General features: G+C 41.9%; 2 protein-coding genes, 1 long non-coding RNA gene and 1 other non-coding gene across 4 annotated transcripts; 3 read left to right on the top strand and 1 right to left on the bottom strand.

Moving 5' to 3' along the window:
* Nucleotides 1-3677: 3677 nt before the first annotated feature.
* On the bottom strand, nucleotides 3678-3784 carry LOC141638596 (small nucleolar RNA R71). Its single transcript, XR_012542143.1, has one exon. It is a non-coding gene; the product is annotated as a small nucleolar RNA R71 (small nucleolar RNA).
* A 32988-nt stretch (nucleotides 3785-36772) lies between these two features.
* On the top strand, nucleotides 36773-38341 carry LOC141638243 (uncharacterized). Its single transcript, XR_012542057.1, has 2 exons — nucleotides 36773-36931; nucleotides 37110-38341. It is a non-coding gene; the product is annotated as an uncharacterized LOC141638243 (long non-coding RNA).
* Nucleotides 38342-44019: 5678 nt separating this feature from the next.
* On the top strand, nucleotides 44020-46457 carry LOC141638447 (putative phospholipid hydroperoxide glutathione peroxidase). The gene is made up of 6 exons (XM_074447862.1): nucleotides 44020-44454; nucleotides 45122-45198; nucleotides 45485-45546; nucleotides 45642-45760; nucleotides 45912-46079; nucleotides 46190-46457. Exons 1-6 carry the CDS (start codon nucleotides 44194-44196, stop codon nucleotides 46220-46222), a joined length of 720 nt encoding a protein of 239 aa, XP_074303963.1. The 5' UTR covers nucleotides 44020-44193; the 3' UTR covers nucleotides 46223-46457.
* An 18428-nt stretch (nucleotides 46458-64885) lies between these two features.
* Nucleotides 64886-69155, top strand: LOC141638256 (cyanidin 3-O-galactoside 2''-O-xylosyltransferase FGGT1-like). The gene is made up of 3 exons (XM_074447663.1): nucleotides 64886-65362; nucleotides 66307-67396; nucleotides 68637-69155. Exons 2-3 carry the CDS (start codon nucleotides 66505-66507, stop codon nucleotides 69125-69127), a joined length of 1383 nt encoding a protein of 460 aa, XP_074303764.1. The 5' UTR covers nucleotides 64886-65362; nucleotides 66307-66504; the 3' UTR covers nucleotides 69128-69155.
* The last annotated feature ends 2934 nt before the right edge of the window (nucleotides 69156-72089 follow it).

The raw sequence follows: 72089 nt of genomic DNA, 5'->3' as shown, positions 1-72089 counted from the left end.
TTGCCTCATAATCTGGGTCATGATTCTGAATTGTAGGAAACGAGTAACGATGGTGCTGATGTATTATATAATCTACAGTTTTATGTACTTTCGAATATTATTGAATGTTCGTAATGGTGTATAGCTGAAGTTGCTGAGAATATATTTCTTACATCTTTTATTTTCGCTTTTCCAATATAGGTTTAGTCAATTCATATAAAAAAAAAGTACTTATTTGTCCGGGCTCACTTCTTATCCAAAGAGCCAAGTTTTCATGTCGACATAGACATCCAGACTCCCACTGCCTTTGGTAAGTTCATCTGCTGATAATCTTGTCCTCACATTTCCATTGTCAATGAAGACAGAGAATCACTATTGTGTGACTTTGTAGTTTACGTAGCAATTGGTCGGCACAAATTTATGACGTGTCAACTGTCAACCAACAACATCCCGGTGTTTTGAACATTTGGGAAAAGTTGCTCATGTAGTCGTGTGTATCCCCTTTACCTTGTCATATGTGTGTTCTTTTAAGCATCGGAGTTGACGTTGCATAATCGAATAGATCCCTAATGTTTTTTTTGTTACTGATGGTCCGATACTACTTAAGATAGGAAGACTTGCTATTAAACTATATTGACCTTCTTTAGTCAAACTATATTGACCTTCTTTAATGTTCTAATATATTTCTTGACAAGGTATGATGTGAATAGGTTTACGACTTGTTGTTAATGTGTGTGTGTGTCCCCAGCGTTTTGATCTCCGATCTTCTAGCATGTCATGTCACCGTGGCGTGACTATACTCAACAAACATGACATGTCAACGTGTCATTTCTGACTCATGCGAAAGAGTTTATCTCTGCAGAAAAAAAGTCAGATAGAATGGGTTTTGTTTGTTTGCTTAGTGTGGTATTAAGCTGCTTGTTGATATAGGACAATTTTGCACTCTTTTTCCCTCTATTTTCATGCATATCCGACCCCATTTAAGGCGGTTTTGTACCCCCTTTACTCTCGTTTCTAGTCCCGATTCCCTTTACTATGACACTTTGGCCCCCTTGCAGAAATTGAGGCGGGAACGGGCGAAACGAAGCTAGAAAGACGGGATTTCTAAGCTTTGCATGAAAGATGAAGGGGATTATCTTTGAGGAGTACCCTCACCGTAGGTGGCCAGGCCAGGCTAGCTACCGGGAGAGTACATCTACAAGGAAATGAAGGAAGAATTGTGAAGAAGCATCCCAAGCCGGTGGCCCGGCGGCCGGCTGACCGGCTGGGAGGACATTTGAGCTTAGGAAATGCAAAGAAGTGAAGAAGGTTACAGAATCTCCCAGGGTCAAATGACCGTGGCCGGCTAGCCGGGCCGGGAGTTCCTCCAAATGCCAAAAGTCAAGATTGAAGTCAAGGTGCCTCACCTGGTCAAGTGACCGGCCGGGCGGATGACCGGCCGTGCACACCTGATGACTTCAAAACTTCAACCAAAAATCCAGAAAACTCCCAGCCGGTCAAATGACCGTGGCCGGTTGACCGACCGGGAGTGCATATACGTGTTTCAAAGCCCATTTCCAATTTCGGTCCTAATCCTTGTATAACCTATATATACCCCTCTCCTTAAACCCTTTTGCACACAACCCTAGATCCAGAATATTTACCCTTTCAAGCTTTAAACTTTCTTAATCTCTTTGTTAATCTTTCTTTAATTAGAGAAGTTCTTCAATCAATTAGTGATTGAATTTGGGGTTTGTAAGAAGATTGAAGGATTTCCTTCTTTATTATTTCTATCCAAATTCCTCTTTCACTATTTTGTTGGTATTAATTCTCTCCTTATTTTCATTTGTTTACATTATTGTTCTTCTTTTATGTTTGTTTGATTGTTTATGTTGAAATTATTGTTGTTGTTTGTTTGTTGTTGTTAATTCCATCATTGTCTCTCTTTTCATTGTTCATCTTTCCTTTGTTCCTCTTTCTTTTGTTCATCCTTGGGTAGTTGTCCTCAAAGACTTAATCTTTGAGTTGATTTGATTAAAGATTGTGTCTTTAGGTTTAATCACTCTCATTATTAGATTAAATCATCTTTCCTTACACCCATTGTTAGATTGTTGCATGTTTAGTAGTGAATTTCATCTTCTCACCATGTTTGTGACCAAAGTTTCCATCTTTATTGTTAATTTTGCAATTAGGACCATGATTAGTGAGTAGTCTTCCACTAGGGCTCGGCTTGACCCGACATGAGTAATTTCATTAATTAAATTTCATAAAGGCTAATTATTTGGGGAAATTGGTGAGGGTAGTTTAGAGGAATGACTTGGGTTATGGGTTGACTCTTGGGTAGTGTTGACTTACGACCCTTGACCACCAACGAGAGTTGGTTAGGTTGTGATTTGGGTACCCGAGACTTGACCCTATTGTTGACCTCGGTTGAGACCGAAAGGGAGAACCGGGGTAGGACACCTCTAAATTAGTGTTTGAAATCGACCCTCGAGAGAGGGAGTGGGATGACCCGGGAATTGATGGGGCTTAATGACCTTAGCGAATATCGGACTACCTCGGGAGAATGCATGTTTTTGGGGTAGTGGGGTATTGAGTTAGGGATTCCGACCTTCGAACCCGAGAGGGGGGTTGGTGGGTAGTGCTAGTGTCCTATTTCGAACCCGAGAGGGGGGGTCTTAGGCGAATTAGAGCCGTCACCTCCTCACCTAACTACCTTTGTGATTAGCCTAGGGATTTAATTATGTGGAATTGCGAATTGTTTGGGAAGAACCGAGTCCTAGACCTTTTAACCATTTGAATTACAACCTATCCTTCGTTCTTGCTTATTTTCCTTGTTTTTTTTTGTTAAGTTTGCATTTCATTTTGTTTTAGGTAGCATTAGTATAACAACCATCCTCTCTTATTTTCGACTTAGCTAAACGATCGGATTAGAACAATTAGTAATCTTTTCAACTCCTTGTGGGATCGACCCTTAATAGTGTACAACGATAGAATCGTGCACTTGCGAGGTATAGCTTGATACCATCAAGTTTTTGGCGCCGTTCTTGGGAGTTCGGCTAGATATTAATTGTTTTCATTCTTGTTTAGACTAAGTCTTTTGTTACTAATCCCTCTCTTAAGTGTGTAGGACTTTTTGCATGAGAAGGAGAACTCGGAGAGGTCATCCAATACGTCCGATTGACCACGAGATCGAAGCAACCGCAAGAAGACTAAATTCACTTCGTAGAAGAGGGCTTATAGAAACACCGATTCCTCAAGAAAATCCCGTAATTGAGGACCTTCAAGAAGAACCACGGGTCTTTGAAGCTTTCGAAAATCCTTTTGCAACACCGGAAACGGAAGTAACAATGGCCGCGGTTCCTATGAGAGATAACTTGGCTCCGAAAAAGGTGGTGAATCCGAGTATTGTCAAGCCACCTATTCAAGCTAACAATTTTGATGTGAAAGCCACCTTGCTACAACTAGTCCAAGGGAATCAATTCGGAGGGGGAGCCACCGAAAACCCCAACGAGCATCTCAACGAGTTCTTGGATAGTTGTGACATGTTCAAGGCCAATGGAGTGACGGAAGATGCCGTACGCCTTAGGCTTTTCCCTTACTCTTTGAGGGGAAGTGCCAAGGAGTGGCTTAAAAGTTGTGAACCCGACTCTCTTCGGACTTGGGATGATGTCTCTAAGGCTTTTCTCAACAAGTATTTCCCACCCCAACGAACCGCAAGAATCAAGAGTGAGCTCCAAGGGTTCACCCAACAAGAAGATGAGACCCTTTATGAAGCATGGGAGAGGTACAAGGGCCTCCAAAGGCTATGTACTCACCACGGTATTGGGGATGATGAGCTCATCAACAATTTCTATGAAGGGTTAAACAATGATATGAAGATGAACCTTGATTCCGGCCCGGGGAAGGGAGCTTTGGATAAGATAGACCACAAGACGGCGAAAGAGCTTATTGAAGAAATGGCTTCTCGTACCTTTCATTGGAACAATGATAGGCACAAGAGGAAAGGGAAGTCAACGGTCGAATCGGCCAACAATGTGGAAGTGAAAGAGATGATAGAAGAGCTTAAGCAACAAGTTGCCTTGATGAGCTCAAGCAAAACATCTAGCAATTCTTCTATGAGGAACCAAGTCTATAGTTGTGAGCTTTGTGGAGACCAAGGACATCCACCCAATGAGTGTCCTTTGGTGGTTGGAGATGGAAGTGGTATGGAGCAAGTGAACGGGATATGGGAGTCTAGTCCGGCCAAGCAAGCATTTAACAACAACCAATATCACCCCGGATTGAGAGCCCACCCAAACTTCTCTTATGGCTCTCAAAATGTCCAAAACCCAACCTTCCAACAAAAGTCACAACAACCAAACTTCCAAACTTAAAAACAAAACACGACATTCAATCAAGGTCCACCGGGTTTCCAAGGAAGAACCTTCCAACCAAGACAACAACAATTTCAACCACTCAACCCACCAACCAACCCGCCTTTCCAACAAACCACCCAACCTTTCCAACAAAATTTCCAACCATTCCAACAACCCACCCAACCAAAGTCAAACATGGAACTCATGATGGAACAAATGATGAGTCATCAAACACAATTCATCAACCATACCACCCAAAAACAAGAAGAGACAACCTCATCCATCAACCAACTTAGGACCCAAATGCAAGCTTCTCAACGGATGACGGACAACCAAATCTCCCAATTGGCTACCCAAATGAGCCAACTACAAGCCTCCCAAGGTAAGTTCCCGGGTAAAACCGAGGAAAATCCGAAAACCATGAATGCTATTCACTTGAGGAGTGGTAGAGATTTGGAAGACCGGGAATTTGTCAAGAAAAGGAAGAGTAGTAGACCGGGCAATGTCATTGAACCTCAAATGATGGTTGAACCTCCTAAGGTAATTGAAGAAAATGAGGGAAAAGATGAGCTTGTGGAAATTGTTGTGGAAACTCCAAAAGTGATTGATGAACCAACAAGGGTGGTTGAAGAGCCTCAACAACAAGTGGTAAGAACTTATGTACCACCGGTTCCCTTTCCACAAAGGTTGGCAAGAGCCAAACTTGAACAAAAGTATGGGAAGTTCATGGACATGATGAAGGGTATCAACATTACCATGCCTTTCATTGATGCCGTAAAGGAGATTCCAAGCTATGGCAAGTTCTTGAAGGAGCTTATCTCAAACAAAAACTCTTTGAGCCCAACAACTACGGTGAGCTTATCCAAAGAGTGTAGTGCAATTCTCATGAATGAAGCTCCTCAAAAGCTTGAAGACCCGGGGAGTTTTTCCATACCTTGTAAGATTGGGACCGTGCACATTGAGAGAGCTTTGTGTGATTTAGGGGCAAGCATTAGTCTTATGCCCCTCAAAATTTTCAAGAAGTTGAAGGGTTATGAGCTTTCACCAACAAGGGTTTCTCTCCAACTTGCAGATAGGTCGGTAAGATACCCTATTGGCCTTGTGGAGGATGTCCCACTCAAGGTGGGGAAGCTTGCATTTCCATGTGATTTCTATGTAATGGACATCCCCGAAGACTCAAATATTCCCATCATATTGGGGCGCCCTTGCCTTGCTACGGGGGGTGCCATGATTGATGTGAAGATTGGGAAGCTTTCTTTGCAAGTGGGTGAAGATAAGGTTGAATTCTCCTTGAACAAGGCTATGAAAGAGCCTTCGGAAGAAAAGTCTTGTTATATGATTGATGTGGTAGAAGAATGGGTTGATATGAATAAATTTGATGAAGACAAGGGTTTGCAAGGGTTCCTTGAGGGCAAGGTAAAGGATTGCAAGGAGCACCGGGAGTATGCTTTAGCTATGGAAGCAACAATTGAAGAAGACCCGGACAAAGAATTTGAAAGCTTGAGAAGAGATGATAAGAAAGAGGAGAGATCCACGCCTCCTCAAGTGGAGTTGAAACCTCTTCCTTCTACTCTTAAACATGCTTTCCTTGGCCCTAATGATACTTACCCTATTATTGTCAATAGTGCACTCAATGACACCGAACTTCAAAAATTACTTGATGTTGTGAAAAAATACAAGGATGTCATTGGGTACTCAATTGATGATATCAAGGGGATTAGCCCTTCTTTTTGCACCCATCGCATTCATTTGGAGGATGAGAGTGCATCTTCCATTGAGCCTCAACGCCGCCTTAACCCCGCTATGAAAGAAGTGGTTAGGAAGGAGGTGTTGAAGCTCTATGATGCAAGCATAATATACCCTATCTCCGATAGTGCGTGGGTGAGCCCGGTGCATGTTGTGCCGAAGAAGGGCGGGGTCACGGTAGTCACCAATGATAAGAATGAACTAATTCCAACAAGAGTCACAACCGGGTGGAGAATGTGCATAGACTATAGGCGCCTAAACAAGGCAACTAGGAAAGACCATTTCCCCCTCCCTTTCCTTGACCAAATGTTGGAAAGACTTGCCCAACATTCTCATTTTTGCTACCTTGATGGGTTTTCGGGGTTTTTCCAAATCCCGATTCACCCTAATGACCAAGAAAAGACCACATTCACGTGCCCATTCGGCACCTTTGCTTATAGGCGCATGCCCTTTGGGCTTTGCAATGCGCCGGCCACATTTCAAAGATGCATGTTAGCTATATTTTCCGAGTATGTTGAGAATATCATGGAGGTGTTTATGGACGACTTTTCGGTCGTAGGCACCTCATTTGATGGATGTCTAGCTAATCTGGGTAAGGTCTTGAAAAGATGTCAAGAGAGTGGTCTAGTCTTGAATTGGGAGAAATGTCACTTCATGGTGACATCCGGGGTTGTTTTGGGTCATGTAGTGTCAAGTAAGGGCTTGGAAGTTGATCAAGCCAAGATTGAAGTGATTAAAACACTACCCCCTCCCACTAATGTAAAAGGAATTAGGAGCTTTCTTGGGCATGCCTTTTTTTACGGAGATTCATTAAGGATTTTTCTTTGATTGCCCGACCTTTAACTTTGTTGCTTGGAAAAGATGTGCCGTTTGAATTTACTAATGAGTGTTTGGATGCATTCAATAGGTTGAAGGAAGCTCTCATCACCGCTCCAATCATGCAACCTCCCACTTGGGGAGAACCTTTCGAATTGATGTGCGATGCTAGTGATGTGGCGGTGGGAGCGGTGCTAGGACAAAAGAAGAATGGTAAACTCCATGCCATATATTATGCAAGCAAGACTTTGGATGATGCTCAATCACATTACACTACCACCGAAAAGGAGCTTTTGGCGGTCATATATGCCATGAACAAGTTTCGTTCTTATTTGGTGGGCTCTAAGGTAATTGTGCACACCGATCACACGGCGTTGAGACACTTGCTAATCAAGAAGGAGTCAAAACCCCGCTTGATTCGGTGGATACTATTGTTGCAAGAGTTCGATATCGAGATTAGAGACAAGAAAGGTGTAGAAAATGTGGTAGCCGATCATCTTTCTCGGCTACTACATGTCAAGGATAAGGATGGATTGCCAATTGATGACACATTACCGGATGATCAACTATTCGCACTAGCTTTGATGGATACCCCGTGGTACGCGGACTATGTAAATTATTTGGTATCCGGGGTCATCCCACACGGTTATGATTCCCATAAGAGAAAGAAATTCTTCCATGACCTTAAGCAATATTTTTGGGAAGAACCGTGTCTCTACAAAGCTTGTGCCGACGGGATAATTAGAAGATGCATCCCCAATGAAGAAGTTCAACCCATAATCTCTCATTGCCACGACATGCCAAGTGGAGGGCATGGTAGTTCACGAAAAACCGCCGCGAGGGTGCTCCAATGTGGATTCTTTTGGCCTTCCCTATTTCACGATGTGGCCACCTACGTCAAGAAGTGTGACAAGTGTCAAAGAAGTGGTAACATTTCAAAGAGGCATGAAATGCCAATGAACTACATACTTGAAGTGGAGGTATTCGACGTATGGGGCATTGACTATCAAGGCCCTTTTCCCTCATCAAATGGGAATGAGTATATCCTTGTTGCGGTGGACTACGTGAGCAAATGGGTTGAAGCAATTCCAACAAAGACTTGTGACGCAAAATCCGTGACCAAGCTCATGGAGACAATCATATTCCCCCGGTTTGGAGTCCCACGGATTGTGATTAGTGACCGTGGAACTCATTTCCGGGAGAGGACTCTTGATGCTTTACTCAAGAAGCATGGAGTGCAACATAGGCGGAGCCTTGCCTATCACCCACAAGCTAACGGCCAAGCCGAAATCTCTAATCGTGAAATCAAGATGATCCTCGAAAAGACCGTGAGCCGGTCAAGGAAAGATTGGTCTACCAAGCTCAACGATGCATTGTGGGCTTACCGGACCGCCTTTAAAACACCAATAGGAACTTCACCGTTCCGGTTGGTGTACGGTAAGCCTTGTCATTTACCGGTTGAGTTGGAGCACAAGGCACATTGGGCCATCCGTCTACTTAACTTTGACTTAAAGAGCGCCGGGGAGAAGCGGCTACTTGACCTCAATGAGCTTGAAGAATTCCGACTAGAGGCTTATGAGAGCTCTAGGTTGTACAAGGAAAAGACCAAGCGGTTCCATGACAAAGCTATTATAAGGAGGGAATTCAAGGAGGGGGACTTGGTTCTCCTCTTTAACTCAAGGTACAAGCTCTTTTCGGGAAAATTAAAGTCAAAATGGTCGGGGCCTTTCACCGTGGTCCGAGCTTTTCCCTATGGGTCAGTTGAAGTTTCCGATGGAGACCAAACATTCAAGGTAAATGGACAACGGCTAAAGCACTACATTGCCGGAACCCCTATTATCAAGAATGTGAGCTCAATTGCCACTTTTATTCCAAGTTATTGATTGTCATTCATAACTCCGTCGAGCCTACGACATAAAACAAGGGCGCTTCATGGGAGGCAACCCATGCATCTTTGTATATATCATGCATTTAGGTAGAATTCGAGGAATTTTGGATGGATACTACTTGTCAATTTGATTGTTGTCGGCCATGAGTGTTGAAGATTTGGGGTTTTTGTTTGATGAACAAGCGTTTGACCATTTATTGGCCTTTATCCGACATCCCGAGTCGGGTTTGAAAGTCGAAAACACGGAAAACGAGGCCAATAAATGATGGGAACTGGAATAAGGGGTTTATTGGAGAAAACATGCTGAAAGGGAGTCCCAGCCGGGTGACCGGCAGCCGGTCATCTGACCGGCTGGGAAGTCCCTGTAAATCTTAAGGAATTTTGGCGAAAACACAAGGAAAGTAGTCCCAGCCGGCAGGCCGGCAGCCGGTCCACCGGCTGGGAGTACGTATACAATTGAAAATGTATCAAAATGAATTGAAGGGGAGTCCCAGCCGGCAGGCCGGCAGCCGGTCCACCGGCTGGGGGTACGCTTAGGAGGGATTTTCAACAAAGTTGTCTTAAGAAGGAAGTCCCAGCCGGCAGGCCGGCAGCCGGCTCACCGGCTGGGAATGCATTTATGAAGAAAATGGAGATTGGGTGAACTCCCAGCCGGGTGACCGGCGGCCGGTCTTCTGACCGGCTGGGAGTCTTCTGATACTTTTTGAAAAATCTGAAAATTACACGAACTCCCAGCCGGGTGACCGGCGGCCGGTCTCCTGACCGGCTGGGAGTACTCTGATCGTGTTTTAACACCAATTTCGCCCAATTTCCCTCATTATTTTCGACACCTTCTTCTCTCCTCTCTCACTCCAACCCTAACTCCCCCTCCCTCATTCCCTCCAACAACCTTTCCCACCACCACCTACCACCACCTCAACCACCAACAACCACCCCAACCTCCTTCCCAACCTTTCACCCACCATCAAAATCACAAACATGGCCCCAAAAAAGAGAGTGAAGAGAGGAGACTTGGCCCTTCAACAAGCGGAGGCGGTAGCGGCGGCGGCGACCGACATGAGCTCCGATCCCGACTTCCCGGATATCCAATTCACCTCAATCACAATGAAAGGTAAGTTTGTCTTGTTCAAGAAACGCCCTATTGTCCCTACCCGATTTATTGATCGACAATCCATGCGGGAACTAGGATTAGATCAAGTTACTCTTGACTTATTTGATGGGGTGGGAATGAAAATGATGTATGGAATTCATGAGCGGACCTATGTCCGTCTTACTTGGGAGTTTTTGAGCTCCCTCCGTCTTGACAAGCATCGCCAAACCCAAAAGGTAGCCTTTTTGCACTTTAGATTGATGAACAAGGACTACTCCTTGACCCTTCCGACCTTCGCATCCCATTTTGGGCTTGACACTAGCCCTCCTCACAAGGCACCCGAGACATTTGACCATGGGGCCTTATGGAAGGCTATTACGGGTTTAGATGATGTTAAGGGGGTCAAGAGAGCCGCTAACACTGTCCACAATGCGGCTATCCGGGTTTGGCATCGGTACATGGGTTGGACCATCTTTGGCCGAGAGGAAAATCATAATTTCAGAACGGAGGAATTGGAAATTCTCGGCTCTTACCTTCGTTCCAACCCAACTACTTTCAAAATTGACATTGCCCACCATTTGGCCCTTATTTTACAACGGCTTAGCAATTCTCCGGCCTCTAATACGGCCGTTGTCGTGGGTGGACTCATCACCCATTTGTTGAAGAGGCTCAATCGGAGGGTCAACTTGGGTGGCTTGCGTTCTATGATTGGTGATACAATGTTGTTCAAAAATTATATCCACCACAACCTCGGTTGGTTGAAGACCAACCCGAATGATGGCCTAGACTATTGGCAAATTCGGGTTGATGGAGTTGATCGAAATTCTATCCCTCTTCCCAACCCCGACAAAATGAAAGTAGTGCCCAACCAAGAATATTACTTGCTTGAGATTGAAGATCTTGAAGATCCCTCCGTCCCCCAACAAATTAACCCTAATCTTCGCTATGCTCGTGGCCGACCCATCATTCCCGCAAGGTCTACCTTGCAGTATGCCACACCGACTTCTCCTTTTGTCCCCGGCCCCTTGCAACAAGGAGAGGGGTCCTCCAGTCAATACCAACAACAATCGCCTCCTCTCCATGCCGACCTCGTCTCCTTCATGGCGGAGATGAAGATTAATATGACAAACGCCGCAAACGAGCGGCATGGCCTTCAACAAAGACTTGACCGGATTTACTATGACCACTCTCTTGGTCAATTCCCGGTCTATGATGATTGTATGAGGAACCATTACAAGCACCCCTCCGGCCTTCACCCCTCCTACTATTTATTCCCGGATGGCGGACATCCGGAAGACGGGACCTTCCGCTACGGAGATATTAACTTGCGGCCCGACTACTTTAGCGCTCCGGTTTTTCCCACCCCGCCTACCACCCAAGGGGAGGGACATGACGCGAGGTGGTTCGGGGGTGCCCCTTCGATCTTCCAAGAGGGCGGGTCTAGTGGTGCCGGAGGGCACCCGGAGATGTTTGTTGGCATGAGCCAAGCCATGGAGGATTTTAGCTCGGATGTCCACTTGAACACGGACGATTTCATTCGTGACTCCGAGTTCGGGGCAATTCAAGGTGATGGTGATGGTAATGAAGATGATGGAGACGATGATGATGATGAGATGGGGTCTTAGTCCCAAGAGGCCGAGTTGATGGCCTATTATTACTCCCTTATCAATCCAAATGACAAGTATGATTTCTCCCTTTTATCCAAATTCCTCATTCATGTTTAAATTTTTCGCATGCATTTAGTTAATAATTCATTTAGTTGCATCATATAGGATTGCATTAGATTTCAATTTTGTAATATATTGTCACATTTAGTAATGCATTCACTTAGCATAATTTGCATTGTCATTTCAATTTTGCATGTAGAATAGAGCATGCATTGCATTTTCAAAATAAAAACCAACTAAAAATTGAAAAATGAAAATGATGGGGCATATTCTGTGCCCGCTGACCAAGTCAACATATTGAACGAGGTCAAAGATATCCACAGCAAGCCAATGACTTAGACATCCCAGCCGATGCAGCCTTTCGGCCTGCCAGCCTGGGTCTCGGCATGGCAACCTACCAGCCGGGGCACCTACCCGCGTACTCATATCCAAGAACCCTCGGCATGGAGTCAACCAGGCTCGTCGGCCTGCCATAGGTCCCTCGGCCGAGGGTAGATCAGTCTTTTCACCTGCTGTGCCACTTGGCCCACTTGGCCACTACGTGACAAAAGGTGAAAGTCTATAAATACTCCTCAATCCTCATTGAGGAAGGGATCCAGAATCTAACCTAGGAACCCCTTAAATTGGTATTATCTCTCTCATCTCTCTACAATACACGTCATCAAGCAACATACTACTTAATCACAATAAGTTCACTGACTTGAGCGTCGGAGTGAGTACGCTTGGCACAAAGCCAAGCCCTCAGTTTGCTCGTTGTTGCAGGAGAAAGCCGAGGAGAGCAATCAAGGCTAGAAGAGGCATTATTCGACAAAGCTAGCGTGGTAAACAAACTTGATTCGGAATTCATACCCGGAACAATTGGCGCCGTCTGTGGGGAAAAGATACTAGAAGCTAGTCATTCCCAAAAAAAAAAAAAAAAAAAAAAAAACCCACCCAACAAGCTAAGAGGATGTCAAAAGAACAAGAGGTGTTCGTAACCGAAGAGCCCCTCCACCCGGAAGATACCGTCCACAGTGCAGGTTGTGCGGCCCTCCACCAAACGGATAATTCAACCGGAGTTCGGGATGCCAATAATGCCGATCTGTGCCACGCCCGCCGACCCGAGTCACCGTAATGGGGCGTGTGGTTGATGCGAAAGAAAGCCGAAGCACTCCTGGACCTAATTGTCGTGCGCCGCTCACACCGTCACACCGACAAGAGCGGCGGGACCCGTCCAGGAGGCTAGGGCCCAAAAGGTGACTCCGAGAAACCTGAACGAAGCACTAAGAGAGGCTGAGCCTACCAAGACGCCGGGGGAGCCCAGAGTGTCAGTGGTAGAACTAAGCCCTTCCCGCACTCGCGGAAGGACGATGTCGCCGCGACGCCCACGAGGCATGCCCCAGACGAGCGAAAGGAGTCCGACTCACCAGAGTCGGAGAAGGAGTCCGACTCACCAGAGTCGGAGAAGGAGTCCGACTCACCAGAGTCGAAGAAGGAGTCCGACTCACCAGAGTCGGAGAAGAAGCCCTTCCCGCCACGGGGAGAGGGGCCGGACTAGGGATGCGAGGAGCCGATCGCCGCGTGTCATTAGACACGTGGTCGACAGACCCCTCGGTGCCTCGTCCTAGAGACCCGTGTGCCGCCAAAGCTAAAGCTACCGTCTATATCATACAAAGGAGAGGGCGACCCAACCGATCATGCCGAGGCTTTCGAATCTCACATGTCGGTATGGGAGCAACTGACGAGGTCCAGTGCCGAGTTTTCCCAACGACCTTGGTTGGAATGGCGCAAAGGCCGGTACAAGGGACTGCCCGATGGGTCGGTATACTCTATTCCGACCTAAGAGACGCGTTTTTGGCCCATACTCTACCAATAAAAGGAGAGCGTCGAGACATCGGATCTCGACCATCGAGCGGGAGGGAGGCGAGTCACTCCGAAGCTATGTGAAGAGGTTCGATGCCGGGTTCGGCAGATTAGGGAGCCGAACAGCGAATTAGCGGCCTTCGCACGATGAAGGGCCTCCCCGGAGGGGACTTGAAAACGAGCTCATCAAGTGCGGTGGCACGAGCCTTGAGTCCGCCAGGAAATTGGCCGACCAAGCCATTAAGGTCGAAGACTATCACAAAATATGGATAGGCCACGGCGAGGCGGGCACTCGAAAGAAAGAGTCACCGGGAGGATAAGCCGGATGAAGGGCGCCGTGACAATAATAGGTCGCGGACCGACAGGGCCCGCCGGGAAGCGAGAACCCGGCGGACGCGGGGGAGTTCGGTCCGTACTACCATAAGAAGTACAAAGATCACACCCCCCGGTCGTATCGGCTGCGAGAGGTCTTCTCCCGAGCGAAACGAGGGAGCGAAGTGGGAAAGGCCCCCAAACCTAGGGGGACGGTGACACGAGCCTTATCTGCGAGTACCACGGCCACACCGGTCACTTAACCAACGATTGCTAGGCATTTGAAGAATGCCATTGAAGAGCTGATCCGGAAGGGGAGCCTCGGCAAATATGTTGCCGGAGGTCAAAAGACTAACACCGCGGCTCGGATAAAAAGTCCGTCTTTGAACGGATAGGGACAATTCATGTTGTCATCGGGAAACGAGAACGGCGGATCGCTCGCGGACACAAACGGCACTGAACGGGATCGGGCCGTCAACTTCGTGCCCACTACCGCGGCCCGCGCTTCCAACATCCCGAACATAACTATTGGGAAGGAGGACTACGAAGGAATCATCGCCCCACATAGCGACCCACTCGTAGTCCACTTAGACATAGCTAACCACCTGGTCATGAGATGCCCGATTGACACGGGTGCTTACACGAACATCATGTTCGGGGAGTGCTTTACGGGGCTCGGCACGAAAATTGCGGACCTTAGCCCATGCACCAACCCATTGTACAGCTTCTCCGGGCAGGCTTGGTCCCCACCCAGTCTATCAAGTTACCGGTGATGTTCGGCCAGTCCGACGCGGCCAAGAATGTGATGTCCGAGTTCGTGGTCATCGACGGCTCATCCGCATACAACGTTCTCATCGGCCGTGTCACCCTGAGTGAGGTCGATCTTTGTAATGTCCATCCGGGCCCGACACGATGTATATCTCGGACCGCGGGGAGGTTCATAAACTCGTCTCAAAGAACGAAAAAGACGAGGTGGTCAACGTCCAAATATCGGCCAGAGGATGCAACATGCAATCCTTCAAAGTGGCAAAGAAAGAGGAAAAAGGGAAGAACCCATCCTTAAGACAGGAGGACGAACCGATGAGCACCAACCACGTCGCCATGGTCGAAGGGGTTGAGACCGAAACAGATAGAGATTGATCCGGGACGCACCGTGGTCGGTGTCGGCACTGGAACCAAAATTCAGGGCCGATCTCCTAGACCTGCTGAGAAGGAACAAAGACGTCTTTGCGTACTCAGCCGCCGAGATGCAGTGTAAGCGAGAAGTCATCGTTCACAAGCTGAACGTACTCCCCGGCGCTCGCCACGTGAAGCGGGGATGAGAAACTCCTCGGCCGAGAAGGAAGATGCCATCAAGGCCGAGGTTGATAAGTTGTTAGATGCAGGCTTTATCATCCCTTGTACATACCCTGAATGGCTAGCTAATGTTGTAATGGTTAAAAAGTCATCAGGAGGGTGGAGGATGTGTGTTGATTTTACGCAACTTAATAAAGCATGCCCGAAAGATTGCTACCCCTTGCCTCGGATAGATAGTTTAATAGACGCAACGGCGGGCTACACAATCTTGAGCTGCTCGCGCCTTTTCGGGATACCATCGGTATTCATGGCGAGAGGAAGACATGCCTAAATGCGCATTCATCACCATACACGGCACCTACATGTACAAGATGATGCCGTTTGGTTTGAAAAACGCCGGCGCGACTTACACAAGACTGGTGGACAAAGTGTTCCAAAATCAAAAAGGGCGAAACATTGAGGCTTACGTCGACGATGCTATTGTCAAAAGCAAGTCCGACGGCGAGCACCTAGCCGATTTACACGAGACATTTTGTTCACTAAGGAAATACAAGATGAAGCTTAACCCTACAAAGTGCAACTTCGGTGTCGGGGCGGCAAATTCCTCGGCGTGCTTGTTAGCGCCGGGGGAATTGATGCCAATCCGAGAGAAAGTCCAAGCAATTCTAGACCTGCCGGAGCGAGGAATCGCAAAGAGGTTATGAATCTTGGCCAAGGAGGATGGCGGCCCTTGCCCGTTTTATCTCTCGGTCAGCCGACAAGAGCACCCCATTCTTCAAAGTGCTAAAAGGGAATAAAGACTTCTGCTGGGGGGAGGAACAGAGCACGGCTTTCAAACAACTGAAGGCCCATCTGCAAACTCTCCCGACCCTGTCCAGACCGACGGCCCAAAACGCTATATCTATATTTAGCGATAACCTCGGCCACGGTCGATCGTAATCGTCGTCGAGAAAAAAACAAGCGGCGGACCCAATATACTTTATCGGCCATACACTTTGTTGCCCGCCGAGAGAAACTACCCGGCCGATTGAAAAAGCAGCCTTTGCCGTGGTTGTTGCCGCAAGGAAGTTGAAACCCTACTTCGACGCACATCCCATGACGGTCTTAACCGACCAGGCCGTTGGAGAAAACACTTGGAAAAATTCGAACAATCGAGCGAGACTTATCAAATGGGCGGTGGAGCTATCTCGCCGGCATTCAATACAAACCAAGGCCTTCGATAAAAGGGCGGCGCTGGCGGACTTCTTGGCCGAGTGCACGTATCAGGAAGAATCGTGTCCCGGCATGTGGGAGGTATATACCGATGGATCCTCCACAACGAACGGCTCGGGAGCCGGCATCCTTATCATCAGCCCAAACGGGGACGAGTTCGAGTACGCTTTGAAGTTTACCTTCTCGACCTCAAACAACGAATCCGAATATGAGGCGGTGATAACCGGAGTTGAGTTAGCCGAGAGCGCGGGCGAACACATCATTTTGAAAACAGACTCTCTCTTGGTGACTAACCAATACGAAGGAGAGTCTGAAGCTCGGGACGATGGGATGGTAAAATACAGGAAAAGGTAAAAGCGAGACCTCAAAATTGAAGTCATTCAAAATGCGACACATACCCAGTGTCGAGAACAACCGGGCGACGCTCTCTCAAAGCGGCGTTCAACCATAAAGAATATCAGTAGAACCGTCTTTGGTGGACATCAGGAACGCTAAAAGCATTGACGAAACCATCGGCATGGTGTGCGACGTGGAAACCGAGACCACATGGATGACTCCGATCAAGGGGTATAAACTGTCAAATGAATTACCAGAGGACCGCAACCTCTCACAAAAGATAAAGAGGATCGCAGCAAGGTACTTGGTGTTTGAAGGAGAGTTATATAGGAGGTCCGCGACAAGGCCACTCCTAAAATGTGTCGGTCCAGCCGATGCAGAGCTAATCTTGTGACAGAAATACACGAAGGCATCTGTGGTCATCACATGGGGGCAAGAACACTAGCCCACAAAGCTCTCCGAGCCGGCTATACGCCCACCATGCTTGAGGATTCCGAAACAAAACCGAGAAAATGCAACAAGCGCGGATGCACGCTCCGGTGATACACGCACCTTCCCGAGACCTGCAACCAGTGCTTAATCCCCTTCCCTTTGCACAGTGGGGAATGGATCTACTAGGGCCATTTCCAACGGCATCCGGAGGAAGAAAGTTCCTAATCGTCGCCGTCGACTACTTCACCAAATGGGTTGAGGCCGTGGCGGTGCCTGCGAAAACTGCGGCGGCCGTAAGAAAGGTGATCTGGGAAAATGTCATAACTCGTTTTGGGTTACCCCAAGTCATGGTGTTCGACCATGGCCGAGAATTTTGGAGTGACACAATAATGAGCTGGTTGGAAGAACTCGGCATCAAATTTGCATACTCCTCCGTCCACCACCCCGAGCAACGGACGGCGAGGCGACCAATAAAACGATCCTCAACGGCTTGAAGAAGACAGTTGAAGACCTCAAGGGAAGATGGGCCGATGAGCTACCCGGCGTTCTATGGTCCCTCCGGACCACGGAGAAAGAAGCAACGGGTGCATCCTTTTCACCTAGTCTATGGGTCCGGCGATCCTGCCGATTGAAGCAACGGTGCCAACATTCGAACGGCCACTTTTAACCCAGACGAAAACGAGGAAGGCCTAAGAACCTCCCTGGACCTGGTCGAAGAAAGCCGAGATACGGCACGCCTCAACTTAGCAGTATATCAGAGCCGAATGAAAAGGGCCTACAACCGAAGAGTCCACAAAAGGGACTTAAAAGTAGGAGATCGGTCTAAGGAAGTCGGCTGCCACCAACAAAGGAAACATCCATGGCAAGTTGACGGCCAACTGGGAGGGTCCCTACAAGGTAGTTGAAGAAATGAGGCCGGGTACATACCGGCTGACGGACATGGGAGATGTACCCTTGATGAGCCATTGGAACACCGACAATCTCAAAAAATACTTTGTATAACGGCGGAGTTGCCCAAAACAATTGTTGGCACCCCAATGCATATTCATATCTAATGAGGAGTCATCCAAGTTTTTCATCAAAGTGTTAACCCACCCCAATCGAAGGCATCCTAACATATGTACACACGAGAGACAGAGCCAAAACCTCGATCATCCCGGCCTTTAACGGGAGTGACGAGGGGACGAGCCGATATGCTAACATATGTTCAACGGCGGTCAAAACGTAAACTCCGTTGCCCGGTAACTAGCCGGGAAGAGACGAGTGAAACGCGACTGCCCTCGGCAAATTAAGACCGAGCTTAAAGACGTTAAACACAGTTGAGATACGCATTCTAACTGCCTCGGCCAAGCCGAAGGTAAAAACGAAAAAGCGCTCAATTAATTAACGCAACTACCCTCGGCAAATTAAGACCGAGCTTAAAGACGTTAAACACAGTTGAGATACGCATTCTAACTGCCTCGGCCAAGCCGAAGGTAAAAACGAAAAAGCGCTCAATTAATTAACGCAACTGCCCTCGGCAAATTAAGACCGAGCTTAAAGACGTTAAACACAGTTGAGATACGCATTCTAACTGCCTCGGCCAAGCCGAAGGTAAAAACGAAAAAGCGCTCAATTAATTAACGCAACTACCCTCGGCAAATTAAGACCGAGCTTAAAGACGTTAAACACGGTTGAGATCGCATTCTAACGCGCTCGGCTGAAGCCAAAGGTAAAAACGAAAAGCGCTCAATTAATTAACGCCCGAAGACAAGTGAAGGGATAAACCAAATGCCACGGCCCAGCCAGAGGCAAAGCAAGCAAAATTCTCATTAAGAAAAAGATAACGAGTTACAAGAAGGAGAAACACAGACGACGGCCGTCCCCTTTGGGATAAGCCAAGACTCTACCTACCAAGGTCTTACAAAAATACAAGGAAAAGTAAAGCAAAAGGTTTCGGACTGGTTCTTTGAAGCGCCAAAAGGATGGCAGGGAGAAAAGGCTTAATAGTTGGCCCCCGAATAGCTAAAGCTATCCGAGACGCCGGGTGAGCCTGGTGACGACCGCCCGTCTCCCTATGCCTGTTCTTTGCTTGCCCTTACCGCCATCGCGGCGTTACCCTCGGTGAGCGGCTTAGGTGCAATCTGGGCAGCCTTAGCATCCTCAGCTTTCTTGGCAGCCTTAGCATCCTCAGCTGCCTTATCCGCCGCAGCTTTCTTAGCAGCCTTAGCATCCTCAGCTGCCTTATCCGCCGCAGCTTTCTTAGCAGCCTTAGCATCCTCAGCTGCCTTCAGTCTGGCGGCCTCCTCCTTGGCCGCCCTCGTCTCCTCTGCAAGGGCCGCCTTTGCAGCGGTCGCCTCCTCCTTCTTGGCCCTCGCGTCCTCGGCAGCCTTATCCGCCGCAGCCTTCTCTTTAGCCTCGAGCCTATCGTCGAACAGCTCGTCAAATTTTGTCCACAGAAAGGAGCCATCCGGATAGACCTCATCTATCACCTCCCTGAAAGCTTCTTCGGTCAGGTCCCTATACTGAGCACACATGCGAGGGAGAATCGTGCTTTGAAGTGTCTCAATATCCTTCTCCCTTTGGGCAAGGATAGCACTAGTCTCCCTATGCGACTCTGCTTGGAGCCGATACGCCCTTTTCGACTCCTCCCTTTGGGCGACAACAACGTCGTAGCCGCCCTTGTACCTGTCCCGTTCCTCCTTCAACTTGGCGGCGGCGAGATCGCGACCTCTACCTTGGCCTTCTCGGCCGACAGCAGCTTCTCAATTTCCTCGACCCGCGCTTGTGCGGCAAGGAGGTCAAGCTTAGCCTTCCCGGCCACCCCATTTGCGGCAACAACATCGAGCCTCAGCTGCTCTATCAACGGTCCCGTCTCGGCCAAGGCCTTTTCCTGCTCCCTAATACGAGAGCCGGCCAGATCGGACCAAATCCCAATCTTCTTGCTCAGCTTTGTACCCTCCGCTATGAGCCGGTCGTTGGATATCGACGCGAGTACGGAGTCGACATTTTTTCCCGCCGCCTGCATGGGCCTCTTCTCAACTCGCCGCTCAGTAATTGGGACAGACTGCGCCGGTTGATCTACAAAAAATTCAACCAAAGAGTCCACGTCAACGTTCATGGACATACCAGAGAGCCGGTCATCAGGTATATCTAATGAGCCGGCTAAATCTGAGCCGCAAGTTAGATCTGTACCGGAGGGCTTGCTCTTCTTGGCCGGTTGACCCGTTTCCTCGGCGCTGGCATTAACATGAGCGACGGAAGCAGAAGCATCGGTGGCATGGGTAGATCTTTTCCTCTTAAGCCTAAGCGGAGATCCCTCAGCATCGGAATCCTCTCCATCGACAATGTCAACGATCTCCACCTCGGTGGAGGCGGAGCCGAGGTTGACACCGTCGCCGCCTTAGACTTGGCTTTTCGGACCGGCGAGGCAAGGCGCAGCTACCTTGGCACTGGGCGCCGTCTCGTCCAAGCCCTTCAGGAGGTCAGTAGGCGACGGACGGCGGTCATTCACATCGACCTTCGGATTCTTCTCCGTAACATTTCCGTCTTTGTCCAGCCCCATCTTCTCGAGGAATTGCTCAGACAGAACGGGACCAAAGTGCTCTGTAAAAGAAACGAAGTGAAACTTAGACAAAGGGACATGTCAAGATACAAACAACGAAAAACATTAAAGCAGAAATGGGCCTCACACCGACCCCACTCACCCTGTGCTAGGGCCGGTATGAGGCCGACATAGCAAAGCGGCTCGTCCATCAAGATGATTTGCGTCGGGGGCAACCAAACCTTCGGCGCCCCATCATCATCGACCTCGAAAAGCTTCAGTGCCTGCTTCTCGTCCTCATTAAGATAGACATTCGCGGCGTCCATCTTATTCTTGCCCTTGGGGATCATCTTCTCACGCTCCCCTTTGCTCTCGCACCGCAAGTTGACGCGATGCTCAAAGGACCGAGGCAACGAATAATCATCTGGGACCTCGACATACACCCACCGTTCTTTCCAGCCCTTGCAGGAGGAGAGCTTAGACACGGTGAGATAGCCTGGCTCAGTCTGGACGCTATACCACCCCCGGCCGCCTTGAACATTCATTCGAAGGAAATGCATCCGGCGGAATAAATTTACCGTTGGGATCACCCCCCTAAAGCGGCACAGCCACACAAAAGCCGACTATAGTCCTAACGGCAAACGGGTGAAGCTGTGCCACTGCAACGTTCATCGCCTGTATTATGGTGGAGACGTAAATATTGAGAGGAAACCGGAGACCATACTCCAGGTGTCTCATATATACACCGATGTGACCCGGAGGAGGGCAACAGACGGTCTGATCCTCTCTAGGGATGACAATGTTGTACCCCTTGCCAAAAAAGAAGTGCTCTTCGAAAAATTCGAGCCAGAGCAGCGGGGCGAGCCCATCGGTCCAAGCACGATTGGGGCCGATGGTACAGGCATCGTAATGATGCAAGACTGTCGCCCTCTCCGCACCGGAAGGATTCCTTTCCTCATCATCGTCATCATCCTCCCACTGCTCCAGAACTCTGCGGTCAACTTCGGGGAAGGAGACCTGGGCCCCTCGACCTTAACGGAATTGCGCTACCGCCTCCTCCTCATCAAAGCGCGACGGGAACCCCGGCGCATGGGTCTGGGACCGGCGTCGATGAGAAGACATGGTTCACAACAATTACTTAAACAAAACAAAAAGTTGAAAAGGTTTTTGGTTTACCTTGAAGAAAAGTGCTACGCCGACGTAAAAATTACAAGATCGGAAGAGAGGGAAAGACTTGGAATTTTGGAAAGAAGAAAATTTTAGAATGAATGAAATTATTAACCAATTTCACTTCGTAGATCCGTATTTATAGGCAAAGGCCCATAAAGGAGGACCAATCAAAACGCACCCATGAAGCGTCGGCCAATCAACGAAGAGACACATGTCGAGGCATGCATACACGGAATGTCAATCGACGCAACGGTTGAATGTCAATCAAAGCAACGATAACCAAGCGTCTTCAACACGCCCCTTCATATCCCTTTGCCTATTCACCTTCCTCAGCAAAACTCCTAAAGTATCTATTCTCCGCCGGCAACACGACTAACCAAGCTAGGTAGCACCGGCCGGGGGCAATCAAAAATACACCGGCACTCTCAACCTTGGGTCCGCCGCTAAGAAGACCTTCTCTTCCACATTTTGATGTCCATTACACATCCATGTGGAGGGGGGATACTGATGCGCCTAACAAGAACCACGCCGATGCTTGAAGAAGCCGATACCGAAATTTTGCAAAAAAATACTTGCACGAGAATATACACTCAAAGATACATCGGAGCCCATACCACGGCATAGACTACGGGGGGGGCAAATTGATGGGGCATATTACGTGCCCGTGACCAAGTCAACATATTGAACGAGGTCAAAGATATCCACAAGCCAATGACTTAGACATCCCGGTAGCCCGATGCACCTTTCGGCTGCCCGACTGAGGTCTCGGCATGGCAACCTACCGGTAGGGGCACCTACCCGCGTACTCATATCCAAGAACCCTCGGCATGGAGTCAACCAGGCTCGTCGGCCTGCCATAGGTCCCTCGGCCGAGGGTAGATCAGTCTTTTCACCTGCTGTGCCACTTGGCCCACTTGGCCACTACGTGACAAAAGGTGAAAGTCTATAAATACTCCTCAATCCTCATTGAGGAAGGGATCCAGAATCTAACCTAGGAACCCCTTAAATTGGTATTATCTCTCTCATCTCTCTACAATACACGTCATCAAGCAACATACTACTTAATCACAATAAGTTCACTGACTTGAGCGTCGGAGTGAGTACGCTTGGCACAAAGCCAAGCCCTCAGTTTGCTCGTTGTGGCAGGAGAAAGCCGAGGAGAGCAATCAAGGCTAGAAGAGGCATTATTCGACAAAGCTAGCGTGGTAAACAAACTTGATTCGGAATTCATACCCGGAACAGAAAAAAAAAAAAAAAAAAAACCACCAAAAACATGTTATTTTATTTCACTAATATGCCCTCCCATGTCTATAAATAAGTGTGGGGAGGGCCTAAAAAAAACAACAAAAATATGTCTTTTAATTTGTACTCCCTCCACACATTTATTTCCATTTGGAAGTAATGTAAATAAATAAGTGTGGGGAGGGAAGGGAGTTCTCATATCAAAAACCCAAAAAAAAATATGTCTTTTTAATTTTTCAAAACCAAAAATCCCAAAAATATGTTTTTTTTCCCTTTGAAAAATCAAAAAACAAAAAAAAATATGTTCCTTTCTTTTTCTTATTCACTCCCTATGCTTTTGTCCATTGAGGACAATGTACATCTCAAGTGTGGGGAGGGAAATATCCACTCGTGTGAATATTTGTTTATGATTATAATTGTTTATAAATTAAAGAAAATGCCTAAAAATTGAAAAATTGAAAAATTCAAAAATTTTTTGCATTGTATATATATGTTTTGTCTAACCTTTGGCTCGGCGCATTGACCACTTGAGGCAAAAAGGAGCTTGAAGACCGCTTGGTATAATCCTTCCTATCTCTTGCTCCTTTTTTACTATTCTTTCTTTTTGGTATCTTTGATATTTTGAAGGAGGATGGGAACTTTGTTGCTTTGGGTGTCTCCTTGGGAGACCGTTTGGAATTTTGGTGTTGATGTGCTGCTAGGTCTAGCCAATTTGTTGCATGTTTCATTTCGTGTTTGTTTAAATTTCCGCATGCATTTGTTCACATGTAAATACTTGTTGCATTTCTTTCTTTTGCATTGAGTTTGTAAATAAGTTTTTAAGGAAGAACATGGTCAAAGGAAGGGAACCAAGTACCCCCATGATGAACTAATGTGCCCAATAGTGCCTTTCCCCTCCTCGTGACTCGCACCCGTGGCCTCTTAGTTAGCCGAGGAAGGGGGAGCTTGACCAATGAGTCTAGACCGATCTTGTGAGACCTAGGGCCGTAGACTAGACCTTTGGCTCGACTTAACTACTCAAAGGTAAGGGTAGAGCCTCCTAGGGCGGGTACATTCATACCCCGCCCTCATCTAGGTTTGAGAGTAGGTCTCCTCGCGAGGCGTGTCACATCATTACGCATAAGTGTGTCGCATCGTCCTTAGATCATGAAATTGCATTACATTTTTGTGCATATGATTTGAAGCAAAAATCAGTTTATATGAACCTCACAATAGCCAAATAGCCTTGTTTTATTCCCTACATTATCTCCCTTTTTGATTCACCCCCTTTGGGCCTTAGCCTTTTCGTTGGCAAACCCGCTAAATTAACTACATTCCATAAACACCTTTCCTTAATCAAGAATTGGTCGGTTTTGTAGTTGTGTTGTAGGAGGTGATTTGGGGCATAGTGATGGATAGTTCACATATCCGTTTGGGTCGGAATTTGGTATGCATTTGGCATTATATATAAATAAGAGGTTTTGAAAAAGAAATGAAAAACAAAATAGAAAAGTGAAAAAGTCATGAAAAATCAAAAAAAAAAAAAAAAAAAAAAAAAACGAGTTGTGTTGTATATATTTGTTTGTTGTCAAGAAAAAGAAAAAGGCGAGCAACACCCCTACTCATCATTTAAAGGGGTAGAAAAAGCCGTTGCTAAATAAAAAGGGGGCAAATTGATGTTTTTCCAAAAATGAGTCGGTCTACACATTTTTGCATGGCTTTGGAAACCGAGTCGTTGTTACGGTGTAGACGTTACCATTTGTTGAAATAAAAGGAGTTTTATCAAATTTTTCCTACTTGAGTTGGGTTTATGCAATTTTTGCATAGTTTTGGTCATCATTGCTATGTTAGGGCATAGACGTGTCTCATGTGTTGCAATAAGAGATGGGATGTGATGTGTCGACGATTCTTGATTAGAGCTCCACATATCCAAACGGTGCTTGCACCAATCCCGTTTTGACCTTCTCCTTAGCCCCGTTATAACCCTTTGCTTCATATTTTATGCATTTTTATCATTGTTTGCATTTCATTGGGCATAGGACGGTCTTACACATTAGATTGCGGCACGTTTTTAGCTAGTCGAGTTAGTTGAGTGATTTTGGTTACTTTATCACAAAAATCACCCCGTTTCTTTCATTGAGTGACGAGTGAAAACCGTGAGGATGTCGTTGCCTTGGTCCCCTTAGTCATGGGTCCTTTGGTCGAATCTTGTATCGGCCTTGTAATTCTCGGCGGACTTGCCCTTTCTTCCCTTTCCCCGCTCTTGAATTAGTTTCTTGAGCATTGGTCACACAAGGGTTGCTTTTGTCACATTTAGGGGGTTGGCACCTCAATTGGCACTCCTGAGACGGTACTCCCGACCGAGACCATGTTTTGTTATTTGAAAAATCCGACCACTTAGATGAGGAAAGTGGATCATTTTGTTAGATGCATTCTATTTGTTGATTATGTGCTTTCATGACGAATGTGTCAAAAGTTTTGTAGCAAGACCCAACTTGCCTTGCAATAGGGCACTCTCCCCTCATGGGTGTCAAATTGTGAGTTGAAGGGGCGTTGAGTGCGCTAATACTCGATCGGCTTAAGTAGTAGTTTAGTTGAGTGATGCTTATATTGTGCATCCACTCTCCATATCTATCATAATAATGCTTTGTACATTTGGTTTAAGGACTTACTCGGGGACGAGTAAGGATTAAGTGTGGGGAGGTTTGATATAGGACCATTTTGCACTCTTTTTCCCTCTATTTTCATGCATATCCGACCCCATTTAAGGCGGTTTTGTACCCCCTTTACTCTCGTTTCTAGTCCCGATTCCCTTTACTATGACACTTTGGCCCCCTTGCAGAAATTGAGGCGGGAACGGGCGAAACGAAGCTAGAAAGACGGGATTTCTAAGCTTTGCATGAAAGATGAAGGGAATTATCTTTGAGGAGTACCCTCGGCCGGTAGGTAGGCGGAATGGCTAGCCATTACTGGGAGTACATCTACAAGGAAATGAAGGAAGAATTGTGAAGAAGCATCCCAAATGGTGGTGGCCGGCAAATGGCTGACCTACTGGGAGGACATTTGAGCTTAGGAAATGCAAAGAAGTGAAGAAGGTTACAGGGAATCTCCCAGTAGGTCAAATGACCGTGGGCAGCTAGCCGGGAGTTCCTCCAAATGCCAAAAGTCAAGATTGAAGTCAAGGGTGCCTCGGTAGGTCGGTGGCCGTGGCGGATCAGTTGACCGGCCGTGCACACCTGATGACTTCAAAACTTCAACCAAAAATCCAGAAACTCCCGGTAGGTCAAATGACCGTGGCCGGATGACCGGGGGAGTGCATATACGTGTTTCAAAGCCCATTTCCAATTTCGGTCCTAATCCTTGTATAACCTATATATACCCCTCTCCTTAAACCCTTTTGCACACAACCCTAGATCCAGAATATTTACCCTTTCAAGCTTTAAACTTTCTTAATCTCTTTGTTAATCTTTCTTTAATTAGAGAAGTTCTTCAATCAATTAGTGATTGAATTTGGGGTTTGTAAGAAGATTGAAGGATTTCCTTCTTTATTATTTCTATCCAAATTCCTCTTTCACTATTTTGTTGGTATTAATTCTCTCCTTATTTTCATTTGTTTACATTATTGTTCTTCTTTTATGTTTGTTTGATTGTTTATGTTGAAATTATTGTTGTTGTTTGTTTGTTGTTGTTAATTCCATCATTGTCTCTCTTTTCATTGTTCATCTTTCCTTTGTTCCTCTTTCTTTTGTTCATCCTTGGGTAGTTGTCCTCAAAGACTTAATCTTTGAGTTGATTTGATTAAAGATTGTGTCTTTAGGTTTAATCACTCTCATTATTAGATTAAATCATCTTTCCTTACACCCATTGTTAGATTGTTGCATGTTTAGTAGTGAATTTCATCTTCTCACCATGTTTGTGACCAAAGTTTCCATCTTTATTGTTAATTTTGCAATTAGGACCATGATTAGTGAGTAGTCTTCCACTAGGGCTCGGCTTGACCCGACATGAGTAATTTCATTAATTAAATTTCATAAAGGCTAATTATTTGGGGAAATTGGTGAGGGTAGTTTAGAGGAATGACTTGGGTTATGGGTTGACTCTTGGGTAGTGTTGACTTACGACCCTTGACCACCAACGAGAGTTGGTTAGGTTGTGATTTGGGTACCCGAGACTTGACCCTATTGTTGACCTCGGTTGAGACCGAAAGGGAGAACCGGGGTAGGACACCTCTAAATTAGTGTTTGAAATCGACCCTCGAGAGAGGGAGTGGGATGACCCGGGAATTGATGGGGCTTAATGACCTTAGCGAATATCGGACTACCTCGGGAGAATGCATGTTTTTGGGGTAGTGGGGTATTGAGTTAGGGATTCCGACCTTCGAACCCGAGAGGGGGGTTGGTGGGTAGTGCTAGTGTCCTATTTCGAACCCGAGAGGGGGGGTCTTAGGCGAATTAGAGCCGTCACCTCCTCACCTAACTACCTTTGTGATTAGCCTAGGGATTTAATTATGTGGAATTGCGAATTGTTTGGGAAGAACCGAGTCCTAGACCTTTTAACCATTTGAATTACAACCTATCCTTCGTTCTTGCTTATTTTCCTTGTTTTTTTTTGTTAAGTTTGCATTTCATTTTGTTTTAGGTAGCATTAGTATAACAACCATCCTCTCTTATTTTCGACTTAGCTAAACGATCGGATTAGAACAATTAGTAATCTTTTCAACTCCTTGTGGGATCGACCCTTAATAGTGTACAACGATAGAATCGTGCACTTGCGAGGTATAGCTTGATACCATCACTTGTCTTGAATCTTTTTATTCTATGGTGGTGTTCAAATTACTTCTTTTTGGATCCCCGACTTTTTTTTTCATTCTTAATGATTTTTGGTTCGTTCAGTGTCTGAACCTTCTTAGCATTTAATGACTTGCATTTAGATCCTTTTGCTGACGCAAATGCTGAGAACTCTGGTGCTGGGACAGAAGATTATGTGCACATCAGTGTACGACAAAGGAACGGTAAAAAGAGCCTGACTACAGTGCAAGGATTGAAGAGAGAATTCAGCTATAACAAAATCCTAAAGGACCTCGAGAAGGAACTCTGTTGTAATGGTACTGTTGTTCAGGACCTAGAACTAGGCCAGATTATCCTGCTCTAAGACGACCAGAGTGATAATGCTACCTTCCTCATTCAGGTAAAATTTACATCTAATTAATTAACTGAAAAGAATCACTAAATAGACTCCGCTTTCGACCCGAGTTGTCAAATAATGACTATATTTTCCTATATTTTTTTCCCCAAATATTCATTGTTGACGACTAAAATTCGATGATATGAAAATACAATACATGCTATATCTGTACTTATATTTGTACAGTTATGGTCAAAGTTGACATCAGTTTATTATCAAGATTTCATAGTCAAATGTGATTAACACATTTGGGGTGCATTTAGTAGCTCGATTTGCTCGATGTCATTCTCTTAATGTTTAAATCGTCACAAGAGCAATGTTGTTGGTAATGTGTAAGTTGTTCCGAAGATCCTAACCCCTTCTTTTTTACATGTTTAGCATGAACAAGTTGTCATTGTGAAGAAAGAGCACATCAAAATCCACGGATTCTGAGTTGCCAGACTGCTTCGAGGATCGGGGTGTACTTGCTACATGATTCCGAGTATAGAGGTTGTGTGCGAATCTATATTAGTAACCCTGATGGTGTTCTAGCATAGTTGTATCTTGGCTTCATTCTGTGTTTGTAATGAGGTCGCCTACACAATTAGCTAAATCGGGGCCCATTGGCGTCAAATTAAACTGATGTAGTGGGAGAAAGGGAATCGAACATTCTAATTTCAGATTGAATTTCCCCGCAATAATGGCATCAGATTAAACTGGTGTACTGTTAGACCTCTCGCATCATTTATCATCGCACTGACTTCTAATATTAGTGTATATGTGACATAACAAATACGATAAATGATGTTTGCAACTTAGCTTTCTAGCGGGTAATAGTCACATGAACAAAAAAGAACTTCAGGATTTGTTAGCGAGAGTTTAATCAAGAAACCGATATTTTTGTGCTCTGGATAAGATCTAAATTATAAATATTTCCCAATTGCACAAGGCAGCAGAAGAGACGTTGCGCATGTTCGATTTCGTAAATCGACCTTCAACATTTTGCACATGGTATACAATGACCCACAGCCCACAGGTTCTTTGGTAGCTGTTAGGGTGGTAATTTGAGTGTCGATAATTTCTGAAAGCGGTGGTTGTAAGAACCGGAATCAACTACTACGAATGCTTTGCATTATCGACTCTCTGTTACTCCAAATACGTATGCTAAGTTGTAGTGTTAACTATGTCCTATGTGTAAGATATTTCCAAACTTACACTGTGTCCCTATATGTCCGATTGATATGAGTTACGTCCGTTCACACGACAATGCCCCTGAAGTGTTTTGCTAAACTATGTTGTATTTTAGGTTTTGTACGGTGCAATTTATTCCTTTTTTTTTTTGCACCGGTGTACTCTGTGTAATATAGTACTTACCGTCTTCATACAGATTTTGAAAAATGTGAATTGCAATATCCATTTCTGTTACGATGCTTACTAATGAGATCACCTATACAATTAATCAAATTGGGGCACCGCGTCCGGTAGGGACCGGGCGCGGAGCAACGACTAGTAGGTATAAATAGGGATGAGTCATGTTACTAAACATGATAAATTACTAGAGCTGTCATTGTGGAGGGGTAGATTTAGGCTGCGGGCTTGCTGGCACTAGTACCTATCAAGCAAAGCTCATGTCTTGCACCTGTTATTTAGGACGAGTTTTAGAGAACAAGAGTTAGCTATTGTGGTAAGAGCTCTCTTACCACAATCATGAAGTCGAGAATTCGATTCTCACTCGCAAAATAGTGTGTTCATTTGAACAAAAAAAAGGAAACTTGTGACGGGTACAACTTACAAGCATCTGAACTCATCATTAAACCCCCTCCCTGCAAAAGGGTGGAAATCTAAATTTGTATTTGCCATATTCACCTAATATAACTAAATATGATTTTATTTTCCTATAAAAGTTTGTTCAATTCTATTGAATTTACACAATTTTTTATTTATCCTTATAACTTAAGATTTTCACAAAAAGAGGGTTATAAAATCGTCATAATAACACAAACTTTTATAAATAATTGGCACATATTAGGGGACAAACAAGGTGAGGTGCAATTAGTAGACCATACAACCTAGCAGGCTAGCAGTATAGATTTGGTGCTTTGTAATATAGGATTTGAGATTATATGTACATTTTACGACCTTTATTGAAAAGAATTTGAGCGCCTTTATATAAATTTTAAACTCAAAATATTCTAATGAAACTAAACAATAATACATATAAGCTTAATTAAATTTTAATTTTGATACCTAAAAAATTAAAATGTAGCTAAAAAATTTTAGAAGCTTGAAAAGATTGCATATAACTTCAATTAGATTTATATTGGATATACCATGCTCATATACATCTAAATGTATAGTCTTATTTGTGAGGTAAAGTGGGTATGGTGCAAATTCCACCTATGCAGTGTGTCACGGTCCGGGACTTTGAGCCGGAACGTGGCGCACACCCTTGTCTAACACACGACAAGAATGCAAGCGAGAGCGTCAAGCACTAGTGAAGGATCACTAGTGCATTCGTAATCGGTCTCGGTTGGCGTGTGTCAGGAATCCTAGTCACGATTATCAAGTCCGGTACACAAAAGCAATAAAAGTAAGAAATACGATTATTGAAAGGAAGAACACAAGCAATATCAAGCTTTTGGATGAGAAGCGGTTTAATTGACTAGCACCTCTCATAGAGGCAAATTTGATAGTTTGGTCCTGGTAGCAGGATACATTGATTGTGCAGAATAGCGATATGTTTTCTAAACGCATCAAAACATATCTTAAACTAAATACAAGACTCCAAGATTCGACACGCAGGAAGTAGTCTTGGAGTACTAAATGAAACTAAAAATAGAAATGAAAATACATGAGTACAAATAAGAAATCTAAGGGTTCGAAGTGGAAGGACCGCGATCGCAATTTTTAGGGATTGTGCGCTACAACTGCGGCTCATTACACTTTCCCCCACCTAATTTGTTGCCGTCCTCGACAACGCTTGAAACTCTGCATGGTTGGTTCAGTCGGCTGATGTCGCTGGAAGTTGATTGGAACAGATGTTGGCGCGCTTGCTCTTGTTGCGGGTGGGATCTTCGGGATCTGGATGGTAAGGTTTCAGACAGCTCACATGAAAGATAGGGTGACACTTCATCCAGGTAGGGCGGTCAAGCTTGTATGCTACTTCCCCAATCCGCTTGATCACTTGGATGGGGCCTTCGTACTTTCGCACTAGTCGCTTGTCCCGTCCTCGGGGGAATCTCATCTGCTCTTTGTTCAGCTTCACCATGACCATGTCGCCTACTTTGAACTCCCTTGGTCTACGATTCTGATCTGCCCACTTCTTCATGCGGCGAGACGCTTTCTCCAAGTAAGCTCGAGCAATCTCAGCATTCACGTTCCATTCTTTAACATACTCGTGAGCTTTCTTTGTCTGGCCTCCGTAGGTATCTGCAACTGTGGGAGGCAATAACGGTTGTTGACCTATAACAATCTCAAACGGGCTCTTGTTGGAAGAAGAGTTCGTCTGAACATTAAAACAGAACTGGGCAACATCAAGGAGTCTCACCCACTCTATTTGAGTTGCCCCCACAAAGTGTCTTAAGTACTCTTCCAACATGCTATTGATTCGTTCAGTCTGGCCATCCGTTTGAGGATGGTAACTTGAGGACATCCGCAGCTTGGAACCCAGGAGATTGAACAACTCTCCCCAAAATAGTCCCGTGAAGCGAGAATCGCGGTCACTGACTATACTTTAAGGCAATCCCTAGTATTTCACAACATGCCTGAAGAATATTGTGGTAGTTTCTTCAGCGCTACACGCCTTAGGAATGGGAATAAAAGTTGCATATTTCGAGAATAGATCCACAATGATAAGGATCACACTTAACGCCCCTACCTTCGGTAACCCAGAGATGAAGTCCATTGAGATACTCTCCCATGGCCGTGTTGGCATGGGCAACGGATTTAGCAGCCCTCCTGGCTTCTGTTTCTCTCCCTTATCTTGCTGGCAAATGAGGCAGGTCTTCGTATACTTCATCACATCATCCTTCATCCGTGGCCAATAGTAACTTCTCTTCAATAGGCATAAAGTTCTCTGCCATCCCAGATGACCCACCCATAAAGTATCATGGCACTCCTGTAGAAGAATTTTCCTCAATCCAGCCGCCTTGGGAACAAAGATGCGATGTCCCTTCGTGAATAGAAGCCCATCTTCCTTCCAAAACTTGCGAGTCTTCCCTTCTAAGGCCAACTATTTCAGAGTCCTCGCCATTGGGTCTTGGTCGAGGTGTTCCTTCGCCTTAGCTCGAATATCTGTGACCACAGTGGTAGTGGACAGGTGAGCGATCATGCGCAGTGCGGCCAAGTCGCACCTATGACTTAGGGCATCAACGACCCTATTCGCTGCTCCCGGTCGATAAGTGAACTCCACATCAAACTCGGCCAACAAATCTTGCCATCTAGCTTGTTGGCTGTTGAGCTTGGGTTGAGTCAAGAAGTGGGATGCCGTGGTGTTATCCGTCTTGACTATAAACTTCGATCCCAGGAGATAGTGTCTCCATCCCCGCAGGCAATGAACAATAGCAAGAAGTTCTTTCTCTTGGGTAGCATATCGAGTATCGGCCCCATTCAACTTTCTACTCTCAAAGGCCAGTGGGTGACCCTCTTGGAGAAGTACTCCCCCAAGGGCATAATCAGACGCATCCGTCTCTACTTCAAAGGGTTTGGTGATATCCGACAGCGCCAAGACGGGCTCCTGCATCACTGCTTCCTTGAACCTCTCAAAGGTCCTTCTTCTGTCGATAGATCACTCCCACTTGATATCCTTTTTCAGCAAATCAGTCAGTGGGGCGGCAATTTTTGAGTAATCCCGGATGAATCTTCGATAGTAGTTTGCTAGCCCTAAGAAAGAGCAAAGCTCCGGCACGTTTCTTGGGGTACCCCAATCCTTGATTGCAGTAATATTCTTCGGATCCATTCTAAGTCTCCCTTTCCCCACGATGTGGCTGAGAAAATTGACTTCAGGTTAGGCAAACTCACACTTCTCCTTTTTGATAAATAAGTGTTTGTCTCGCAGTTTCGCGAACACAAGCTTCAAGTGTTCTACGTGTTCAGCCAAAGAGCGACTATACACAACAATATCATCCAGGTACACCACCACAAATTTGTCTAAGTACTCATGGAATACATGGTTCATCAGCGTGCAAAATGTGGCAGGTGCGTTCGTCAACCCGAAGGGCATGACCAACCATTCGAAATAACCATACCTTGTCACGCAAGCTATCTTTGGCTCATCTTCTTCGGCAACTCGAACTTGATGATAACCCGATCTCAGATCTAACTTGGTGAAGTACACAGCGCCCTGTAACTGATCGAACAGGTCCGCTACTAGAGGAATGGGGTAGCGATTTCTCACTGTCAACTTGTTTAAGGCCTGATAGTCGATACACAATCTCAGACTACCGTCCTGTTTCTTCTAAAAGAGCACGGGGGTTCCATAAGGAGCTTTAGAAGGTCGAATCAACCCCGAGCGAATCAGATCATCTAGCTGCTTTCGAAGTTTAGCTATTTCCGAAGGCGCCATGCGGTATGGTCCTCGTGCAGGAGGTCTTGTCCCGGGAAATAACTCGATTTGATGGTCTACCGAGCGTCGTGGCAGAAGACTCATAGGTAAACAATCTGGCATCAGGTCCTTGTTGTCATCCAACACCCGCATTATCGAGGGTTCCTCTTATTCGGCAGAAGTGTCCTCTTTCATGGACACGGTACACAAATAAGTTGGCCTTCACTAAGCAAGGATTTGACTCGACCATCATAAGGGAACCATTATGGGGTACCAAGAAGGTTGGTGTTCGCTTTAGAAAATCCATTCCGAGGATGATCTTAAAGTCATCCATCGAGACACTGGTGAAGTCGAGCTTCCCGCTCCATTCACCCATCTTGATCACTACATCTTTGGCCACGCCCTGAATTGGCTTAGCGCTGGAGGTAACAACTTTCATCTTTCCTCCTTCTCGGTTTATCTCCATCCCGAGCCGCTTCGCCTCATCAGGGGTAACAAAATTGTGGGAGGCTCCCGTGTCTATCATGGCACGAGTGCAAATTCCATTAATTTTTAGTTCTACGTACATGAGCTCAGTGGACTTGGCCTCGAAAAGGTTGGTGCCTTTTCCCATCGAACACATCATGTGCACCGCGCCATTCGTGCCACTTCCCCATGTTCGTTGAACTCATCATTGTCCCCCGGGTCGACTTCTTGGTCCGTCCCTTCGGAGGTTGGCTCAACAGACATCTTCGACAAATTCTTCTTGAGGGCGTTGAATTCCCCCTGGTGCGGACACTCGGACATTCGGTGTGGTCCTTTGCATAAGAAACAGGCAAACGATTTTCTAGCTGTAGACGCTTCCGACGTACTCCCCTTTGAGGAAGTTGGAGTGGGATTAGCTTGCCCCCACCTTCTATAATCTCCTCCTGGGCGAAATCGGCTGTTTCCCGTAGAAGGAGTTTTGTTTTGCGACGTATTTCCTCCATATCTGGGGTTACTCCCACTCGCTGCAGAGAATACCTTCTTCTGCGCAGCTTCACGCTCAGTATAATAATCAACTAGTCTCTCGGCTGCGTTCATTGCAACGGAGAGGGAGTCGGGTCTTTGTCGCATGATCTCTCGTTGAGCCCACTCTTTCAAACCATCAACGAACTGGAACACACGATCCTTCTCGGTCATATCAGTTATCTCCAGCATACATGTCGAGTAGGCTTTTACGTACTCCCGGATAGAACCCGTATGCTTCAAGCTCTTGAGTTTTCTTCGAGCTAGGAAGTCGGTATTCTTCGGATAAAATTGTTCTTTGAAGAGTCGTTTGAAATCCTCCCATGACTCCAACACTACGCTCCCTGCCTCGATATCGGCGTATTTGGAGCGCCACCATTGTTTGACATCATCGATTAGATACATGCTCGCGGTAGTGACTTTAAGTGTCTCATCGAGCGCACTTGCTCGGAAGAAGTGCTCCATGTCGAAGAGGAAGTTATCGACTTCTTTCGAGTCTCTCGCCCCACTATACTTGTGAGGTGCAGACGGCTTCACCTTGGGAGTCCCACCGAAATTCCCGTCTGCGACCATTTTCATCAATGTATTACACATGTTCTCGAGCAGTTCGAGTCTCTCATGGACATATCCCATCTCTTCCGCGAACTCTCGCGGGATCGATGCTTCTATAGCGTCAAAGCGGGCCTCATGCCCCTTTATCATATCGTCTCGTTTACGGCTCCAAGGCGAGCCTCATGCCCCTTTACCGTCTCATCTACGGCTTGGTGAGTGCCCCCGAGGCTCACCACGAGTCCTTCCAGATAAAGAAGTTTCTCCTCAAGTAGTTTCTTTAAGGCCGACACCCGGGCCCTAGTTTCTCCTTTGTTCCCACTCGGTTCTGCGGTCTTTCCCGTCATCGTATGCAGCAGCTCGTCGTGAAGACCGAGCTCTGATACCAAATGTCACGGTCCGGGACTTTGAGCCGCAACGTGGCACGCACCCTTGTCTAACACACGACAAGAATGCAAGCGAGAGCGTCAAACACTAGTGAAGGATCACTAGTGCATTCGTAATCGGTCTCGGTTGGCGTGTGTCGGGAATCCTAGTCATGATTATCAAGTCCGGCACACGAAAGCAATAAAAGTAAGCAATACGATTATTGAAAGCAAGAACACAAGCAATATCAAGCTTTTGGATGAGAAGCGGTTTAATTGACTAGCACCTCTCATAGAGGCAAATTTGATAGTTTGGTCCTGGTAGCAGGATAAATTGATTGTGCAGAATAGCGATATATTTTCTAAACACCTAAAAACATATCTTAAACTAAAAACGAGACTCCAAGATTCGACACGCAGGGAGTAGTCTTGGAGTACTAAATGAGACTAAAAACAGAAATGAAAATACATGAGTACAAATAAGAAATCTAAGGGTTCGAAGTGAAAGGACTGCCCGCGCAATTTTTAGGGATTGTGCGCTACAACTGCGGTTCATTACACAGCGCAACTTCAACTCCACCTATGGATCATGGTGTGTATAATTTTTTTTTTACTCATAAACGATCTGCCACCCACCAAAAATTTACCCATAAGGCCATAACCACTCGGCCACTCCTACTAGGATGGGTGTGATACCGTATCCAAACCCGTCCACTTCCAACTCTAAATCACTTTAAAATTGCTAGAAACATAAAGGATATATATGAAAAAGAAATGTATAGTTCGCAACTATACACCAAATAATTTTCAACTTTCCGTTCCAACTGATAACACAATCTCACTTTCGTCCCTATAAACGCTCTGTCACCCGCCCAAAATTTTATAGAAATTTTTACCCTTTCAAAAGAACACGACCTACTTAAACAAGGTAATAATCAAAATACAAAGTAAATACTCCCTCTTATTCACTCTTTTCTTCTCCATTTCTTTCTTGCACAAAAAATAAGGAAATAAATTTATACCGTTCAAAATACACTACCCATCGTGTAATTGAATTGAATTTGAACCACATAAAATTTAAAAAAAAAAAGGAATGGAAAAATAAAATTTAAAAATTCTGAATAAGAAAATACGGAAGAAAAGACGAACGGGAGAGGGTATGACTATGAGGAAAACTTGATGGATCACGTGGAAGAAAGAGACAAAAAGAAATAAGAGCAGGAAAAAGATTTTGAAAAAAAAAAAAGAAAAAAAAAAATCTAAGTCGGTTGAAAAGAAATACAACCGGGTGTATAACTGTATATATCAAGAAAGATCTGTTGACCAAATCCTTTATTCCCTTCACAAGTTTTTCACTCTCCACAACAACAATGAACAATTCCGTTTTTAGCCGATTAAATTTTATCGATGTGATTATTATATTAACAAGCGCTAACTTAATTTTCCGTCCCATTTTAGGTAATATTTCAATCAAATTACCAAACCCTTTAACCATAAACCAATACGGTTTCAACCATGTGCTTCAACTGAAACCCCGGAAACAAAAACCCAAACCCAAACCCGACCCCGACCTCGACTTACCAGACGATATTATTGTGATAATTTTAAGTAAAGTTGATATTGTCACGCTTTGCAGGTGCACCCTGGCACTGTCACAGGATGCTATTCTTCCCCGAATTGCCTCGTTTTCGACACCGTTAGAGGCTTCATTGTTTATCCCAGATAGATCACAGTATTGGTATGGTCGATTGTTTAACAAAATAATTTCCAATTCTATAGTACTTTTCTTAATAATTCTGGGTAGTAATTCTGTTATACCTGAGATGTTTATAAAACTAACTACATACGTCTTCTTGTGGATAAACATGCCTATGTTAAAACCGGAAGCTGTTCATTTTTTCAAAAAGCTTACTGGGTTAAGGTCGTTGGTAATTGATCTCCCGGCAATGCCTTGTTACGACTGTCGTGTATCGCCTCATTTGTGGTTCAAATGGGACGTGAGGTTTGGAGTTTACGATACTGTGGCCAGTAATTATGTTCTGTATGTGTTTGGTGATAAGGCGGATGATAACACGAGTAATACTGTAAGGACAATAAGTCAGATGTTGAGGGCAATGAAGACGGTTGCGTATCATTCTATGTTACATTGTTCAGTGATGGATTTAGGGTGCGAAGAGGGTCATTGGAAGACGGGTATGAACATCATGATCAAAGATGCTGAGAGGAATGGGAGTATGATGATTGGTCCTAAATCGAAATGGGGAGGTGGTAAAACCCGATTTAAGATTTTTCATTTGCCTTCGACTTTGAACTTCAGTCGCTATGCAAATGAAGATGAGGATCCACTCCAAGCCCAAGATGTGATGCTTCTGTTCTTGGCCCATCTGGATGCTAGTGTTGATCAAGATGATAATGATGTTATAATGTCTTGCCTTGCTGATATGGGCGGCGATGAAGGAGAAGCAGATAAAAAAACGGAGCTTAGAGATATTGTGGCACAATTCCTAGCCGATGAAAATTGTATGGTGTTCATTTGATTTACATTGAATTGCTTGCAGGTTGGTTCATCTGATTTAGCTGTCCATTTCCTATTGTGATGCTTTTGCCTCTCAAAAGCCATTTTGGGATCGACTGTTACAAACACAGAATGCTACTCTTATTCTGTTCAGTTTGCTTCATTGCCTTTCTGGTATGTATAAGAGTTCATTTGGTTCACCTTAACAATTCTCGTTGCCCAGGGATTGATATATCATGTTATCTTCTACGAGTATATTTTCTTACGAATTAGAAAAACGTGTTTGGTTGAACATAGAAAATGGGATTTATGTAGGAAACTTACTTTCGGGATTATATAAGCAATTTCCTCCATTCTGACTAGTAATTCCAATTTATTTATGTGTGTTTTGTATCAACAGAACAATTTTACTCCGTATTATTTTTTGTAATTCCCATGAATTGAAATATTCCGTGTCTACTTGTAAGTAACCAACTGTCTCCTGCCTCCCCCTCACCTACTTCATCAGCTTCCTCCCCTGCCACACCTCCTGAATCAACTATCCCGACCCCAACTGCATCCCTATCTCCCTAGCTGTCATTCATTGTTGGTCCCTTCACCAGATTGATGATTAAGGTGCAAGTTTTGATAATTCAGTTTTGGTAATTCAGTTGCTCTTGTTTTTTCTTGGAGCTCCCTATCTCTCCCAACAGCATATAGACATACAATATCTTAAATTACAGAACAGTTGCTGCTGTAACAACTGTAACCGGCCTTGACAGCCCCTACAATTCTGAAGCCTCCCATCTGGCGTTAGCTGCCAGGACCTGGTCTTTGAGTTTCAAATGTACTTCACTTGTAACCTTGAAATGGTCGGTGTCCCTTGATCCCTTGAAGCCCCTTCTTGTTCCTCCTTGTTTGATTTGATGCTTCAAAAGAAGCAAATATTGTAAATTGTCCCACATTAAATTGGAGCATATTTCTAACTTGAATATGCATTTTTCATGGTTGACTCATGTGGTTACCAAGTTGATTGTGTGGTTTCCCAAGTTTATTATTTACCATATTTGTAATCAATAGGTCTTGGTATAGACGGGTGGGGCGAACAAACGGGTAAAGACCTCGAATAAAATGGATAGGGGGGACAAGGTGGGACACCCCCATGTGCTTCCCATTTTATGGCAAATGAGTATTTTGTGAGGGAAATGGTATCCGTCTATACGTATAGACGGATAGTGTCCGTCTATAATGAGAATTTGTGATTTGTAATTTACAATGCTAATTCACCATTATATAAACCTAAACTTTACAACCCCAAATTACACAACAAAAGCCACTACTTTCTTCTCCCTAAGTAATTTTCTATCAAAACCCGTCTTTGGAGGTTTATTCTCTATCTAAACCCGTCTTTAGAGGTCTTTTTGGCAATGTTCTTGACTGGGTTCATGTCGTGCCTTCGTCTACACCGGAGGTACAACGGTTGTGTAACCCTGGGGATCGATTGTCATGAGGCCGTGTATAGAGTACATGTCAAATTCGACTTTAGGACAGTGTGGACATGGCCCACCTGCGACGCCCAGCCGATCTGTGGGACGCAGCAACGGTCTTTTGAAAGCCACACTCGGCGGCGTAGGAATGCTTTCGACCGGATCGTTTTAGATCGGTCGGTTTCGTCTCAGCAAGGGTCTCGAAACGATGCAAGAGATGTTCGGAGTCGCCACCAAGCATTTGTGGGATGCATGGAACCCATTCGAATCCACTTTATACCTAGGTCAATCAAGGCAAAAAGCGGTGTTTGACGTAGGTACTAAAGATAAGGAATTGTCCCTCTTTAGTATCTTATCTCTAGAATGACTCTCGTACGCCCTGGATAAGGTCGTCAACTATCCAAAGTTTCTGAGTAAGAGGTGAAGGCACGTATTGGGAAGCCCTTTAATCGGACACCCAATCCCGCCCGCGGTAGCGGCCTTTACTGATCGATCTTGGTTGGTTAAATGCAAAAGTTGATAAAACGGGTAAATGCATGAATGCGCATCCACAAGTTTGAACCTAACATGTGAGTTTTCTATGTCGGTTGTTTAATCCAAGTATCAAGTATTTGATGTCAAGTTGGATTTAATGTTGATTTGCATGCAAGACGGAAATTAAACATCCATTTACCGAGTTAGGTTTATGGTGCATAACGTGATTCATTTGTCTTAGTAAGGCGTTTTGCAAATATGATATGAAATGGGCAGATTTGTCATCTGATAGTGTTTATCTCCTCTGCTCATAGTGTTTTTAAAGTCAGCTAGGTCGGTGTGAATTAACTCAAGAAGATTTGTATATCTAGTTGTAACAGGTCTACTAGGTTTTTTAGCAAATTTAGCCTCGACACAACTAGGACATTTTTCAAAAACTTCTGAAGATAACGATGGTATAAGAGACATAAACTTGAGCTTTTTAATCGAATCAACATTCACGTGCCCTAGTCTACCATGCCAATTATCAATAGACTCAGCAATATAAGCAGAAGTAGAAGCAGTATTATTAATGATAGGAGAATCAACGTTTAAAACAAATAAACCCCCACAGAGATAACCCTTGCTCACAAAATCCCCATTGCGCGGCATTACAACCTTGTCAGCCTCAAAAACAAGTTTCACTCCAACTTTGTTTAGTAAGGCACCAGACACGAGGTTTCGACGCAAGGTAGGAACATATAAAACATTATTAAGAGCAAGAGTTTTCCCCGAGGTCAGTTTGAGAAAGATCTTGCCTTTGCATGTGATCACAGCAGAAGAAGAGTTACCCATGTAGACAGATTCACCAGCCACATCTTCGAACTCAGCAAATAGCTCCTTGTTAGCACAAAGATGCCTCGAAGCCCATGTATCCAGAATCCAATCACTAGCATTCGCAACCAGATTTGCCTCAACAACCACAGCAGCAATGATGTCATCTTTCTCAGCAAGATTAGCTTCAGCAACTTTCTTTTGAGGACACTGGTAAGCTTTATGACCCGGTTTTCCACAGACATAGCACACCAGATTCTGTTTTGGTTTTTGGATCTTAGTTGCAGGTTTGGTGAATTTCCCTTGACCCGATTTCTTAGCATTCTGACCCTTAGCTTGACCCTGACCAGCTTTAGCCTTTCCCTTACCCTTGAACTTATCTCCATTTGAAGACCCACCAATGAGATTAGCTTTTGTAGTAGTAAGAGACAGTTGGACTGACTTATCTTTCAGACGATTAGCTTCCTCAGTCCTCATGTGACCTATCAGCTCTTGTAGGGACAAATCCTTTTTCTTATGTTTCAAATGGTTCCTGTACTTATTCCAGGACGGGGGAAATTTCTCTAGCAAGACATTAGCCAAAAAGATCTCATCTAATTTCATACCCTCATTGACCACATCAGCACACGAGTTCTCATAAATATGAACTTGTTCCATAATAGGTTCGATCTACCATTTGAAACCCAAGCCACCGTCCGACAACATACTTCTTTTTACCCGCATCATCAGCCCCATATTTTTTCAAAAGGTCTCCCAAATGGTTTTAGCAGATTTATGGACCATAAATAAGTCAAAAAGGGTAATAGTCATATGATTAAGGAGATGACATTTAGCAGTTTTGTTATCCTTATCATGTTTCTTAATAGACTCCTCATTTGACTTAACAGTAGCAGATGGGGGTGGAGTAGTCTCGGCACTAGCAGCGACAACAAGAGAGGGAGGATCAGAAAACAGAACATAGTCGATTTCTAGTTCTTCAAAAAAACATAAGCAATTTCTGAGACCACCTCTTATAATTCTGACCATCTAAAGGTTCAAGTTTCGACAAATCAGGAATGGTTTTGCTCGAAATTACAGCCATTGTTACGACACAGAATATAGTTTTCAAATTGTTGGAAAGTAAAGACGCAACAATGGACAGAAAAAGAGAACTTATCGAAACAGGAGAATAGAAAAGCAGTGTCGTGGTAAGGTAGCCACTGACTTGAAAACAATATCGGCACGACCGCGGTGGTAATCATCTCACGCCGGTAGTTCCCTAAGATTAACACTGTGACTCCCGTACACAACCACTCGTGTAAAGAAGCCTTGGAATAAACAGTAACAGTACCCAGAAAAATTTAGAAGCAGAGAAGGAGAAGAGAGAATTTTTGAGAGAACATAGTATGTTGTGTATACATTCTGAAAGGAGCAGCTCTTTTTATAGTCGAAAAAAGAGCTGTTACAGAACGAAAACGCTCCAGTCAAAACGGTTTAATGGAGCTAATTAAGCGCTCCTTAATTGCAGCCATTAACCACGTTTGACTAACAGATTTAGAATATAAACACAGGTACAATGAATGTGGACAGTCCATCTACACACAAGCCCAAAAAGATAAAACTGGGTCGTTGGCCCGCACCATTGCGGCGCGCACGCGTGCGTTTGGACCCAAAGCCACAAGCCCAACAATCTCAACAAAATCCTCTTGGTTGCACTCTATTGAACACTACAAAGACAAGTAGTATTATAAACAAGTGAAAAGTAAGATTACCCACCGATGTGGGACAATATGTGTTTCATATCTATCTAGTATAAAAGCTAGGTTCTTTCCTGGATTCCTATTGGTTGCTTAAATTCAGCATTGGTGGGCCCCTACTAAATTTTGGTGAATTAATTACCCTTTCTCCACATTTGCTGATATTTTGGTGTTTAATTTCCGTCTTGAACAATAGTTGTTATTATTTCCGTCTTGAACAATAGTTGTTATTTATTCCGTGTAAATATTCTACCGACTAAAAAAAAATCTACATACAAAATCGATTTAAAAAACAAAATTACAATAAATTTCTATGATAGCTTGACAAAAGATTAGAAATTATAAGTTATGTCGACCCCTACCAAAATTTCACGAATGAATCGATTTAAAAAACAAAATTACAATAAATTCACGAATGAATCGCTCTCTACATTAATTAATTAACATAAAAATAACAAAAATATGAGAAAGATCAACACTTTTATTGGGTTTTCACTGATGATCATCAAACAACAGTTTCCTCCATTTCTTTTTACCCCTCTTTTGCACTAAAGATTTAAAGGGTAAAAAATCCACCAGAAACTTAAGTTAAAGAAAATGAGAAAAAGGAGTGAAAAATGAAAGACAAAAAGATTAAAAAGGTGTTTTAACAACTTAGATTAAATTTGGGGGCTAATTGATTTGGGGAAAATGAGTTTGTTTAGAAGAACTCAGATTAGAGTTTTTGTTGTGGAAAATGTATCATTTTGTTTGTTGCTGGAGAGAAAAAAAGAGGGACAATTGAAGTGAGAAATAATGTTGTAAATTCTTTAGGTTTACGGAGGGAGTAGATGAGTTAATTTATGGGTGTAGGTTTACTATGATTTTATATAAAGTTTGGGCTATTAAGTTATTGGATCATTTACTAAAATGGATTTATGAAGATGGATGGTTATTTTTCTGAACTCTTTTTAAATATTTGGGCCTTATATTTTTTAATGTTAGAAAATGTTATACGGAGTATATCTATTTTCACTTCCGTTTATATTTATTGTAAAACATAAATAATATACTTCGTGTCTTGCATTATATCATATGAGTACATCACTATCTGATGTGTTATTATTTATTTTTAATATTATATTTGAGTTATATTAATCTTATTTTAAATTATAGTTATGTGCAACTTTAATTTTATATTTATGCATTTCGTTAACTATTGGATAATTCAATCCCGTGCAATTTTTACACGGGAATAAAACTAGTTGAAGTTGAATTTGGCTTTATGAAGCCATCATTGCCAACAATTGATTCTAACGACGATAATGAAATTTTTATGTATAAATATCGTCTAACCCGTATTTTAACTAATCCTACGATCCAATCCGCCTTACCCGTTTGACAAGTCTACTCCCTCAAGTTACTGACTCTTGACCCAATCGATAGTAAGTCAATGTGGAAGTACATGCGAGTTATGCGGCCATGAGAGTGTTGAATTCCGCCACGTATACACCTTCCATAACCACCACAACTCTGTTTTTGTATCGAATCTAGTTCTTTTTCATCACCAATGATCTCATCTTCACAACATTCGTCTCTTGTTCACACTTTAATCAACCTTTAAATAAAACTACAAAACACTAGTAAATATCAACCTTTTTCTGATTTTTTTTCTGATTTTTTATTACAAAAAACATATCTAAAATCCTGTCACATTCCTGTCTATAAATATCACACATGTTTCGTTCTACATTACATTCATCAACTCTCTCTCTTCTCAAAATCTTATCCATTTCATCATCTTCATCTTCAATTCCTTTGTACAATCAATTATCTTCAATTCCAAATCAAACCCATTTCAGATCTTCCATTAATTTGATCAATCCAACTTGTGGGTATCGTAATCAATCTCATTTGTTTCAATCTTTTAGGCAAGAACATTCAATGGCAAGTCAGTCTGATCCAAAACCTAAATCAGTCCATGAATTCGTCGTCAAGGTTTGTTTTTCATATATAATTCCTGTATTATCACTTGATTGTGTATTGTTATGATTGATAAACTGCAAATAATATTTTGATTTTGATTTGTGACGAATTAATTTTGATTTGATTTTAAAATGGGAGATTCATATGTTTGGGGGTTGTTGAGCAATTTACGGAAAAATTCTTGGATACGCGGGGGTTTTAACTATGAAGTGAACATTCAATGGCAAGTCAGTCTGACCCATTAGAAGTCTCGTTTGTTCTTCTATTTATTTTTGATTGGTTAGGAAGTACGATGAGATGGTATTCGGACATAAGAATTTTACATCAAATCATCTCATTTTGATTAGAAATTTACTAAGAAGAATCGCAAATTATAGCCCAGGACCGTTTACTGCATAAATTAATACTCCATTTGTCCCGGTTATTTGTTTAACTATTCCATTTTTGAGTAATCATAATCTATGCTATTATATGACGACTGTGTCGACGTGTCGTCATAAGCGGGTTTGCATATCGTTGTGGTCATTTAGAAAGACATAATTTCAATATTTGATATAGTTTGGTATTGCATTTCCATTGATTTATTTGCCAGTGATTCAATTTCTTTGTTGTGAAGCCATCAGATCTGGTGTAGTTTTATAGTTAGATTCTCTGGCTGACCTTTTAATTACTTGTACAGGACGCCCGTGGAAATGAGGTGGATCTCAGCATTTACAAAGGGAAGGTCCTCCTGATTGTTAATGTTGCATCACAATGGTACGATAAGGGAAAGGATTTATTTTGAATGCTTTTATGGGTCATTTAAAACAGAGGCAAGGTGTTGCTGATACATGTAATCTCTTTTGGGATAATATTGCTGTATTGGCTACTCTTAGTATGGCTACATGATATCGATATATTGCAATCATTGTGCAGTGTGTTTTACAAGAAACTTAAAACTCGTAATTGTCTTGACAGTGTGAACCTTAGCAGTGACGGGCTTTGCTCACGTTTTCCGACATTTCTATATGTATATTTGTAGTTGACTCTTTTTGAACTGCAGTGGTCTTACCAATTCAAACTACCCGGAGTTGACTAAATTGTATGAGACTTACAAGGATCAAGGTAACAAGTGTTTCCTTTCCTTTGTAACGTCAAGTTTTCCTACGCCATCCATAATAAGCAAGGTAAATTAATAAATAATGCCCCACTAATTACAGGATTTGAAATCTTGGCATTTCCGTGCAACCAATTTGGCAACCAAGAGCCAGGGGATAATGAGCAAATTGTGGAGTTTGCTTGCACTCGTTTCAAAGCGGAATTCCCCATTTTTGATAAGGTATATGTGGAACGCGGTACATGTGTAAAGGAAGCTGGACGCCTGGACTTGACTAATATATTAACACAATATTATAAATTGCTCCTTTGGAGTGATTACCTACAGAATCGCCCGCTGAAGTCATTATGTTGATAACTTGGGTCATTTACAGGTGGAGGTGAATGGCGGTAATGCTGCCCCGATCTACAAGTTCTTGACATCAAGCAAAGGTGGCCTTTTCGGAGATGGGATCAAATGGAATTTCACAAAGTTCCTCGTCGACAAGGACGGTAATGTTGTTGATCGCTATGCGCCAACTACTTCTCCATCCAGCATCGAGGTATAAGCATGGTTATTATTTACTTTATATAATGCTTAAAAATTGAAGCACCAACAAATGATGCTTTGGAATGAAATTTACTGAACAACATACATCTTCTCATTTTGCAGAAGGATATAAAGAAACTGCTTGGCGTGTCTTAAGGGATTAAGGATCGAGACTGCTCTCATGTTGGCTAGGAAATCTAACATATTATGAATAAAATGTGGACTACTTTTACAGCTATTGTAACAAGCTTTTATAAATCGTCTATTTTGCTTTGTACTCGTGGAGTTTCCGGTGCTTGTCTTTGTAAAATTAGCCATTTGAAGCGGTATTACGTGGAACAATAATCGATAGTTATGTCTATTTTTTCTTATAAATATGATTATCCTTAAATTTGTGTGTGCGGGAAACCTACGAAACTTGACAAGTAGTACAACTTTTTTATTCCTTACGGAGTAATTGTTACGGAGTGTACTTCGTTAGCTACAAGTGTTGAATACACGATGCATGACCACACTAAATTATTGGCCGTTACAAACGAAAATTTATGTACAAGTAGATGCAAAGAAGCGACTAGCTACTTGCCTACTAAAGTACTACGAGTATAAATGATTGTAAATTAGCGTCTAACTTTTTTCAGTTGGTCTTGCTTGTGACGGGCGTTATCCGTTACAAGCTGAAGACGGATAGTGCCCCTTTCACAATAAGACAAGTGGGAAGGCAAGTGGGGGAAAATGGAGCATCCCATGAATAATGCCACTTGCATATTCTGAGAGGGGCACTATCCGTCTTCAGCTTGTGACGGATAGTGTCCGTCTTCAATGTGATTTTGTGAACTTTTTAATAGGCGCACAATTAATTTCAAATTAGCAACCAAGTCATTGATTTTACAGTAAGTCTCGCTTGTGACCGGCTTTTCAAAATGACCTCTCACAACTCGTCCCCTCACTTGCTCTCCCACTTGCAGCTTGTGAGAGGTCTTTTTGAAGTGACGAAAAATGTCCGTCTTTAATGAGAATTTGTGTTGATTTTAACGTCGTCAAGGACATGACTTGCAGATTGCAGCCTCGTTCAAGACCACATGTTAAATCTCTACAGCTCCATGCATTACAAGTTACAACGTCGTGTTATACTCGACTTAAAACGATATGGGACGAGTTAGCAAGCCATAGTCGTGTTCCTCAGTGCACTTGCCGTGCAGGGAAGACTTTTGCCAAGGAACAACAGGAAGAAAGAGTCCACCAGTTTCTCATGGGTTTGGACTCGGTTCTTTATCGCCATATCCGAACAAATTTGCTGATGCTTGTTGTGGTTCAAGTCGTGGAGGAAGAAGCTACAACAATAGTTTCCAAGGAGTCATCCACACAAAGCCTCACGGCACTAAATGAACTTGAGAAATGCTTGCTTGTGCCATGTTTATCGATCGAGAAACAAGGATTGGATGAATTTTTTGAGGAATCAGATTGAGATGTATGTAGAATTGGTAGTTTATTATATTCAGTTGATTCGTAAAGTACAAATTATGAGCCATATATATAAAAATAAAGGAATATGATATTTACCGAAGGTAAATAACTCTTAACAATTATAATATATTTACATATAGGGAGGGAATTGTTACCTTGATTTGGAAGACTGCCTCCAGGCTCCAACGGTTCTTTGAGGGAGATGATGCAGTTGAGTCTTCATAATTGTTGGGTTCCTTATGTTGATGATAACAAGTCCATTTGATTTGTGTCATTTTAGTTTACCTTTTCAGGATATATGATCATATCAAGCATGGATTAAGAAGAGTTGAAGTTGTTATTAATCCCATTGTAATAAGTCATGTGTCATCTAATGTACAAGTGAGAAAGTAAAGTATATTAGAGTAATAGAAACAGTCCAGACGACTGTTGCTTTTACAAGTGAACAGCTGCTTGGATTGTTGCCACAACTCGAGAAACTTGACGTCCCTTTTTATCTTTCAAAAGCTTTCACGTGACTCATATTTTTCAAAGATAAAAATCAGATTTTTATTAAGGAGGTAGTCTTCATTAAAGAGTGGTTTGAATTATTATTTTCAAAATGTTTCCTCTTTATGCAAATTCAACCCTTTGGTTCTTTAAGAAAACAAAGAATGCTTTTTGCCATTTTAGTGTCAACTTGTCATCATGTGACTTGTCTTTTCTCTCTTTGTTTTCTGAATTTGCATGAACTTTTAAGGTTATTTTTCAAACCATCTTTCTCTATTCTTACCTTTGCAAAAGAAGCCTTTTTGGTGCAAGTTTTGGGTGGTTGCAAATGCTCTTCACATGTGTGGTCTTTGACCCTTCAAAACCCTAGCAACCCCTTCACTCACCTCCTCTATATAAACCGTGGATCCTCTTCATAAATCCGTAAGACTTTTCTGAAATAATTCTTTCAACTTTGCAAATTATTTTTAAAGCTTAAAAATCGTGTTTATTTGAAAAAACCTTTAAAAGTCTTCAAATGTCTTCAAGTTTCTACAGTCGTGGCTACTGTTACTTTTCTATACTAAACTCTCTTGCTTATGAATTGTTGATCTTGTAAAAGTTGTCCATCTCTATTCTTTGTTAAGAATATGTTAGTGGAAACTTGATCCTATAACATTCTAAGTGTGTTAGTAGAGTTTAGGACGGAGTAGTCTTTAACTCTTGACAACCGGAGTAGGTTGTGAGTTGTTGAGTTCTAGGACGGAGTAGTCCTTTAACTCTTGGCAATCGGAGTAGATTGCGAGTTAGCTTGTCATAAGAACGAAGTAGTTCTTGTACTAGCTTTACAACCGGAGTAGGTTGGTGTCTTTTATTACAAGGGTCTTTTAGTTGTCGGAGTAGATCACTAAAGGAAAGTAATAAAAAGGTAGATTGGACGTAGCCACTTGAGTATTTGCCGAACCAATTCAAAAATCTCGTGTTCATTGTTTTTACTTTATTTCCGCTGCAATTTACTTTGCTTGTTTGTTTTGTTTCGCTTAACCTTAGAAGTAACAGTTCATCATACTGTCGCATTTGGTCTGCAGTCATATTCCACAAACTGAGACAAATAGATACAGTCAGAACGATTGTTGCTTTTATACTTCAGCAAACATTCATCGTGATACTTGTTCAATCTCTCAATATTATTCAAAGTATCCTCTAATCTCTTTTGTTCTCTTAACTTACTTTAATCCAATAAAGTTGAAGTTAAAATTTTTAAAAGAGTACCTAATTCACCCCCTCCCCCTCTTAGGTACTTGAATCCATAAACTCAACAATTGGTATCAGAGCCTCGTGCTCTTGATCGAGGCTAACCGCCTTAGAGTTTGATTCGTGGGTAATGGATTCCGAGAAACACTCCAAGATCCCGGCTTTACCGGTTCGAATTTTGGATGGTGGAAACTCAAAATGGAACATTACATCAAAAGTATCGATTATCAATGTTGGAACATCATCCAAAATGGATTTCTTGCCATTGAGGAAACCGATATTCTAAACGGTTTCACCAAGACAAAAGAGGAAAGAAATTACAATGAGAACGACTTCAAGCTTGCCGAAAAGAATTCCAAAGCAATGTCGATTCTTCAACGTTGTGTTGGTGAAGGGGAAATTAGTCGAATCTCCGGATGTCCTACGGCAAAAGCTATTTGGGATTCCCTTGTACTTGCCTATGAAGGGACGTCCCAAGTACGAAAACACCGTATTGACCTTCTCATGCAACAATATGAGATGTTTAGAATGTCAAAAGACGAGTCTTTAAATAGTTTCTCTTCTCATTTTTCTTGTATTATTAATGAGCTTAAAATTCTAGGAAGGAATTTCGAGTCCGAGGACATCATTCGAAAAATCCTTCGTAGTCTAACCCCTAAATGGCAACCTAAAGTCACCGCCATAGAGGAAGCTAAAGACTTGTCAACCCTATCTCTTCATGAACTAATGGGATCACTAATGGCTCACGAGTTTAACCTCGATAAGCATTCTAGTGAGTCATCAAAGGGAAAGAGTCTCGCCCTCACATCTTCTCCAAGTGATGAAGAAGATGAGGAGGAAGACGAGTTTGCTATGTTCACAAGGAACTTAGCCGGGTTGGTCAATGGACAAGGTAACAAAAGGTTCACTAATAATTACTCGAAAAAACGCTTTCCTAAGAAACGACCTACCTCCACCGTGGGAGGCTTTAAATGTGGTGATAAAACTCATCAAATTAAAGAATGTCCCAAGTGGGAAGAAATCAAATCTAAGGAAAGAAGAGAAAAGGTTAAAAAGGACTATAAACATAGAGTCATGAGTGCTATATGGGGAATGTCCGACTCCGAGGAAGATGAGGAACTCATCGAGGAGGAACTTGAGGCTAAAATGTGTCTTGCAAATCATGATAAAGAAAAAGTCTCAAAAACCTCAAAATTTGAACACTTAAGATGCCTCATGGCTAACCCCGACGATTCCGACTCCGATTCCGACAACGAGGTAAATCATCTAAAGGCCAAGGCTAGAACTTACTCCAAAGAGAAAGTATGTAAGGTTCTTGACCAACTTTTTGATAAGTGTCGGTTTCAAAATGATAAGCTTGAGGTAATGCAAAATGAGATTGAGGAAATTGCTCAAGAGAACTTTAATCTGAAAAATGAACTAAAAGCAACAGATGCGTCACCACACACCTCTCGAGGCATATAATGAAGTTAAAAGAGTCAACAAGTTAAACAAACATTTGACTAAAGAACTAGAGCGTCTTAGGTCGACACCCACGGACGTCTCTGACCTTGAAAATGTCAACACTACCTTGGTGATGCAAGTTTCCTCACTAACCAAGGAACGTGATGATCTTTTGAAGGTCAAAGATGATCTTGAAAATGAGATCTATGACCTTGTAGTTGAAGTTGTAGACTTAAGAGAAACAGTGTCTAAGATCATTGTTTTCGACCACGATTTAGACAAGTCTAAAAGAAAGTGTGAATGGTTGGAAAATGAAAACGAGTGTCTTAAGAGTGAGGTTGTTTGTCTCAAGAATGAAATAGAAGATCTCCATGATAGGCTTACCTTCTTTCAAAAAGGTATGCCCGAATGTAGCTCTTCTAGCTCTTCTCCTCACCATAGATCTGATGAAGTCGTTGATCTAAACAAAAGACTTGACGAGATGACATCTAAATATGAAGAGTCCAAAGAAAGAATCATATATCTCGTGTCTAAACTCAACAACCACACCCATGACTTCATTGTTGAGAAAAGATTGTCCATTGAAAGTGTCAACAATGATGAACTCAAAAGAGAAAAAGAAAAGAATTTGCATCTCCTCTCACGTGTCAAAGACTTGACCAATGAACTTGTTAATGCTAAGAACATCACTGAAAAGTGGGAAGGAAGTCAAACCGTGTTAAATTTCCTCACGAATCAAACCGAGAAATGTGATAAAACTGCTGGTTTGGGCTTCAAATGGAACGGTCAGACTGACTGTTGCATCCAGATGCCTAAAACTGATTTTAGAGGAAGAAAATACGTGGGTCTTCCCGAATACATCATTTGCAATTATTGTGGTGACAATGGTCATGTTTTTAATGGATGTACAAAACGTTTTGATGATATTGACAAGAATACCAAAACATTAAAAGAATTGAACATTGAGAAAGACACCACAAGTTATGTTGATCACAAAAAGGGACCCAAATTTATTTGAGTTCCTAAACTCAAAAACTAATCTTGTGTAGGGCTTGGTGAGAGGCGGCCGCAATTGGTACTTGGATAGTGGATGCTCTCGTCACATGACGGGTGATAGAAGCCAATTCCTCTCACTTAAAGCATATGATGGTGGCACTGTAAGGTTTGGTGACAACAAGAAAGGTGAAGTAATTGGTATTGGAAAAGTTGGTAAGTCATCCTTACTTTGTGTCGACAATGTGCGGCTTGTCAAAGGTTTGAAACATAATCTCCTTAGCATTTCTCAACTTTGTGATAAGGGTAATGTTGTTGAATTTCGTGCCAATATGTGTCGAATTTTTGATGCCACTACTAATGAACTAATACTCGAAGGAAGACGTGTCAAAGATGTTTACTTAACTAATTTGAACTCTCTATCCGGTCACACCATGTCTTGCATGAGTGTAATGAACAATGATCCTTGGTTATGGCATAAAAGGTTTGGTCATGTTAGCACAAAAACTCTTAATACTCTTAAAAGACTCGACTTAGTTGAAGGTATTCCTAACATGAAGTTTGAATTTGATAAAGTTTGTGATGAATGTGCTAGAGGCAAACATGTTAGAAGTTCCTTTAAATCCAAAAGAATTATGAGTACATCTCAACCTTTGCAACTTTTACATATCGACTTGTGTGGACCAATGAGAACTAGAAGTAGAGGTGGTAGTCGTTATGTGGGTGTCATTGTTGATTATTACTCTAGGTTTGTTTGGGCACTCTTTCTAAACTCTAAGGATGAGACATTTGATGAGTTTCTAATTTGGTTAAGAAAGATTAAAAATAAACTTGGTTTAAAACTTGTTTCAATGAGAACCGATCACGGAACCGAATTCGAAAACTCATCATTTGGTGCTTATTGTGATGACAATGGTGTAGACCATAACTTCTCGGCTCCTAGAACCCCACAACAAAATGGTGTGGTTGAAAGGATGAATAGAACCCTTGAAGGAATGGCTAGAAGAATGTTATTATCTAGTAAGTTGCCTAAGAATTTTTGGGCCGAAGCGGTAAATACCGCTTGCTACATTCATAATCGTGTCATGATAAGGAGTATATTAAATAAAACTCCCTATGAATCGTTACGTGGAAGAAAACCTAACATTTCATATTTTAGATGTTTTGGAAGCAAATGTTTTGTTCATAACAATGGTAAAAACAACTTGGGTAAGTTCGATCCACGTAGTGATGAAGGAGTATTTATTGGGTACTCCGATCATAGCAAGGCCTATAAAATTTACAATAAACGAACCTTGTTAATTGAAGAAAGCATCCATGTCATTTTTGATGAATCTAGTGTGCTTGGACAGGTACAAAACATGGATAACGATGATGAGGATGAGGATGATGAGTTTGAGATTGGTCTTGTTCGAAAGGACTTCGTGTTCACGGATGAAGAAGCTACCAGCACTGAATTGCAACAGACACAGAGACTGTCACCTTCAAGGGAGATCAACAACTCAGGGGGAACACATAGCAACTCTGCTACTGTTTCTTCTCTGGAAGCAACAGACCCAACGACTGTTGCTTCTACCTCCAGAACTGAAGAAAACCAAAACAGTGAGGACGAAGATCTTTCCAGGCCAAAAGAAACAGTCACTGTGACTGATGCTGCTGAGGGGGAACAAGAAACCATTGTTCCAAAGAAGTGGAAACATCAAAGCTCTCATCCACTCACGAATCTCACAAGTGATCTCAACTCGGGAATTCGAACAAGATCATCCCTCAACAATCTCGCTCATCTCAATGAGTATTGTGCCCACAATGCGTTCCTTTCTCAAATTGAACCTTCAAATGTAACAGTCGCCTTGACTGATGCAGATTGGTTGCTTGTTATGCAAGAAGAGCTCAATCAATTCAAAAGGAATGAGGTATGGCACTTAGTCCCTAGACCGCCTAATCGTACCGTCATTGGTACTAGGTGGGTCTTTCGCAACAAGCTTGATGACTCGGGAGAAATCGTAAGGAACAAGGCTAGACTAGTGGTGCAAGGTTATAACCAACAAGAGGGTATTGATTACGATGAAACCTATGCACCGGTAGCTAGACTTGAGGCCATACGATTGCTTATAACTTTTGCGGCTCACAAAGGCATTAAACTCTTCCAAATGGATGTCAAAACCGCTTTCTTAAATGGATATTTGGAAGAAGATGTCTTTGTAAAGCAACCACCGGGTTTTGAGAACAATGACTTGCCTAACCATGTTTTCAAATTAGACAAAGCTCTTTATGGTTTAAAACAAGCACCTAGGTGTTGGTATGATAGATTGTCTAAATTTCTTATTGAAAATGGTTTTAAAAGAGGCTCCGTTGACAAAACATTGTTCTTAAAGCAACAGTCCAGTGAACTGTTGGTTGTACAAGTATATGTTGATGACATTATATTTGGTGCAACAAATTAACTCCTTTACTTATATTTTTCGGAACTAATGAAATCGGAGTTTGAAATGAGCATGATGGGTGAGCTAGGATTCTTCCTTGGGCTCCAAATTAAGCAATCAAAGGATGGAATCATGATCCATCAACAAACGTATTAAGGAAATGCTTAAGAAATTTGGGATGACTAATGGTAAGCCTCATGATACACCTATGGTAGCCGGGTCCAAATTGGACAAAGATGAACTCGGTAAGAATGTTAGTGATAAGGTGTATAGAGGTATGATTGGCTCACTTCTTTACTTAACCGCAAGTCGTCCCGACATTCTCTTTAGTGTTTGTTTATGTGCTAGGTTCCAAGCAAATCCGAAAGAATCACATTTTAAAGCCGTTAAACGAATTCTTCGGTATTTGATTGGAACACAAAATCTTTACTTATGGTATCCCTTATATTGTCCCTTTGATCTTATAGGCTATTCGGATGCGGACTATGCGGGATGCATGGTGGATAGAAAGAGTACCTCCGGAATTGCAACGTTCTTGGGTCCTTGCTTGACTTCTTGGGGCTCAAAGAAACAAAACACGGTAGCTCTTTCTACGGCCGAAAGTGAGTACGTTAGCGCGGCACATTGTTGTTCTCAACTCCTTTGGGTAAAACAACAACTCTTGGATTTTGGTATTATTTTTGACTCCATTCCTTTAATGTGTGATAATACGAGTGCAATAAATATTTCCAAAAATCCTATTCAACACTCTAAAACCAAACATATTGATATTCGTCACCATTTTATTCGAGATCATGTGGAAAAAGGACATATTAAACTTATCTTTTGCAAGACCGAAAATCAAATTGCCGATATTTTTACTAAGCCACTTGCAAGAGAACATTTTGAGAAATTTAGGCTAGAAATTGGGTTAATCAATAGCTCGTGATTTTTAGTGTGAGTTTTACAAAATTCCTTAATTGATTAAATTAAAATTGGATATATGTTATTAAGTGTTCTAAGTGCATTGACATCATGTTTAGACCAAAAATTGACACCGTATTTGTGAGTTGGTAATCACTCAACCTCATATCTAAATTTACGTTTATTATATGCTACCTTGCGTTTTCATTTCGAGTGATTAAATTTGTCTAGTTGGGCCAACCACCTCACTTACCACATTTAATGGGCCATTAACTACCTCAACCCAAAACCTATGCCTACCCGTCCCAAACATCCTAATCCACTAACCTTTCATCTCCAAATCCACAAAACTCCCTCGTCTCACCTACCTATTAACCCACCATGGTCAAGACATCTTTCAATACCCACATACCCATCAAACCAACAAACTTGACCTCACCACCTGTCACATCACACCCACCGACATCAACAACACCAACAATGACCTCAACCAAAACCTCCTACGCATTCCCTCCTCATACCTCAAACACGACTCCTTCAACAAACCCAGATCCACCAAACCCTCAGCCATCACCGAACCCCACTGACCCTCCATCATCCGACGACATCCCCATCTCCACTATGGTAGGACGGCGCACACGTGGTGGTCGGAATAAAAGCTCTACTGTTCCAAGCTCTTCCACTGAACCGGTATTGGTAAATATTGAAGATGTTGAAGAAGAAACCGAGTTTGATTTGAATGAGAATCCCTCTAAGTCCGGCGAGTCTGACCCGACTCCGGCGAAAAAGAACCTCAAAAGAAAAGAAAAAGCCTCTTCATCCCAATTACCCCCAATTTCAGAAAATATCGAGCAGAGTAATGTCGATAACCCCATTGTTGATACTCCAATTGAAAATCCTAGTGAACCTCCCCAGAAAAAATCGAAACCTTTGAAGAAAAAGCTTGTATACCTTTCTCCCTCTGATCCGGTCTCCCTAACCTCGAAATGGGACTTGGCCATTGTTTGGAATCATCTTGAAAGTATTGACCTCCCTACCTCCATTTACAAAAACTGTGAAAGGTTGATGAACATCAAAGCAATCCACTCTCCTCGGGTTTACAACCAAACATGGTTCGAGCCGCCTGCTTTTCACTCAGTCCGTGATATGGTCTTAGCTCAAGGTTGGGAAAAATTATTGGAAATGCGTGAACCGGTCTTTGTGAGCGAGGTGATTCAATTCTTTGCAACTGTCCGTGTTGATAAATCGGGTGAATTTCTTACGGCTAAGGTGAACGGTAAGCCTCTTAAACTGTCTCAATCTGATTTTGCTACCGCCCTTGGTATCCCCACCGGAGGTTATGACAAACTTCCCTCCGAATCATGGGTTGCTTTACCTTATGCCTCACCTCTTAATGTTGCTCAAACCGTGTGTCCCAAAGTCATCTCTCCTGGTCCAATTAGCAATACCCATATCCCACCTTCCCTTCGAATCATCTTCAATATGCTTTGTCGGTCCCTTTATCCCTCGGGTGATCGGGGAAAACTCACCATAGCCTCACAATATTTAATCTATCATATTGCAACTCACAAGAAGGTGAACTTAGTTGGGTTAATGTTTAAGCGTTTTCATCTTATTTCGACCAAACTTCGTAGACCCTCTTCTAGCATGATTCACTTGCCCTATGGAATGTGGTTATCGGTTGTGCTCAAGGCACAAGGGGTTTTAGTGAACACTAGCTTGGGTTCATTGGATATGTGTGATGTTATGAGTGATGGGCAAATGGGGAAGATGCTTATCAAAATTGAGAATGATGAATTAATTTCGGTGAAAATTAAGAAGGACCCGGAGGTTGGGTCATCAAGTCAAGTGAATACGGGTGGTATGCGGGAAGTGCTTAATGCCGTGGCTGAGCTGAGTGCGTGGCTTAAGGAAGATGCTCGTCAAAAGGACTTGGCAATCTCGGCCCTTGCTTCTACTATGGATCTCATCCGTGGTGAGGTGGATATCGTTTCCACCCTTGTGTCGACAAAAGAAGTTGGTGATGATGCTCTTGTGGATGATGATCCTTTGGGTAGTGGCTCGGATGGTGAACAAGCCTCCTCCCCTTAGCCTTTCCCCTCCCTCTCGGCCTATTAACCTTTTACCCGTACCCTTTCATTTTGTCCCACCGGTTGTGCCTCTCTAAAACAATATTTTCTCTACTTGTTATTTTGACATTTGGTGGTGTATTTTAAACTATCTTTAGCCATGTTGAACTTTGATTAACTTATGTTTAATCTTTGTTTATGTTGACCTTGTTACCCTCTTACAATTACCTGTGTCTTTTTGTGTTTTCTTGTGAAATATCTGCACTCTAATGCTTTTGACATCCATATCCGTTTGATGATGTCAAGAGGGGGAAAAGGTAAACTCATGCTTTGAATCTCTTTGCTTATTGATTAAACTAATGGCTTGTCTAACCTTCTTAGCTTGATTCTTGTTTTGGGGCAATGTAAAATTGTCATGGTAATTTGATTCTAACTTTTGCCTTAGGTAAGGTAATATTGTCCCTTCTCTATCATTTGATCTTGCTTGCTTAAAATCTTGAATTAAGGTGTTTACATTGCTTATACATTCGTTTGGGGCTTGTCATCATCAAAGGGGGAATTTGTTGGGTTCCTTATGTTGATGATAACATGCCCATTTGATTTGTGTCATCTTAGTTTACCTTTTCAGGATATATGATCATATCAAGCATGGATTAAGAAGAGTTGAAGTTGTTATTAATCCCATTGTAATAAGTCATGTGTCATCTAATGTACAAGTGAGAAAGTAGAGTATATTAGAGTAATAGAAACAGTCCAGACGACATTTTGCTTTTACAAGTGAATGCAATTTGCTTGGATTGTTGCCACAACTCGAGAAACTTGAAATCCCTTTTTATCTTTCAAAAGCTTTCACGTGACTCATATTTTTCAAAGATAAAAATCAGATTTTTATTAAGGAGGTAGTCTTCATTAAAGAGTGGTTTGAATTATTATTTTCAAAATGTTTCCTCTTTATGCAAATTCAATCCTTTGGTTCTTTAAGAAAACAAAGAATGCTTTTTGCCATTTTAGTGTCAACTTGTCATCATGTGACTTGTTTTTTCTCTCTTTGTTTTCTGAATTTGCATGAGCTTTTAAGGTTATTTTTCAAACCATCTTTCTCTATTCTTACCTTTGCAAAAGAAGCCTTTTTGGTGCAAGTTTTGGGTGGTTGCAAATGCTCTTCACATGTGTGGTCTTTGACCCTTCAAAACCCTAGCAACCCCTTCACTCACCTCCTCTATATAAACCGTGGATCCTCTTCATAAATCCTTAAGACTTTTCTGAAATAATTCTTTCAACTTTGCAAATTATTTTTAAAGCTTAAAAATCGTGTTTATTTGCAAAAACCTTTAAAAGTCTTCAAGTGTCTTCAAGTTTCTACAGTCGTGGCTACTGTTGCTTTTCTATACTAAACTCTCTTGCTTATGAATTGTTGATCTTGTAAAAGTTGTCCATCTCTATTCTTTGTTAAGAATATGTTAGTGGAAACTTGATCCTATAACATTCTAAGTGTGTTAGTAGAGTTTAGGACGGAGTAGTCTTTAACTCTTGACAACCGGAGTAGGTTGTGAGTTGTTGAGTTCTAGGACGGAGTAGTCCTTTAACTCTTGGCAATCGGAGTAGATTGCGAGTTAGCTTGTCATAAGAACGGAGTAGTTCTTGTACTAGCTTTACAACCGGAGTATGTTGGTGTCTTTTATTACAAGGGTCTTTTAGTTGTCGGAGTAGATCACTAAAGGAAAGTAATAAAAAGGTAGATTGGACGTAGCCACTTGAGTATTTGCCGAACCAATTCAAAAATCTCGTGTTCATTGTTTTTACTTTATTTCCGCTGCAATTTACTTTGCTTGTTTGTTTTGTTTCGCTTAACCTTAGAAGTAACAGTTCATCATACTGTCGCATTTGGTCTGCAGTCATATTCCACAAACTGAGACAAATAGATACAGTCAGAACGATTGTTGCTTTCATACTTCAGCAAACATTCATCGTGATACTTGTTCAATCTCTCAATATTATTCAAAGTATCCTCTAATCTCTTTTGTTCTCTTAACTTACTTTAATCCAATAAAGTTGAAGTTAAATTTTTTAAAAGAGTACCTAATTCACCCCCTCCTCCTCTTAGGTACTAGAATCCATAAACTCAACAATAATATAATGCCATAAAATAACTAGATTCGATATCAGACCCAATGCGACACATCATTTAATTCAAAATGGCTCGATCTCATAACTACCTGACCTGAAAGGTTAGGTTGATCCAAACCGAAAATGACCCGACCAAAATACGTCTTGATATGAATTGGATGAAATCCTATTCATAGCTTAAACATTACCATTTCTAATCCTCGCTAGGAAACTGGAGAAAAATTATCATTAGATATGCGAGGGAGTGAAAACTGATGTTTTCACAAGTAGACCTGATAAAATTGGGCCACCCAAATGACAAAACCTGAATTACCCATCCATACCCGAACCCGATAAGAGCCCTCTAAACAAATGGAGTGGCTTGGCTCCTTAACTAAAGTCACCCATGTAACACCCCATAAAATGTGAGGAAAGTTGTCTTAGATGGAAAAAATAAGTAGGTTGTAATATCTTTATACTCACTCCCTTCAAATCCAACACTCACATTTACTATTTTCATATCGGTTTTTTTAACCTATGCCCACTAGGTATAGGATAAGAAATTAAAAAAGGAAAGTATTAAATGTATCTATTTAGGTTATACCTCGTTAATATTTTTCATTACATATTTGTAAAAATTCTCAAAGTTTTGTATTTTTGTGGTACTCTTTGAGATGAATCAAACAAGATCTCACATGATTATATTATTTCTTATATATTGTGAGAAATTTGAAATATACTCTTTGTTTATTAATAGTGTCCAAAAATCAAATGTAAGTGTTGGATTTGAAGGGAGGGAGTAAGAAATTTCACCCACAATTTAGTAACAATGCCTCGTACTTTTAAGCTTAAGTGAGGGCAAATAATGGGCCAAAGGTGCACATTCCATCTTTTCGGGATTATTGTGTTACGATGGTGATAGGTTGGGTCATTATAAGTGGTATAAGAGCAACCCTACGACCGTGGGAGATCAGAGGCAGTTGTTTGTTATATGCTCTGCAGACAGTGGTTATACGCCCCAATGTGATCATTCACCCAGTGGGGGAGGGTTCTGTATTAGCGATTATACTTCCAGAAACAACGGGGATGTTGTGCTCCTTAAGTGGGGGAGAATGTAATACCCCATGAAATATGAGGAAAATTATATCACAAGAAAAAAATAAGTAGGTTATGATCAGGGGCGAAGCCAGGATTTTTTATTTGGGGTAGCGAAGATCCTAAGACTACGCTTCTTTGAAAATTTGAAAATTGAAAAAAAAAATGCATATAAAAATTCAAGTTACAAATTCACAACCAACAAACAAATGGACCTATGTAATGACTTGAAATTTTCATTGTATAATTCAACCTGCATTTTTTTACCGTAACGAATTTTCTTTAATTTTTTTGGACATAATTTTGATTTGTACTTTATACTGTGTCATTGACAAAAAAATTTAACCATTATAATCGAACATCAGTAGTAGAGCAAAAATAAATCCATAATACTCAAAGATAATGAATATTAACAATTTGAAAACTCGAAAAAAAAATATTAAATGAAAAAAAAAAGTTAGTTTAGTGTTTTAAATAACTATCTTAATTAATTAAAATTGATTAAATGAAAAATAAGTTTAATGAATTTTTTCGGGATTTCCCTTCATGCAAAAAAACATTTAATATGACAATAGAGAAATCAAAAATAGGCAAAAATTGTAGATAATGGGAATTGAACCCTTAACGTCTTGCATATAGCACCAATTTTTCTATCTACCGTTGCACTACATCTGCTTTTCTATTTATTATTTGCACTTTATCATTACTTATTCTGTCATTAATTATATTTGGAGTAGCGGAACTACACAGTAGTTGTTAGATCGCACATAGGCCTGAGCTTCACCCATCGAGTAGAAGAGAGTGTCCATTTTACAAGTCTAAGGAGGTTCCATCCCAAAACCGAATGACAATGGGTGGATAGCCTCTTAAATTATAAACTAGATCACTCTTCTCTATTTCTCTGATGTGGGAGACATAAATGTGATTCTTCACAGTAACTTCACCCCTAGTTATGATATCTTTATAAACAATTACATCCACCATTTTAATAAGAAGACATTATAGCCCCAGCTGACAAATAATAAATTTAAATATACATTTTCATTTTACTAGGATTATAATATTATATTATGGGTGGTGGGTGGGGGTCATTAGAGCATCCGCAAAGGTGGGGAGGTGCCTGAGTGCCTCCCCATATGTCCTCTCTCTCCTCATATGGGGCTTCTCATTGTTGCACAAAGCTCTCCAACATTTGAGGTTCCACTGTTTTTAGAGGAGCTCCCAAAAAAAAAAGTAAGGCAATTTGTGTTACTTTTGGGGAGGTTCCCAAATTTTTGTGTGTGAATTGGGGAACCCCATTGTTGCATAAATGTAATTATGAAATGGGGAGGGTAAATGAAAAAGTTAGTAGAAAATAAGGTGGACGAATAAAAAAAAGAAAGAGAAGATATGAGGAGTCTCACCTTTGCGGATGCTCTTATAGCCCCAGCTGACAAGGGGCTAAAATATCAGCAAAGAAAGCGCATCATTTGCAGATTGCACATACGTTTAGGCATTCTACGCCACATGTTACAACAACTTATAACATGTGGCCTCTCATTGTATATTTGTACCTACCCTCTTTGTCTTTGCAATAAGTCAATGTCCAACATAATTATTTCTAGTCTTGATTAAGTAAGTCCAAGAAAAATGAATTGATACTCAAAATATAGATGAAGTGATTTAAGTCTTTTAAGAAACAGTCTCATCACAGTGCTCGACTCCGTTGTCTAAGTTTTTAGTTAAACATTTTAAACTTTTTTCGAGTTTATCTTATACTTTAGCTGTGAGAGTCCGCTAAGTTTAAATCCCGGTTTTGCGTTTGTGTCTTGTAAATTTGCCTACATTTCAATACTCTCTCTGAACCAGCTCAAAGGTAACATTCACTTTTTGGTGGTCAAAACTCGGAAACTTTAACCAATAAAACCATTAAAATTATGAACCTTGAAAGATGAAACTTATATATATGGGAAATGTTAGGGCGACACCGGGTGTTACCAACTTTCAGTAACACCCTAATTAAATATAATAAAAAATGAAATAAAACTTAGAATCAATTTTCATTTTGCGCCAATTGTAGAAGGGTGGAAGTGTAATTTTTTATAGGGATAATTCACGTGGTGCCCCTGAGGTTTGGCTTAATTCACGTGGTACCCCTGCGTTTAAGTTTTTGCCCATGGTACCCCCGAAATTTCATTTAAGTGCACCATCTACCCTTTTCTTTTTTTCTGTTATAACGCCGTTAACCCACTATCACTAACAGTGTACTATATAACTTCCTTGTCATCTTCACCTTTCTCCTCACAAAGCACTTCTTATTTTTCCCTCAAAATTTTCCTTTTTTCTTCTTGCAACACTCTATTTTTTGAGTCGGTCTCCCAAACTGTCTGTCTTCCTTTTCTTATCATTTCTCCGCCACAATTATTCAATTTCACACCACAATAATTCATCCATAATTCCATAAACACAATTAATAACCACCAAATTCACCACCATGGTTCACAGTTCTCGGCCACGACATCAATTGACAATTCAACTAATTACCAATTTAACTGCCTCACCTCACCAATCAAACATCAACCGAGCCATCGTGATTCGAGCCATCAACTCAGCAGTATCTTCATATCAGAATCACCGGCTTAATTAGAGCCACCTGCATTCACCATTTCCATCTTCAATACTGAACTCGGAATCAAAACCCGAGTCCAATTCACCAACAGCCACCGCACCACCACGACAAGTCTCCTCTAATCTGCCCCATCGACAACAACCACCTGAGAGCATCAACACCTTTCTCCGTCGCCACATATTCGCACCACCTAGTTCCTCAAATATAATTCCCAAAATGCCCAGATCTTTCAAATAATTAATTTCAATAAAAGCAAGAAACCGCCTATTTAATGCAGATTCAGATTGATTGTTCACCATTTTGCCATTCTTCATCATCATATTTTTTCATTTCATTGGTTCATCATCTGACATTTTCAATAGGAGCATAATTTGTAGTTAAGAGATTAAAGGAAGAAAGGGAGAAAAAATGGACAATGATAAAGAGAAGTAATTTATTACGAATACCTGTTGTGTGAGGATGGTGGTGAATGGTTACAATTGGGGAAGTCTGATAGAAGTAATTGTGGAGATTGTAGGGAAAACGAAGGAAGCTAATATATTTTTGGGAAAGTTAGAGATAGGGAAGTAATTTGTTGTTCATCAATGGTGGTAATTAGTGGGCAGTGGGGAAGTGAGAGAGAGGGAGAGAGTATTGTTTATTGGTTTGTGAGGGAAATGTGGAGGAAGGTAAAGATATGAGGGGGAAAAAGACAAAGAGTTCTAACGCCGTCATAACAGAAAAACCAATAAGGAAAGATGGTGCACTTAAATGAAAGTTCGGGGGTACCATGTGCACAAACTTAAACGCAGGGTACCACGTGAATTAAGCCAAACCTCAGGGGCACCACGTGAATTATCCCTTTTTTATATTCATCTTCTCTGAATTAAACCAAGCATTTTCTATCATCAAAATACAAAATCACACTCCCTCCTATTCTCTAACATCTTACACATTTCCTACAACGGCAAATTCACAAAGATCTCTCACTTTCCTTATTTGTCTATCTTTTGTGGTTATAATAACTTATAACCCCACACTCTCTCTTCTACTTTTATTTACATCCACATATCATCACACCACTAAATTCTACCCAAAAACTAATGTAGAAGAACATAGAGAATATGAGGGAGTAGTATCATACATCTTCTCGCAGTTAATTACCGCAATCAATCTCCAATTTATGGACTTCACAAGGTGCCATCAAACCGTCTTTTTCAACAAAATTTGAAATTGATATCAATCTTGATTATTTGACTAATTTGCAGTTAAATTGGTTTATAAATGGGAATTAATGAAGCTATGTTATTGCTTTAGACCGGGCCTATATCATTATTTGATGCCTCCAGTTGAACAATCTTTTGAAAATGGTAAACAAGATATCATCAAAGCTTTTCGGGTTGTAATTGTATTGAAATATTCCTATATTACCTTTTATTAAAAGACTAATTTGAATTTCAAGTTCTTGTGGAGGGAAATGAAAACAATGGAAAAATTACTAAAATGTCCATGGTATTACTGAAATTTGGACCTAGTGTCGCTATATAAGGAAAAATGGGTTATTTAAGATAGTGCCATACTCCCTCTTATCCAAACAAATGGTAATATAACGAAAAATGGGTTATTTAAGAAAATGTGGAAAAGTTAGGGGTAAAGTTGGAAGTTTTGAATGTGACCACAATAATAATATATTGTGTAATTAAACATTGAGCGAGTGGATGAGTGGGACATTTGATGCAAAACATGTAAATAACTAGTGGAGTATAAGGGTAACTTAGTCATTTCTTAGGCCAAATAAGATATGTTCATATGTTACCATTTGTCTGGTTGGAAAGGAATATTAAGAGAGACTTACTCTTAGGCTATGTTTAACGGGGGATGAACAATGGGTACGAGCAACAGTACCAGCCAAAAAGTAAAGAAAAAGCAACTTTACTGTAGCAAAGTCTTAGAGTGGGTCTTGGATTTCCAAGACTCACTTTTTTTTTTTTTTTTTTTTTGGTTAAATGTAAGAATATATTAAAAAATCGAGTAAAACCATGTACATGCTATACGGGTACCCGTGTAAACCCCGGATCACCCTCATATAACCTCTTTCCCTAACTCTATCTGACAACAACACAAAAACCAACAAAATCAGATCCCCTTAGCGGATCAAATTCCTAACACTCCCGTCTTCTTCCCTATGTCTTCATCAGACAAACATCACTACCCCTCCATTCTTTCAATCATACCTCGCCAAATCTCGCTTCATACCACCGCCTATCCTTTGCTGCTAACGGCATCTTCATCAACTTCCCAGATCGACTTTTGATTTCATGGAGGATTCTCTTGGCGATGTTCTCAGGTATCTCCACCCGACCTTCAATTCGAGCTTTATTCCGCTGATTCCAGATGTGGTACACCCCCGCCATCATCACCATCATCTGTATTCCCCTTTGGAACTTCGTCCCTCTTCTGTGCACACCCCAATCCAGGCTCCTGTCACACGGTATGCTCATCTTCCCTTTTGAATTTATTTTATTGATTATTCTACTGCTGTAAGCACATCTCGAGAACAAGTGTTCTTGTGTTTCTTCTGATTGAGCACATAGACAACAGATTGCCTCATCACAAACCCCTATACGATGTAGTTTTGATTTGGTATTTAGGGATTCATTCAAAATTAACCAAGTGAATATGCTGTGTTTAGGTAAAGACCACCTATTCCACACCATACTCGCCCACCTGACCTTAGGACCCTTTTCTCGCAGCCACTCATAGCAGCCACTTGCTGTGTATCCTTTAGATTCAACACTCCAAGTTCCATTATCAAATCCCGCAGCCAGGTCCTCTCTAGTCTTACAGATCTTTCGCCATGCCTAACTTGACTCATTGGAAGGGGTATACTCCATCCAAGGTTTGTTCTTTAGGTATACCTGATGCACCCATTTAACCCACAAACTGTCCTTCTTCGTAGCTATCCAATTCACGAGCTTACCAACTATGGCTTTATTCCAGAGGCCTTGGTCACGTATGCCCAATCCTCCTTCCTCTTTAGGTCTGCAAATTTTTTTCTAAGCCACTAAAGGTACTCTCCTGTACTCCATTTTCCCATTCCATAGGAAGTTCCTGCAAATGGCCTCAATATTATGGATAAGACTCACTTTAAGACCCGTAAATAGTGTTTTGTTTGTGTAAAAGTGGGTACTTTTTACTGTTGTTGAGATTTTTGATAGGTTTGAGGGATAAAGTGGAATAAATAAGAGAGTCTGAGTTAAGTCTTAATGATAAAGTGAATCATTTTTACTGTTGTTAAGACTTATATTCGGTCTGTGGATAAACTTAGTCTTAGAAAAGATAAAGATTGTGAAGAGCATAGCCCCACAAACCCATAAATTTCCCTAAATGAGTTATTTAATGATTTGCTGAATTTTTCCATTTTCTAATTCACAGGGTACAGCAACTACCACCAGGCCCCAGTCCACCATACACATTTCAACCTCTCGTCATACCTATCTTTAATATCCATGCATGCAATCCATGCATGCATCTAACTTTTATACTTTTGTACTATATATGTACTATATATAAACTAGGTCCATCCAACACAAATTTCATTCTATTATTAGTTAAACATAAATCATACCAAAAATGTCTCCTCAAGAGAATAAGCCTTTGCACATAGCAATGTACCCTTGGTTTGCCATGGGTCACCTCACTTCATACCTCCATTTAGCCAACAAACTTGCCCAAAGAGGTCACATTATTTCATTTCTCCTACCTACTAAAACTCAACTCAAATTAAATTCTCTTAACCATCATCCTAACTTCCTTACCTTTTATCCTATTACTATACCACCCGTTGATGGCCTACCAGCTGGTGCCGAAACTACTAATGATGTCCTCCCATCGGCTAGGACTAAAATTATGGCCGCGAGAGACTTGACTCGCGACCAAATTGACTCTTATATGGCTCAACTCAAACCCGACTTTTTATTCTTTGACTCACCTGAATGGGTCCCTCAGGTTGCCCTTAAACATGGGGCTAAGCCCATTTACTATGCTATATTTTATGTAGCAATGTTTGCTTATTGCAACTTCCAAGCAAGGAATTTACCCTTAAACCACCGTATTACGGAGGCTGATCTTATCCAACCACCACCAGGGTTTCCTAGCTCCTCGATAAGGCTCCACGCTCACGAGGCGCGGGCCTTAGCGAGGGTTTTTTCGAGTGATTTTGGGAATGGAAAGACTTTTCTAGAGAAACAAGACTTGGGGATTCAAGATTGTGTGGGTATTGGGTTTAGAAGTGGTAGGGAGATGGATGGGGTTTATGCTGATTTTCTTGAAAAGCATCTTGGTAAACCCGTTTTACTAGCGGGGTTTGTGGTTCCGGATCCTCCCACTGCTAAACTAGATGAATACTTTGATAGTTGGTTAAACGGGTTTGGTCATGGAACTGTGGTTTATTGTGCACTTGGGAGTGAAGGGTTCCTTAACAAGGAACAGTTTGATGAACTTGTTCTTGGACTCGAGCTTACAGGTATGTAACTATATATAGTCTCTTATAGATAAAATCTAAAGCACCAAAAAAATGTGGAGTCCCAAATTATTACGACGACGACTCGAATATTATGAAAGTACAACGCACCTAGTACAAAATCTAATATTACCGTACACATATTGTACACAGAGCCACAGAGGATAGTCCTAGTCAAGGTGCCCACCATAGCAATTTATAAATAAATATTTATGAGGATCATATGCATGCATTCACAAGTTAAAACTTGCAAAAGGCCCGAAATAACCAATTTGATAGAACAGCTAGTCTTGTTATAGACGGATATATCAGTCTATAGTTAAAGACGGGTCAAACAGCTTGAAAGTGGTTATATTTTTGGCCCCCACCATCTCACTTGTTGCTTGTCCTATTAGGGATGTTATATTGTATTTGGCTCGTCTTTAGTTATAGACGGATATGTGCCGTCTATAATAAGATTTTGTGTGGATAGAAATGACTATTTATTTTTTCTATTAGTACGTGTATTTATTTTTTCATCAAAGCCTCACTAACTTCCGTTCTTCCTAACCATTGAGCCACATGTATTTATTTTTTCTATTAGTACAGGAATGTAATATAGGGAGTGTTTGGCCTAGTTTATAAAAGTGTTTTTGGACTCAAAAACACTTTTTGGCCAAACACATTATTTTCTAAAAGTTGAACAAAAATTCTCAAAAGCTAAAAATTCATATTTTTGCCCATAGAAATAGAAGCAACTATTTGTTGTTTCTGCTTTTGAAAAACACTTTTGAAAAATTAAGCTTGAAAAACAAAAACTCATTTTTGAGAATCAAGGCCAAACATGCTCATAACTTATAATAAGAGATCTTATTCATCATTAACTAAAAGTACAATTATTTTAAATTCGAAATAAAATATTATTTATCAGATTACAAAATTATCCCGGATCAATTATTTTTTCATTTTTACTTTATATACAACATTACAACATTAGTTTAAGGGAAAAAAATCCAAAATACTACGTAGTATTAGAAATCCCTCCCGACGTAGTAGTGATTTTCTGGATCACATTTGAAAATATCATGATTTTATGGATCAAATATGAAAATCACTTTTAAGACGGATCATATGTCTTAAATTTAAAAGGCGTCAAATATATCCATGTGAAAGAAATAAGAGTAACTTAGAATATATTGGTCATAACAAAAGTTGTCATTATGGAAATTTCATTCAGCAATCCTAAATCATCAACGTTTTGCAGGTAAGCCTTTTCTAGCGGCCATTAAGCCGCCAGAAGGTTATGAAACAATAGAGTCGGCTTTGCCAGAAGGATTTGCAGAGAGGACGAAAGGAAAAGGAATAGTGTACGGGGGTTGGGTGCAACAACCGTTAATCGTGCAACATCCTTCTGTTGGATGCTTTGTGACACATTGTGGCACGGGGTCGCTCTCAGAAGCATTGATGGGAGGTTGCCAATTAGTATTGATGCCTCAAGGCCTTGATCAGTATATTAATGCAAGGGTGATGAGTGTGGATATGAAGGTTGGGGTCGAGGTCGAGAAGGGGGAGGATGATGGCTTCATCAGCAGGGAGGCCATTTGCAAGGCGGTCGAGTTGGTGATGGATGAAGAAGGTGAAGTTGGAAAGGAAGTTAGGGCTAACAATGCTAAATGGAGGGAATTGTTGTTCAAACAAGGTCTTGAAGAGTCTTACATTAACGACTTCGTTATGAGTTTGAGAGAATTGCTTTAATGAAATTATGTACTTTGTTTTTGTTCAACCTGTTTGTTTTTCTCTGGGGTCGACGATGTTGCTGTTTTATTATGGGCCTGCTTCGTTGTCTGGGTTCCGATCCGATTGGCGTTTCCCTCCCCCTCGCCCCCTTCCCCCGCCAATCGGATTGCTTCCTCTTCGTTTTAGGTGTGGTTGTTGGCTTATCGTCGTCCACTTGGGTTGCATGCATGTAATGTCTGGTGATTTGGGTTCGTTGTCGGGGGTTTTCTTCGACTTTGTTGTCTGTTAAGTCTTGACTCCTTGTTATGACCAATGTCTTTTGTTAGTTCTTGTAGTGCTTGTCGGTTCCTTCCCTGTGGTGTTTTTTGGGTAGTTGGTTGCTATCTGGTTTGAGACTCTAAGCAGGTTTGTGTTGGACTTTTGGTGGGATGGTGGGATTGGAGGTGGTGGTTCCTATTTTAAATATGTCGTCTAAATCTTTTTTACCTTGTTGTTTGTTCTTGCTAATAATCTCCTCGTATAGGAGACTGTGTTGTAATCTAAAAAATGGTTTTGATGGGGCGATGATACGGTTTTCTTGGGTTTTTACCAAAGATTTGGTTGTTGGTGGATTGGTTGAGGGGTTGAGGAGTTTTCTTTGTTCCTTGCCATTTGCATGTTGGTTTTTTCGATCTGTTGGTTCTATGACCAAAGAAGCCAATCTCTATGGTGTTGGAGATTTTTCTTCGTCGACGGCAGACTTCGTCTTGTTTGTCACTTTGTCTTTCTACGTTCTTTTCACAAGAGCGTAAGTACACTCGTTATTGTCTTTCTGCTACTCATATGTCTCAACGGTTTTTAGAGATCTTTCGTGCCGATCACGTGGGTTCAATTGCTCGTCATCAATCTTCTGCTCGCCTCTATCAAGACTTAGTTTGTTATGCTTTTGTAATGTTCAATAATGTTTTTGTAATCTCCAAGTTTGGCTTAATAGTACTAGAATTGGTAGTTAGTTTTCTGGTGTTATTTTGTCGAATAGCTTACTTTGTAACCATTGGGATATTGTAAGTTATTCTCTTGACTATAAAAAAAAAATGTTTGTTTTTCTCATAATAACTAAAAGTGGTGCATAGGGTACCACCTATGATTTTGGGTCTCTACATTACCCTTTCACATACTTTATGTTGAGTTTATGATTTTAATAGTCCTTTATATAATATACTCCCTCCAATCCAATTCAAATTATCCATTTAACTTTTCAGGTCTACGAGATGACACTTTAATCACGTTTTTCTTCATTTATATATTATTTTTTTGTATCGAAATTATAATTTTCCGAAACCTCTTTTTATAACAAACGTAAATATGTCAATTTTACATAAAAAATTTAAAAATTTGATTAAATATAATTGATGTCAAAATTTAATTAAAAAGTGTATGGGTAGTTTGGATTGGATTGGAAGAAGTAATTGATATTAGAGAGTGGGAATGAGATTCAATTCTCTAATGATGTTAATCTCATTTCCCAAAAAATTAAAGTTTCATCGGGTCCTAGTCTCCTAGAGTCATAGTTGGTACCTAGGTAGCACGGACACTTCTCCTAATCAGTCGTCCCGTGTCCGACACCGTGTCGGACACCGACACTCCTCGGACACACGTCGAAACGTGTCAGACACCTACAAAGCCGTGTCTAACTTTCTACATTTATTCGAGCACGTGTCCGACGCGTGTCCATGGTATTTCGGCCGTGTCCGACGCGTGTCCATGACATTTGGACATTAATTGGGCTGAATGATGTTCTTTAAGCGTGAAATGAGCTGTCGAAAGAGATTGATTAAAAGATTCGTTTGGATGGTAAATGAAAACGAGTTATAATCAAGGGCAAGTTTTAACTTCACTTATTTAAATTTAATATCAAATACTTTTATAAAAATAAAATCAAACGTTTATAATTATAAAATATAAATAACGTGTCCCGTGTCCTAAATTTCAAGGGATGCCGTGTCACGTGTCCGTGTCGTGTCCGTGTCCCGTGTCCGTGTCCGTTTTGGTGCTACCTAGGTTGGTACTATCCTCTAGGACGGTATTGACTATTGATGATATTCGGTGAGACTATAGGTCTTAGTCGATTTTTTATTGGATTAATTAATGGAAATAATCCATATTATTGGTGCCCTTCTTATAATACTCTAAACTACGTTTTAATCCACTATAATCCTAACTATCATACTTCCTTCCCACATTACATCCAACTGACCGATTACCTGAATAACATGTAACCTGTGTTTAAATGATGTTACATCTTCTTATTCTCCTTCAATCTTCATCATCAATTTTCTTCATCTTAACGCCTAATCCAATTCAATTGTCGCCATTTTCGCCATTAACATTTGGTGATGCTCTGGGAGGGGTGGTGCGCAGACGATTGTGGTTTGGAATGCGGCTCGATTGCCTAAGACGAGGGAACTGGTTGTGCTTGTCATGCGGCTGCTAGTCTTGGTGTTCGGTGGATGGAGGTGAGTGGATCAAGGGTCAAACTGGTGTTGTGATGGCGAGGCATGGATTATTGCTATGGGACGATACATAGATTTCGATTCCGAGTTTATGCGTGTTGGTTGAACCAGCTGTTGGCGGCTCAAGGTAGGCAGGAGCAAATCCATGGTTGTCAAAATGGTGGTCATGGTGGTGAATTTAGCGTGTGGTGTTGATAAAGTGTGGGTAGACATGGTTTGTGAAGATTATTTATTGCTTTGTGATGATGGAGGTAGTACTATGTATTTTTGCTTATTAATTACCCTCAAAACTTTCAAAATTGGGGCATTTCTTGTTAGGTTTTTGTGATTTTTTCAAGTGCAATCAGAGAAGGAGAGTAGGATAGTTAGGATTATAGCAGGTTAAAATATAGTTTGGAGTATTATAGGAATGACGCCTATAGTATGGATTATTCTCATTAATTAATCTTTTTCTATTTTGGGTTATCTTATTAACTATTCTCTTTCGT

This window comes from Silene latifolia, unplaced genomic scaffold (assembly GCF_048544455.1).
Source record: "Silene latifolia isolate original U9 population unplaced genomic scaffold, ASM4854445v1 scaffold_20.1, whole genome shotgun sequence".
Lineage (NCBI taxonomy): Eukaryota > Viridiplantae > Streptophyta > Magnoliopsida > Caryophyllales > Caryophyllaceae > Silene > Silene latifolia.
Note: the sequence above shows the minus strand (reverse complement) of the source record. Positions and strands in the feature narration are given on the sequence as shown.

Bases quoted from the DNA above. Each gene is read 5' to 3' on its own strand.
- LOC141638256 (XM_074447663.1), top strand. From the start codon at position 66,505: ATGTCTCCTCAAGAGAATAAGCCTTTGCACATAGCAATGTACCCTTGG. The intron at 67,397-68,636 runs GTATGTAACTAT...AACGTTTTGCAG, and splicing joins TCTTGGACTCGAGCTTACAG to GTAAGCCTTTTCTAGCGGCC.
- LOC141638447 (XM_074447862.1), top strand. From the start codon at position 44,194: ATGTTTCGTTCTACATTACATTCATCAACTCTCTCTCTTCTCAAAATC. The intron at 45,547-45,641 runs GTAACAAGTGTT...CACTAATTACAG, and splicing joins TGAGACTTACAAGGATCAAG to GATTTGAAATCTTGGCATTT. The intron at 45,761-45,911 runs GTATATGTGGAA...GGTCATTTACAG, and splicing joins AATTCCCCATTTTTGATAAG to GTGGAGGTGAATGGCGGTAA.